This window comes from Lissotriton vulgaris, unplaced genomic scaffold, assembly GCF_964263255.1.
Source record: "Lissotriton vulgaris unplaced genomic scaffold, aLisVul1.2 SCAFFOLD_593, whole genome shotgun sequence".
Taxonomy (NCBI): domain Eukaryota; kingdom Metazoa; phylum Chordata; class Amphibia; order Caudata; family Salamandridae; genus Lissotriton; species Lissotriton vulgaris.
The window spans coordinates 401943-474031 of NW_028249337.1; the positions used below are offsets into that span (position 1 = coordinate 401943).

The 72089-nt window shown below is 44.5% G+C and overlaps 1 protein-coding gene across 1 annotated transcript; it reads right to left on the reverse strand.

The window, feature by feature from the left end:
* Positions 1-17772: 17772 nt before the first annotated feature.
* LOC147663604 (cis-aconitate decarboxylase-like) lies at positions 17773-28665 on the reverse strand. Its single transcript, XM_086950331.1, has 6 exons — positions 28575-28665; positions 28102-28156; positions 26203-26390; positions 21839-21931; positions 20994-21199; positions 17773-19690 (listed from the first exon to the last, which is right to left on the reverse strand). Exons 1-6 carry the CDS (start codon positions 28593-28595, stop codon positions 18769-18771), a joined length of 1485 nt encoding a protein of 494 aa, XP_086806457.1. The 5' UTR covers positions 28596-28665; the 3' UTR covers positions 17773-18768.
* Between the last annotated feature and the right edge of the window lie 43424 nt (positions 28666-72089).

Below are 72089 nucleotides of genomic sequence, written 5' to 3' on the forward strand. Positions count from 1 at the left end.
ATAATATTACAACACCACTGATAAATAAATATAAGGTATGTAGGCTGTGGAGTGCAAAAAGTCACAATTTGTTTTTCCTAGTAGACAGTACAATGTTTTTGAAAGTGCGTACTCTGAGTCACCTTTTGAAGGATAAATAAGTATGGGCAAATTAATGTAGCGGATCTTGCCCCTCAAGCTAGGTGTACTGTAAACTGTGTTTTAGAACAAAATTAGATCTTCCTAGCAGTGCTCCCACCCAGACCCTTACTAAAGCCAGTCGCAAAAATGTAGAAGACCCCCAATCAAATCTCAAAAAACGAGGCCTAGCAGAAAACTGGTGACAAAACTTACTTTGAAAGTAAAAGTAGGCCGAAGTACCCTAATTACCCATTACCCACCGTGGATTGCATTCAAACCACTTGCAAGCAACCAAGCAAAAGTAGCCATAGCCAGCATCGCTCCAAGACTCGAAATCCCCCCCACTCAAACACATGCAATAGAAATACTGCTAACCCTAACGAACCCTAAGTTAAGAATAGTGGCAAAGGCTTTCTTTAACTATGCCAAATCCCCCCTTTCCCACCATGGATTTTCTTCAAATGACTTGCAACCAAAATTACACATTCTCACGAGTGCTCTAAGACCCCAGAACTCAGTTTGAAAAATCTAGAACACCCCGAAACACATGCAATCCTGCTGCTAGGGCTAACCCTAACGAACCCTAAGTTACAAAAAGTGCCAAAACTAAAGGCTTTTCCGCGCGGATTTTGTCCCAACCACTTCTACCCGGTATTAGACCTTCCCAGGAATGCCCCAAGACCCGTCAACCCACCCGCCAAGAAGCATAACACCCCCAAACAGGCCAAAAGCAAAATCTCATACTTGCAATATTTCTGGGCCTTCGGTCCAAACGCGCTGCGTACCTAGGCCATAAGTCGGGGTTGGCACGACGGATTTCCTGAAAAGCAAATGCAATCAAGATTAGAGTGTCCCAGCAGTGCTCCCAGACCACGAAACTCACCCGCAAACACCAGGAAGCCCCCCAAACAGGCCCCGGAAAACGCTACATAGAGCAAAATGTCAGAAATAGCCCAAAAAAAAATCGGCCTGGATTTTGTCCCAACCACTTCTACCCGGTATTAGACCTTCCCAGGAATGCCCCAAGACCCGTCAACCCACCCGCCAAGAAGCATAACACCCCCAAACAGGCCAAAAGCAAAATCTCATACTTGCAATATTTCTGGGCCTTCGGTCCAAACGCGCTGCGTAGCTAGGCCATAAGTCGGGGTTGGCACGACGGATTTCCTGAAAAGCAAATGCAATCAAGATTAGAGTGTCCCAGCAGTGCTCCCAGACCACGAAACTCACCCGCAAACACCAGGAAGCCCCCCAAACAGGCCCCCGAAAACGCTACATAGAGCAAAATGTCAGAAATAGCCCAAAAAAAAATCGGCCTGGATTTTGTCCCAACCACTTCTACCCGGTATTAGACCTTCCCAGGAATGCCCCAAGACCCGTCAACCCACCCGCCAAGAAGCATAACACCCCCAAACAGGCCAAAAGCAAAATCTCATACTTGCAATATTTCTGGGCCTTCGGTCCAAACGCGCTGCGTAGCTAGGCCATAAGTCGGGGTTGGCACGACGGATTTCCTGAAAAGCAAATGCAATCAAGATTAGAGTGTCCCAGCAGTGCTCCCAGACCACGAAACTCACCCGCAAACACCAGGAAGCCCCCCAAACAGGCCCCCGAAAACGCTACATAGAGCAAAATGTCAGAAATAGCCCAAAAAAAAATCGGCCTGGATTTTGTCCCAACCACTTCTACCCGGTATTAGACCTTCCCAGGAATGCCCCAAGACCCGTCAACCCACCCGCCAAGAAGCATAACACCCCCAAACAGGCCAAAAGCAAAATCTCATACTTGCAATATTTCTGGGCCTTCGGTCCAAACGCGCTGCGTACCTAGGCCATAAGTCGGGGTTGGCACGACGGATTTCCTGAAAAGCAAATGCAATCAAGATTAGAGTGTCCCAGCAGTGCTCCCAGACCACGAAACTCACCCGCAAACACCAGGAAGCCCCCCAAACAGGCCCCCGAAAACGCTACATAGAGCAAAATGTCAGAAATAGCCCAAAAAAAAATCGGCCTGGATTTTGTCCCAACCACTTCTACCCGGTATTAGACCTTCCCAGGAATGCCCCAAGACCCGTCAACCCACCCGCCAAGAAGCATAACACCCCCAAACAGGCCAAAAGCAAAATCTCATACTTGCAATATTTCTGGGCCTTCGGTCCAAACGCGCTGCGTAGCTAGGCCATACGTCGGGGTTGGCACGACGGATTTCCTGAAAAGCAAATGCAATCAAGATTAGAGTGTCCCAGCAGTGCTCCCAGACCACGAAACTCACCCGCAAACACCAGGAAGCCCCCCAAACAGGCCCCCGAAAACGCTACATAGAGCAAAATGTCAGAAATAGCCCAAAAAAAAATCGGCCTGGATTTTGTCCCAACCACTTCTACCCGGTATTAGACCTTCCCAGGAATGCCCCAAGACCCGTCAACCCACCCGCCAAGAAGCATAACACCCCCAAACAGGCCAAAAGCAAAATCTCATACTTGCAATATTTCTGGGCCTTCGGTCCAAACGCGCTGCGTACCTAGGCCATAAGTCGGGGTTGGCACGACGGATTTCCTGAAAAGCAAATGCAATCAAGATTAGAGTGTCCCAGCAGTGCTCCCAGACCACGAAACTCACCCGCAAACACCAGGAAGCCCCCCAAACAGGCCCCCGAAAACGCTACATAGAGCAAAATGTCAGAAATAGCCCCAAAAAAAATCGGCCTGGATTTTGTCCCAACCACTTCTACCCGGTATTAGACCTTCCCAGGAATGCCCCAAGACCCGTCAACCCACCCGCCAAGAAGCATAACACCCCCAAACAGGCCAAAAGCAAAATCTCATACTTGCAATATTTCTGGGCCTTCGGTCCAAACGCGCTGCGTAGCTAGGCCATAAGTCGGGGTTGGCACGACGGATTTCCTGAAAAGCAAATGCAATCAAGATTAGAGTGTCCCAGCAGTGCTCCCAGACCACAAAACTCACCCGCAAACACCAGGAAGCCCCCCAAACAGGCCCCCGAAAACGCTACATAGAGCAAAATGTCAGAAATAGCACAAAAAAAAATCGGCCTGGATTTTGTCCCAAACACTTCTACCCGGTATTAGACCTTCCCAGGAATGCCCCAAGACCCGTCAACCCACCCGCCAAGAAGCATAACACCCCCAAACAGGCCAAAAGCAAAATCTCATACTTGCAATATTTCTGGGCCTTCGGTCCAAACGCGCTGCGTAGCTAGGCCATAAGTCGGGGTTGGCACGACGGATTTCCTGAAAAGCAAATGCAATCAAGATTAGAGTGTCCCAGCAGTGCTCCCAGACCACGAAACTCACCCACAAACACCAGGAAGCCCCCCAAACAGGCCCCCGAAAACGCTACATAGAGCAAAATGTCAGAAATAGCCCAAAAAAAAATCGGCCTGGATTTTGTCCCAACCACTTCTACCCGGTATTAGACCTTCCCAGGAATGCCCCAAGACCCGGCAACCCACCCGCCAAGAAGCATAACACCCCCAAACAGGCCAAAAGCAAAATCTCATACTTGCAATATTTCTGGGCCTTCGGTCCAAACGCGCTGCGTAGCTAGGCCATAAGTCGGGGTTGGCACGACGGATTTCCTGAAAAGCAAATGCAATCAAGATTAGAGTGTCCCAGCAGTGCTCCCAGACCACAAAACTCACCCACAAACACCAGGAAGCCCCCCAAACAGGCCCCCGAAAACGCTACATAGAGCAAAATGTCAGAAATAGCCCCAAAAAAAAATCGGCCTGGATTTTGTCCCAACCACTTCTACCCGGTATTAGACCTTCCCAGGAATGCCCCAAGACCCGGCAACCCACCCGCCAAGAAGCATAACACCCCCAAACAGGCCAAAAGCAAAATCTCATACTTGCAATATTTCTGGGCCTTCGGTCCAAACGCGCTGCGTAGCTAGGCCATAAGTCGGGGTTGGCACGACGGATTTCCTGAAAAGCAAATGCAATCAAGATTAGAGTGTCCCAGCAGTGCTCCCAGACCACGAAACTCACCCACAAACACCAGGAAGCCCCCCAAACAGGCCCCCGAAAACGCTACATAGAGCAAAATGTCAGAAATAGCCCAAAAAAAAATCGGCCTGAATTTTGTCCCAACCACTTCTACCCGGTATTAGACCTTCCCAGGAATGCCCCAAGACCCGGCAACCCACCCGCCAAGAAGCATAACACCCCCAAACAGGCCAAAAGCAAAATCTCATACTTGCAATATTTCTGGGCCTTCGGTCCAAACGCGCTGCGTAGCTAGGCCATAAGTCGGGGTTGGCACGACGGATTTCCTGAAAAGCAAATGCAATCAAGATTAGAGTGTCCCAGCAATGCTCTCAGACCACGAAACTCACCCACAAACAGACGGAACCCCCCCTAAGAGCACCTCAAAGGCAAGCAAGTCATCAAAAACACAAAAAAATTTCCACCTCGGATTTGGTCCAAACCACTTTTAGTGCTTCCCAGCAATGGCCCCAGACCCGTCAACTCACCTGCAAAGAGGTAGAACAACACCCCCACAAGTGCTGAGTCTTTCTTCATTGGGCGTAAACCAGCCCTCTGCTTTGATGGAAATAGGAGTCTGGAGGAGGAGGATAGAGGAGCATGTTCTTCTGAACTTGTGAACCTGAGGAATGCAGACTGCGGCACCTTCAAATAAATTAGCAAACAAGTGAAGACAGTTCTGCTGATGGGCTTGTTTTTGTGATTATCTGATTAAAGTTTGAATTATATTAACTGTGCACAACAAAGAAAGACAGACACACAGGAATAAAAGTGAATAAGGATGAAAAAGAAAGTTATTGATTCGTTGTCTCATTTTCAGGGCTCGAAGTCGGTATCACGGTCCAGGAATAAGAATAAGGCTTCGTCATCATACTCTGCGAATTCAGCCAGGGTGAGGTCAGTGCCACCTGACAGAGTAGAAATTCCCTCATCTATGTTGCTGGCCACCTCCTCTTCATCCGGCACGCTCTCTCGTACTCTTATATCTGGTGGTATGAGGTGCTGATTCATCTTGATCATTGTTAACCTCTCCACATTTTTGGGCGAGAGGCGGCTCCGTTTGGGAGTTACAATCCCACCAGCCGCACTGAAAACCCGTTCAGAAGACACACTTGCGAGTGGGCAAGACAAGTAGTTTAAAGCCAGGTTGGTGAGCTGTGGCCACAATTCTTTTTTCCCATGCCAATACGCCAATGGGTCAGAATTAACATAGACCTCTGTGGAGTCATTCAGATAGTCCTTCACCATCGACTCAAGGTCCTCCTCCAAGGTTCCTCCACTTTGCGTAGCTCTTGCTGTGCCTCTGACCTTTTGAGAACCAAACCCACGCAGAGCTAGCCAATCCTCTTCAGCCTCCAATGTTTCTGTTGTCTTTCGTGCAGATGATCCGGTTGCCGGTGTCTTTAACGGCTGAGAGGTCACTTGTGCCACAGCCACAGGTGCAGAAGTGGATTGTTTTGACTGGGGATGGCCTGCTGATGTACTGCCATTTCCTTCAATTTCCAGCCGTTCTGTTTCAAACCTCTTGGCTGACAAGGCTAGCCAACGTTTGTACTTTGTAACATCTTCATCACCAAAAGGAAAGAATGCTCTGCCTGCCAGCGCCTTTTTGTAGCGTGGATCCAGAATAGTAGCACAAATGTAATGCTGTTCTGAGTGGATCTTTTTAAGACGTTCATCACCTTGTAGGAGCTCTAATAATTGCTCAGCCAGAAGCAAAGAGTCTTTCTTTTTGTCATCTTTTCCAAACACAGAACACACCTCCTTCAGTTGGTCCTCCAGCATGTACAACAATGGGATAGCTTTTCCCAAATTAGAGTCCTCCTTGCTGACTGCACGCGTGTAGACCTCAAAAGGACGAAGCATGCGTGTTAGGCTTTCAACTATGTTCCATTGCGGCCCACCCATCCTCAGCTCCTCTATACCCTCTTTCAAGAAATATTGATTGAGTTGCGTATACTGCTCATACAGACGCTCAAGCATGTAGAAGGTTGAGTTCCAACGTGTTACCACCTCCTGGATGAGTGCTTTCACTGGCATTTGACTTTGATATAGCATGCTCCTCAGCTGCTTCCGGGCCTTAAAAGAATGCCTGAAATGCTTGCAAATTTTTCGGCAGTTCTCCAATACACTGTACGCTGCACTGCGTTTATTACCCAAGAATTTTTGGACAACCAGGTTTATACAGTGCGCCAAACACGGCACTCTGAAATAGTAACCGTCCCTCATGGCCTTAACTATATTGGAGCCATTGTCCGTGGAAACATAACCAACCTTGCGTTTTAGTGGGGACAGACAGTTAAGGACCTTTGTGTTAAAGACATCCAAAATGTTTTCTGCTGTGTGACGTTTCTCCAAACCAAACATGGCTAGTGTTGCATGTTTCCGAGCACCTTTAAAAACAATGTTAGTGTCAACACCTGAGTTTAGCTTTGCTTTAGCCCCTGAAAAAGAGACCCAGTGTGCAGTGATGCACATGTAATCAGCGCCTGCGCCACTGGTCCACATGTCTGTTGTCAGATGTATAGTGTGAACAGCACTCTTCTGCAAAGCTGCCCCAATCACCTTCAGAACATCTTCATGTAGTGCTGGAACCGCAACTCGGGCAAAATAGAACCGGCTAGGAACCTTCCATTTAGGGCAGAGCGCTGTCACTAATTCTAGAAAACCAACCCCTTCTACAAAAGAAAAAGGGAGAAGGTCCAGAGCTAGCATTTTAGCCAGCTTAGTGTTATACAGACGGGTCATTGGGTGGTTGCGTTCATATTGCGCTTCTGTAAACAACATCTTTTTAATGTTGCCCTGGACCAATGATTTACGGGATGATGATGATCTCTTCGACCCAGTTACGCTCGCTGATGAACTTTCCCGCATTGATGTCTCACTCTCTCCCACACTCTTAGTGTGGCTCCCATGGGGTGTGCTGCTGACATGGGAACTGGGTGTAAGTGAAGTGTTTGAATCGTCTTCTTCTACCTCCTCGTCATCAGCAGATGACAAATCAACGTTTTCATTACGTGCAATTCCGGCTTTCTTGACCGCCTCTAGGTGCGGAAACCATTGGACAGCGTGCCTTCTCTCAAGATGACCTCTCTGGCCTCCGGTACCATAGTTAGAACCAAGCTTACCACGACTAAATCGAAGCTTACAAAGGCTACAAATGGCTACGTTTTCCTTTCTTGGGCAAACACTAAAGAAGTCCCAAACTGGAGACTTGAAATGTCTTCGGGGGCCGGAGGAGGCGGCGATACTGGTGGTGGTGGTCCTGCTGCTAATGACAGATGAAGTGGAGGATGTGGATTGCCGAACTTCAGTACGTTTTGCACTTTCACCACCACAAATTGAGGTCGAGGACGAGGTGGGTACCTTCTTGCGAAGAAATATGGAAGCGGTAGGTTTTGGTGTACTACTTAACTCCAAATCTAATGATTCCATTTCCATTGCCTCCTCGCCGACATCATCATCACGCTCAGCAGCTTCTCGGGATAGGGTCAAAATGTCTCTTTGCTGCATGCCCGGTGGGGCTGCAGTGACCTTTGTGATGACTGGCTCGTCGTCATCGTGAGAGGCTTCATCACCAGCAGTATCTGTCACTTCTTGTTGAGCCTCATCACACTCCATAGGTTTGAGTTTTTGGACGACCTTCCTTTTACGCTTAGGTACCGGTGTCAGATCATGGTGTGCCTCACTGTCAGACCGCAGTTGTGGTTCCCAAGACAGATCACTTGCATCAGAACGAGGTGGGCTTGAAGAAGATGTAGACACCCCCCTTGATCTTTTCCTTGCTAGGGATGTGGAAGACAATGAATGATCATCAGGAGGAGTGGCTTCCAATGATACCTCAGCTTCATTGTCGATTTCCAAATGTGCCCCTACTTCGGGAGGAACAACTATTGTGGGCACTTGTGAACCTCCATGCACCTTTGCTTGCGCATCTCCTTTTGCTGCCTCTCCTTCCACATGTACTTGGGCGTGTACTTGCACATGGTGTTGTTGTTGCGGCTGTGGTTGTTCAACACTTGTCAGATGAGTTACAACAACCTGTGTTGATTCAGGGACATTGCTGCTACTTTCTTGCGATGAGCCAACATCACTGGTCGATGGTGATTGGAGAAGTACACTGACTGCCTCTGAAGCACTCAAGGGCTTTGACTTAAGTTGGCGTGGTGGTGGAGGCACTGAACCCAATGGAGCAGGGGTGCTGCTCTCAGCTTGGTCCCCAGCAGATCCTGCTGCTGCAGGCGTACTTTTTTTTTTGCTCCCAAAAAAAGTGGCGGGTGGCACACCAGCCTCCTTGGTAACTTGCTTCTTCTGCTCCTTACTAGCAACTTTCTTGCTAGAGGAGCTACGGAGAACTTTCTTTGGGGGCGGGGCCATCTTCTTCAGAGCAGGTCAGACAGCAGGCCGCAGTTGCACGAATTGTAGAGTTGTCTGAGGCCAGACGTGACGTAGCGTGACGTTATGCTGCACACACACACCGCTGCAGGACTTCTTCCTGGCACTGGTGGTTCTCTTGAGTCTTGTGCACCTAAGAAAAATGGAAGACAGAGGAACATCAGTTCAGTTATAGAGCACAAAAAAATCGAAAAACACTGCAAAATCAGCACAATCCCAATCCATCCATGCCCTCCATAATGTTTAAATTCAAGACAACCCACAGAAAGACTAGGCCCATGCAAGACTCACTACCCCTGGGCATAAATAAAGGTTGAAAAGTAGACAAAATGGTTGGAGGCCTAACAACAAAGCCTGCATTTAAAATGGCCACTTGCCTGCCAGCACATGGCCAGTGCCTGTAGCTGCACTCAAAATGGCCACCAGCCACATGGCATGTCCCTCCCCATGAACACCCCCAAAAATCGAAAAACACTGCAAAATCAGCACAATCCCATTCAATCCATGGCCTCCATGATGTTTAAATTCAAGACAACCCACAGAAATACTAGGCCCATGCAAGACTCACTACCCCTGGGCATAAATAAAGGTTGAAAAGTAGGCAAAATGGTTGGAGGCCTAACAACAAAGCCTGCATTCAAAATGGCCACTTGCCTGCCAGCACATGGCCAGTGCCTGTAGCTGCACTCAAAATGGCCACCAGCCACATGGCATGTCCCTCCCCATGAACACACCCAAAAATCGAAAAACACTGCAAAATCAGCACAATCCCATTCAATCCATGGCCTCCATGATGTTTAAATTCAAGACAACCCACAGAAAGACTAGGCCCATGCAAGACTCACTACCCCTGGGCATAAATAACGTTTGAAAAGTAGGCAAAATGGTTGGAGGCCTAACAACAAAGCCTGCATTCAAAATGGCCACTTGCCTGCCAGCACATGGCCAGTGCCTGTAGCTGCACTCAAAATGGCCACCAGCCACATGGCATGTCCCTCCCCATGAACACCCCCAAAAATCGAAAAACACTGCAAAATCAGCACAATCCCATTCCATCCATGGCCTCCATGATGTTTAAATTCAAGACAGCCCACAGAAAGACTAGGCCCATGCTAGACTCAAATACCCCTGGTGAAAAGGCCACAAGTACAGGCCCAAAAATCGAAAAACACTGCAAAATCAGCACAATCCCATTCCATCCATGGCCTCCATGATGTTTAAATTCAAGACAGCCCACAGAAAGACTAGGCCCATGCTAGACTCAAATACCCCTGGTGAAAAGGCCACAAGTACAGGCCCAAAAATCGAAAAACACTGCAAAATCAGCACAATCCTATTCCATCCATGGCCTCCATGATGTTTAAATTCAAGACAGCCCACAGAAAGACTAGGCCCATGCTAGACTCAAATACCCCTGGTGAAAAGGCCACAAGTACAGGCCCAAAAATCGAAAAACACTGCAAAATCAGCACAATCCCATTCCATCCATGGCCTCCATGATGTTTAAATTCAAGACAGCCCACAGAAAGACTAGGCCCATGCTAGACTCAAATACCCCTGGTGAAAAGGCCACAAGTACAGGCCCAAAAATCGAAAAACACTGCAAAATCAGCACAATCCCATTCCATCCATGGCCTCCATGATGTTTAAATTCAAGACAGCCCACAGAAAGACTAGGCCCATGCTAGACTCAAATACCCCTGGTGAAAAGGCCACAAGTACAGGCCCAAAAATCGAAAAACACTGCAAAATCAGCACAATCCCATTCAATCCATGGCCTCCATGATGTTTAAATTCAAGACAACCCACAGAAATACTAGGCCCATGCAAGACTCACTACCCCTGGGCATAAATAAAGGTTGAAAAGTAGGCAAAATGGTTGGAGGCCTAACAACAAAGCCTGCATTCAAAATGGCCACTTGCCTGCCAGCACATGGCCAGTGCCTGTAGCTGCACTCAAAATGGCCACCAGCCACATGGCATGTCCCTCCCCATGAACACCCCCAAAAATCGAAAAACACTGCAAAATCAGCACAATCCCATTCAATCCATGGCCTCCATGATGTTTAAATTCAAGACAACCCACAGAAATACTAGGCCCATGCAAGACTCACTACCCCTGGGCATAAATAAAGGTTGAAAAGTAGGCAAAATGGTTGGAGGCCTAACAACAAAGCCTGCATTCAAAATGGCCACTTGCCTGCCAGCACATGGCCAGTGCCTGTAGCTGCACTCAAAATGGCCACCAGCCACATGGCATGTCCCTCCCCATGAACACCCCCAAAAATCGAAAAACACTGCAAAATCAGCACAATCCCATTCCATCCATGGCCTCCATGATGTTTAAATTCAAGACAGCCCACAGAAAGACTAGGCCCATGCTAGACTCAAATACCCCTGGTGAAAAGGCCACAAGTACAGGCCCAAAAATCGAAAAACACTGCAAAATCAGCACAATCCCATTCCATCCATGGCCTCCATGATGTTTAAATTCAAGACAGCCCACAGAAAGACTAGGCCCATGCTAGACTCAAATACCCCTGGTGAAAAGGCCACAAGTACAGGCCCAAAAATCGAAAAACACTGCAAAATCAGCACAATCCCATTCAATCCATGGCCTCCATGATGTTTAAATTCAAGACAACCCACAGAAATACTAGGCCCATGCAAGACTCACTACCCCTGGGCATAAATAAAGGTTGAAAAGTAGGCAAAATGGTTGGAGGCCTAACAACAAAGCCTGCATTCAAAATGGCCACTTGCCTGCCAGCACATGGCCAGTGCCTGTAGCTGCACTCAAAATGGCCACCAGCCACATGGCATGTCCCTCCCCATGAACACCCCCAAAAATCGAAAAACACTGCAAAATCAGCACAATCCCATTCAATCCATGGCCTCCATGATGTTTAAATTCAAGACAACCCACAGAAATACTAGGCCCATGCAAGACTCACTACCCCTGGGCATAAATAAAGGTTGAAAAGTAGGCAAAATGGTTGGAGGCCTAACAACAAAGCCTGCATTCAAAATGGCCACTTGCCTGCCAGCACATGGCCAGTGCCTGTAGCTGCACTCAAAATGGCCACCAGCCACATGGCATGTCCCTCCCCATGAACACCCCCAAAAATCGAAAAACACTGCAAAATCAGCACAATCCCATTCCATCCATGGCCTCCATGATGTTTAAATTCAAGACAGCCCACAGAAAGACTAGGCCCATGCTAGACTCAAATACCCCTGGTGAAAAGGCCACAAGTACAGGCCCAAAAATCGAAAAACACTGCAAAATCAGCACAATCCCATTCCATCCATGGCCTCCATGATGTTTAAATTCAAGACAGCCCACAGAAAGACTAGGCCCATGCTAGACTCAAATACCCCTGGTGAAAAGGCCACAAGTACAGGCCCAAAAATCGAAAAACACTGCAAAATCAGCACAATCCCATTCAATCCATGGCCTCCATGATGTTTAAATTCAAGACAACCCACAGAAATACTAGGCCCATGCAAGACTCACTACCCCTGGGCATAAATAAAGGTTGAAAAGTAGGCAAAATGGTTGGAGGCCTAACAACAAAGCCTGCATTCAAAATGGCCACTTGCCTGCCAGCACATGGCCAGTGCCTGTAGCTGCACTCAAAATGGCCACCAGCCACATGGCATGTCCCTCCCCATGAACACCCCCAAAAATCGAAAAACACTGCAAAATCAGCACAATCCCATTCCATCCATGGCCTCCATGATGTTTAAATTCAAGACAGCCCACAGAAAGACTAGGCCCATGCTAGACTCAAATACCCCTGGTGAAAAGGCCACAAGTACAGGCCCAAAAATCGAAAAACACTGCAAAATCAGCACAATCCCATTCCATCCATGGCCTCCATGATGTTTAAATTCAAGACAGCCCACAGAAAGACTAGGCCCATGCACCACTCACTACCCCTGGTCAAGGCCCCAACAACAGGTCAAAAATCGAAAAACACAAAATTTTACAAAAAAAAAAAAAATCGAAAAACACAGAAAAATCAGCACAATCCCAATTCATCTATGGCCTCCATGATGTTTAAGTTCAAGACAACCCACAGAAAGAATCAGTCCACCCACCACTGAGTACCCCTGGTCAAAAGGCCCCAAAACAGCCCAAAAATCGAAAATCCCAAAATTTTAGTTGCAGCAACTGTAATGCCCCAAACAAACTTACTTGTAAAATTTCTAATCCAACAGTGATCCAAAGAAAGTCAAAAAGGCCTCAAATCCAAAGATCCAGCAGCATCCACAAAAAGTAATCCTTCCAGGTCCACATCCAAATGAAAAGTGACCAGGAGATGGACAAAGCACTGGGAGGAGCCTGCTGAACAGGAACAGGAAGTTGAAGACTATGGGGCACTTCCTTCCTCCCACCCCCCTGCCCCCCTCCCCAAAATGGACTCCTCGCTAAAAAAGTGCAGGCAAATGTCAAACTAAGGAGTTATTCACATAAAAATCATCATTTCTAGAAGGTTTATGCTGCTTGCTGGTGGATTTCTTGTGCAGAATTGCAAATTTATATTTTCGCTCGCCGCATCTCAAATCTCGCAATTGCGAAGTACCGCGAGACGTGATCTCGCCGTACTCGCGTTGACAAACTATCGCTGGCAAGCCGCGATGACGTAATCGCGCTCGCCAATTCCCGCGGGATCACACAGCAAGATCCAAAATGGCGCAGCACTCGCAAACTATCGAAAAAAACAACTCGGCAAACGATGATAAACGCCGCGCGCCGCAAAAATTGTATCACCAACGCCGCGCACCGCCAAAAAAATCCGCTGCGTGCGAATTTGCGGATTTTGCGGGAAATCCGCAAATCTCGCGGATTGCGGATTTCCCGAAAATCCGCAAAATCCGCGAGCGGAACGGATTTTCCGCCCACGCTTAGTATGGAGTCTAGGAGGAGACTCTGTGTATGGAGTCTAGGAGGAGACTCTGTGTATGGAGTCTGGGAGGGGACTCTGTGTGTGGAGTCTAGGAGGGGACTCTTTGTATGGAGTCTAGGAGGGGACTCTGTGTGTGGAGTCTAGGAGGGGACTCTGTGTATGGAGTTCAGGAGGGGACTCTGTGTGTGGAGTCTAGGAGGGGACTCTGTGTGTGGAGTCTAGGAGGGGACTCCATATATGGTGTCTAGGATGGGACTCTGTGTATGGAGTCTGGAGGGGACTCTGTGTGTGGAGTCTAGGAGGAGACTCTGTATATGGAGTCTAGGAGGGGACTCTGTGTATGGAGTCTAGGAGGGGACTCTGTGTGTGTAGTCTAGGCGGGGAATCTGTATATGGAGTCTAGGAGGAGACTCTGTATATGGAGTCTAGGAGGGGACTCTGTGTATGGAGTCTGGAGGGGACTCTGTGTGTGGAGTCTAGGAGGGTACTCTGTATATGGAGTTCAGGAGGGGACTCTGTGTGTGGAGTCTAGGAGGGGACTCTGTGTGTGGAGTCTAGGAGGGGACTCCATATATGGTGTCTAGGATGGGACTCTGTGTATGGAGTCTGGAGGAGACTCTGTATATGGAGTCTAGGAGGGGACTCTGTGTATGGAGTCTAGGAGGGGACTCTGTGTGTGTAGTCTAGGCGGGGAATCTGTATATGGAGTCTAGGAGGAGACTCTGTATATGGAGTCTAGGAGGGGACTCTGTGTATGGAGTCTGGAGGGGACTCTGTGTGTGGAGTCTAGGAGGGTACTCTGTATATGGAGTCTAGGAGGGGACTCTGTGTAAGGAGTCTAGGAGGGGACTCTGTGTATGTACTTGCAGGGCAATCAAATAAATGTCCCAAGCCTAACTTATAAAAGTTATCCCTGACAAAACATAGCCAGGGGATAGCTAATAAACCATCAAGATTAAGACAGTCTATAATAATATCTCTGGTAATTGTTAGCTCTTCCGATAATCACATTTTAGCCCATAAATGTAGGGGGGCAACATTTATAGGATCTTTAACAAAGTCAACGCCACTTCAAAGTGACAATAGCTTGTAGGGGCACTTTTTGGAGCCATCAGCAGCCTTTTCATAAATGTCTTCTCCATAGTTTGCAACTTGCTACTGTTATGGTACCCCCCAGACACCGGCACCGTATGTTACCACCCGGACACATTTGGCTTTATAGATTGTAACAAGCTTGGTCACAGGTTTTTGCCCTAAATTGGATGCAAAACAAAGAAGTCCCTCAACCACCCTACTTGCATTATGCATTCTTTATGTCACAAGCGAATCCCATTTCAGCTTGTTGTTAAAAATATTCCCTAGGCAATTAAAAGGTTTCATTTTATCAATTCTCTTTTAGCCAACTGCATGGTTTCAGGTTTTGGTCATTTTTGGTCCACAGACCATCACATACCATTTCACAAAATTGACCTTTAAATCCAGTGTTTAGGTATCACCTTTGTAGGACATGGCATAGGTTTTGAATGGGGCTGAAGGGTTCAAAAGAAACTCATGTTCCTAATCCATCATTTTCTAGTTAACTCTCCCAAACACTTGACCTTTTTTAGATCCTGAGAGAAGGGATATGAAGTGGGGTTTTATTTCCTTAATCTGTGTTTGGTATTCCTTTTGTACATCTTTTACTAAAATAAGCCCCTATTTTTACAACAACAACCTGCTCTCCACTGACTTCCGAACCATGCCAACGGCTTTCAAAACTCTAGGACCAATTTCCTCCTTTTGTTGAAGGGAACTTTCCCCGTTGTAATGTTTCAGTTATGTTTGGAGAGTCTGTATTTCACCAGCAGATTTTGCCTCTTGTGAGGTAATAGCTGCATTATTGGTTCTTTTAGTAAGAACACCCTGGCCACACTTAAATTATTGGATTTCCATTTTTATTTTACCATAGTCAGGATTTGCAGATGATCTCTAGGCCTGTAGACTGTACAGTGTCATCGTTGGTCTCAAACACCTTCTAAAGAGCAGAGACAACATATAAGGGACTGTCGATAATAACCTTAATTTGTGAGAGTTTGTTAATCAATTGCTCCAGCACTTTAATATAAACTCCATGAGTATTATCCACCTGGATGTGCTAAGGGAAAATATTCAGATAAGAATTTTTAGTTCTGTCTACATCCTGCATTACCTCGTCTGGTGGTCTATGGGTTCACATCCAGGTCTCATCCCTTTATAGGTGCAGACTTTGAATGTCCTTCTCTGTTATAGAATGTCACAATGTCAGAGTGGGATGCACACCTTCCTTGTCCATAAATATTCAATGATTTTTCAAAATATACACAAAACATTTTCCTTGGGTGCGTGCATATGGGAAGGTACTTTGCCCAAAGTCCCTAATGTATAAGCAACTTCTGAAAGTGGGGCGATCCCTCACCCCAACCTATTGCACAGCAATAATGTTGCCGTCCTGGCAATCATATTTAGCAACAATTTTTCTTCATCAAATCAAGTCTTACATCCCCGATGTCATTCCACCAACGATATGGAACGACATCGGGATGCAAGACTTGACTTATTTTTAAGCAGTGACCCCTGACGAAGGGCGGACATCGCCCGAAATGCATTGGGCTCTTTTACAATAAACGCTGCTTCTAATGAATTATGCAACTGTCGTGTTCTTTCAGAAGGTCCGGATGGACACAGTTTGAGCATTAGAAAACTGAACATTTGGAATTTCTCAATTCCACGTGTGGATGTTTAATATCATGAAAGGAATAAATTGAAAAGTAATGGAAAACGGTTGAAAAAAGATGGAAAAGAATGAATATGATGAAGAAAAATTGTTGCTAAATATGATTGCTAGGACAGCAACATTATTGCTGTGCAATGGGTTGGGGTGAGTGATCGCCCCACTTTCAGAAGCTTCTCTGTTATAGGTCTGGGCATAGGTTTCCTATATAGGTCAGTAAAAAGTAAATGGCTCGTTCAGGGCTCTGCACTATATTTCACCCATTCTCTTTCAACATGTTGTGGCCCAAATCTGCCATTTCAGCTGTAACCTTAGCTCCTGGAAGGGGCTTTTCTAATCTTGTAAATTATTAAAAACAGGTATATGATCTGGTCGGGTATCTCTCCTGTCAATCAGTTACCCAATTGTAGCCTATTTAAAAATAATTAATCAGATCAGTTACTGCCAATATTGATAACCAATTTCTTTTCAAGAAGCAAATGTAGGTGTGTTACCCATGCCATTAATTAATTACCACAGATAGCATCAAAGCATATGTGGTAAGGGCACCCATAAGGAAACTACAATTAATGCATTTTGTTGTGTGTGAAGTAGTACCACTGTGGTACTACTCGTGTACTACAAAATACAGTTCACAAACTTGCAGCCAGGGACCTTCACCTCTGTCTCCCTTGTGTTTTCAGTGTAAAGACCTTTTCCACGGTGGTGGCGATCTCCGCACACTTAGCTACATGAATTAGTAATAAATATAGAGACTGAGTGTGTGGTGGGAGAATGGGGAATATTTATTACTAAATGGGAGGGGTTCAGCCCCATCCCACATAGGGCATCAACTTTTGCAATAACAAGATGATGGATGGAATGATTGAATTCATCTCAGCTGCTGGCAATGACCAGGGCTGTATTCCAGGGCTACATTCCAGTGCATCATTTTTCACCCACAATGCCACTCTAGATAAACACCCACCTTGTGCAAATTGGTACCAGCCCTGCCCCTCATGGGAACAGTGAGTCTTGAACTGCCAGTCAAGACCCCCTCCAGGTAAGAGGCACAAGCAACCCCAGAATGGCTAAACCCAACTTGGGGCTCGTCAGTAGGGTTTAGCTTGATTCTTTTGGCACAGTGAGCATGGAACCCATATCTATTGCCCTTCTGGTGATTACTTCAGAGCCCTTCACACAGCACTAACTCTGTTCCATGTGCCCCACAGTTCCTAAGCCGCCCTTCACCTGACTGACTTTTCAATGGCTTTTCACAACAAAACAGGTCCTGGTGGTCAGAGTGAAGGAAGTGGAGAAGAGAGTAGAAAAATAATTTGAAGGTAAGAAAAGCAGACAGGCTCCACATGCCCATGTGAAAATTTGTGTAATCCAAATTTCTTCTACCCCTTTGTGTGGCAGATGTGCACATTTGTAAACACTTATTGGTCTGTGGGTATTTGACTGCTTTCTTTTGGCAAAGTGAAAATCACAAATATTCAGTATAAGGCACACCAGAATGCACATTGGTGCCTGTGTTGTTTCTCAGTCCTGAGTCACAATTTCAACATGTTGGATTTCATGCTTGTTATTTATTCAGTAGATACAATGCTCAAAGTTAATAAATAGTTTATTCAGTTGATACAAAAATAAATATTGTTACTGTACAAACGGATGATACAAATCAAATGTATTTTAGTTCTGATTCGCTTCTGCTCTGTGGCTGAAATTAAGCTGCCTGTGACTTGATGCTTATCAATTCCCCAATTTCACATCAGATGAACACCTGGCTTCACTGAGGCCAGCTGATATACACAGGCTCACAGAACCCTCAGCTCCAGGGTTCACCTAAAACCTGCGTCCAAACTGGAAATATTAAATATTGTGGCAGGGGGCGCCCAGTGCTACTGCTAGCACGTGATTGCTGGGTGCCCCATGGAGCAGCTGAAAAGTTTCACAGATTTCTCCCAGCAGTCATATCACCCATCCCATCTTAGCAGGGTCATATGGTTTCAAGCAGTGTCGGCCACCTCCATTTAGGAAACCTTCATTCATTCATCACTCAGTCCTGCAGGATTAAATATCTTCACATGGCACATGGGTTGTGCCTTCTCTATAAATAGGACAGCATGATTTACAAAAATACAAGCTTTGGACCAGCCAATGCTCTGTGCCAAACTACACAACAATGACTGACAATAATAACATTGAAAGTTACATTACAGTAGCCAATCACACTATTATTGAAAAATAAATATAACTAATATAAAAAACTAAATTGCTTCTTAAATTAGCAGTGCACTGAATGATAAGTACTTTAGTTCAAAACAAATTACTCGGAAAGAGTCGACCCAGAAATAGCATCACACTGTCCCCCATTGGGAAGGTACAAGGTACCAGGGATCTATAAGGTTCATCTGTTTGGGGACACTCTGAAATAGCAAATATATTTCCATGATTGGCCTGTTATAATTCACACAACAATTTTTAACAACATCTTTTGCACATTTCCCAGGATTTCAGCAGGATTGGTCCTCACTGCTGGAATTTAAAGTGACACAGTTCAGGCCAAAGACAGCTGTTGCATATCTTTCTGATTGACAGCTGCCTATTCCAGGGAGGAGGCCAGACTTGAGCTGTCTTCCAGGCGCTCTATATCTTCCACCATCTCAATGATGTCCTCAGCCTGGTCTTGGTGCAGCACATGGAGAGCATTGGAGCGGAACTTCTCACGGAGCGAGTTTTGGCTGAGGGGCTTCCTCCAGTGCCCATAGAAGGTATCACACCGCCCCGACAGGAGAGTCCCGTCCTCCAGCAGAAGAACCACCTCTACGTACATCTTGTCAAAGTTGGCTTCATTGTCTACAGGATGCTCCAGCACCACCTTCTCCAGCAGGCTGATCAGACCAGGTCTCATGAGGTTGTCCTCAGTGAAAGAAGAGATGCCCAGTTTTCCGTCCAGGAGGGCTGTGCACGCATTGAACTGGAACGAGTGTCGGGCCTCGTGTTCTGACTCAGGGAAGGGCCGGTTGATGTACTTAGAGACTGGGACCCTCAGAAGAATTCTCTGGATGGAGGAGGGATTGAAGCAACCCATGAGATTGACGAGTCGGTTCCTTACTGACATGGCAGCGTCTGCGACCCAGTGCATGCCCAAGTGTGCAGGAAACCTCTTGAAGGCGATGTCTTGCTTCTCCAGGAGGAAACTATAGTCTTCACCTGGCATTTCCAGGGGTGAGGGCTGGTAGTTACCATAGAAAGCACTGAACCCTGAGCAGCCGGGAACATCATCCAAGATGAGGGGGTTGGCCTCCATCCCACGGGCGGCCAGAAGCGCTGCTTCCATCCCAAGACGGGTGGCATTGCCAATGTGTAGAGGCTTGGCAAGGGTTGCGGCATTGGCCATGGGTGCCCCTGCCAGGGAAGTGGCGATTGCCAGAGCATGGGCACATTGGTCTTTATTCAAGGAAAGGAGCTTGGCTATCGCAGCAGCACTGCCCATGGTGCCAACCACAGAGGGAGGGTGAAACCTGGAAGGGGAGAGAGAAAAATGAGACATTGATGCAAAGTGAAGTAATGTGATTAATGTAAAGAGTGAAAACGCGATCAAATCATGTCAGGTATGTAATAAGGTATGGCAGTAACATTAGAGGTGGAATATTAAAGGAACCATCCCCTGAACAGTATTAGAAAACGTATCCTCATACCCAATCTTACACATCATCAACAGTTCCAACAGTGAGGGTTCCAGAAGGTCCCTTTGTTTAATAATGTAGTTGGGTTGTTATATATATTGTGAGATCATTCACTGAAGAGCCCCTTTAATGATGGCTGTAATAGCAGACGGGAAATGCAAATTATAAAATGAGGTCTATGCACCACAGATGAAATGCTAGCATTGGCAATAAAATGCCAAGCAGGCTTGTTTTATTACCTTCTATGTGAGAGGCGAAGCAGAAACATGACCAAGAAGGGGACCGGTGGGTGTTTATCTGCATGTGAGGGAGCATTAGAGGGGACTGTTACTGAAAGCTTCACTGTCCAAGTACTTTCAAGTATTAACTGTTGTTAGTTGTCCTTTCCCTTCATTATGTGCATCGCATGTGAGGTGGGCGGTTAACAGAGATTAATGCTCTGGGAACAGTGGCCAATGCAGGTTAATACTAGCCATTTATTTCTAGGGAATCACAGTAATGTCAGCGATGTAATATGTAATGCTACTTATATCATGCAGTAAAGCCAGACAAGTATACTAATTATATGGTGCGGTATTGGCACATTAAGAAAATTCAATGGTTACAACCTACTAAGTTCCATTTGCATGTGCTTATTTTGAGGGCATCATACGTGCATCGGAGGCATAGTTTGGCGTCTGTGGAATATCAAATCAACCTCTTGGCAGTATTGCTGTCCTTTGTGCTCATCGCACATTCTTTCGGGGGTATAAATGCCCACTGTGGTCATCCCACAAAGCTAGTGGCACACTGTGTGGACATTACATGTACTCCCTGATGATGCTGCTGTCCTTTGAGGGCATCATACATGCAGGTTAATTTGATTGACCTCCTCTGTGTTTATTATATATCGTCCTGGTTATTTGAACACACTCTGTGGGCATCATGCATGGGCCTTCTACATCTAAATGCCATCTGTAGACACCATGGATAACTGCTTGAAATGTAAATGCTATTTGAGGGCATCACACATAGCTCCTCAATTAAGCATAAACCCTCTGTTAGCATCACACATAGCTCCTCAATTAAACATAAACCCTCTGTTAGCATTGCACATAGCTCCTCGATACATACATCGTCTTGGTGTGCTTGACCGTACCTCTTTGGGATGTTGCTGGCCTCACTGGAGAACCTCATGAGTCTTCCTTGCACCTCAATGCCCACGTTGAATGCCAGCAGGAGGTCCGCACCGCTGGGCCTTGAACCCACAGGCAGCATCTGAGACGTAGCCAAGAGGGCAGGCAGCAGAGCACCCGAGGGGTGGGTGGCAGGGTGCCAGGTGTCATCAAAGTCCATAGCGTGAGTCTGTGGAGAGAGGAGAGAGAGTTAGAGGACCATTAAAGAATATTCAGAGACAGCTCTAATGCCCAGTACTGAAGAGGGAGGATGCAAGGTCTGCTAATCAGCAGAGCGACAATTCAATTGACCAATAGGAGCTCAGTACAGAAGGTGGGGGAGACATGATGTCATTCAGAAGATTGACTATTCCTCTGCCCTATAGAAACATACTAAAGAAGGGAGATGATCCCATAATTCACAATTGGACATTCAGCTATGATATTGTCTGAGAGAACCCCCTCCAAAGAGGGCAGAGGAGCAGGAAAACAGGACCTAGTATTTAGCATAGAATCTACCTCATCACCTTCTAGAATTCTTTAGAGACTAAATACTCTGTTTGCCACACAACAGTAAGGGAACCAGATCCATATCCAATCACTATGTACATGGAGGGTGCTTGTTCATCCTAGAATTTCAAAGATCTCACCTGGTAAGTTATTTTGGTGTTAAACCATATTGATGTGAACCAGGATTGGGGATTCAGTTAAAGTGTAAAGCTGCCTGATCTCCACTCTCACCCTTCAGTCTAACAGTTGCACTGACATTACACACGGATTCAAGAATTAATCAATAGATTGAATGTGAGGCAGCTGCCCAGTGCCTTACCGCCACTCCATTGGAGAATGCAGCCAGAGTGGGGGAAAGCCGCAGTCCATGTCGTCCGTAAACAGAGCTGGTTGCAGAAGAGGGATACAGGTCCTGTTAGAGGAGAAAGAGAGAAAAAGTTATGAAGGAACAATGCCCCAACTGATACATTCTGTGGGGTTTATTAGGAGCCACTTGGGAATGTAGATACACCTACACGAGTCCTACACAGGATAGTACAAGGCCAAAGGCTGCGTAGGAGATAATCTATCCCAGGGCAAGGTTTACTCCTTAAAGCGCACAGACACTATCCCGCAAGATGCACCGAGCTCTAAACTCTTCACAATCATGGGTGCGGATAACATTCTAAATAACCCATCCTTCTCAACCCTACAGGTGTCTTCACCTCCCATTGTAATGAGCAGAAAATCTTGTTAAACATAGTCAGAGAGAGATTAAATGTATCTTTATCCTACAAACCAAATGCCGCTGGCATGTTCACCACCCTAGGCTTTTTGGGACCTTTGCTATCTAATGGTAGATGGTTGTGTGACTCTGAACTCTAATCCGTAGAACATCAAACACAGAACTATTTGGATGCAACTCTGTACACAATATTGCCCAGGAGTAGTTAACAGTACGTTTTTGTCTATAGATCACGAAGCGGCAGAAACTGGTAGTGAAATTGTTGACCCATTGCCAGTTAGTTGAATTAATATCTGATTTTCTTTACTTAGTAATATCTCAGGTAAATATTTTACTGAAACATCTCGCCTGACTTTAGTTGGGTAATGCTACTTTTATTGAAGTCTAATTTCTCCTGCATAATAGAATTTGAATACACTTACATAGCAAACACCCATCCTGATGGTAAACAGATATCAGTTAACGCATTAAAACATGATTGAGTATTTGGTTGCATGCATTTTTGGCGTCTTTTATCTTGCACTATTTCAGTTTGAAATTGAACATCTATTATTTGCATCAATTTAGTTAGCGGACGTGCAATTACGTTCCATCCCATCTTGTCTGTTATCTGAAAGTGTCTGAGCCGGTGATGCCACCTAATGTCTGAAGGGTACTTTTTCTTGTGATTTGACTGGTGAAAAAAATCCCATGCATGATGCTGCATTGTGTAGATCCTGTTCTTCAGTTCCCCATTGTGATTTCATACTGTATTTTTTTAATATACCCCAAACACTTCCAACAATAATGAGTGTATGCCCTAAGCAGCCCCAACAATCATGAGTGTGTATCCTAAGCACCCACAACAATTATGAGTGTGTCCTAAACACCCAAAACAATCATGAGTGTGTGCCTGAGCATCCACAACAATCATGAGTGTGTGCCTGAGCTTCCACAACAATCATGAGTGTGTGTCCCAAGCACCCACAACAATCATTAGTGTGTGTCCCAAGCACCCACAACAATCATTAGTGTGTCCTAAACACCCACAACAATCATGAGTGTGTCCTAAACACCCATGACAATCATGAGTGTGTCCTAAGCACCCATGACAATCGTGAGTGTGTCCTAAGCACCCATGACAATCATGAGTGCATCCTAAGCACCCATGACAATCATGAGTGTGTCCTAAGCACCCATGACAATCATGGGTGTGTCCTAAACACCCATGACAATCATGAGTGTGTCCTAGGCACCCATGACAATCATGTGTGTCCTAAGCACCCATGACAATCATGAGTGTGTCCTAAACACCCATGACAATCATGTGTGTCCTAAGCACCCATGACTATCATGAGTGTGTACTAAACACCCATGACAATCATGTGTGTCCTAAGCACCCATGACAATCATGAGTGTGTCCTAAACACTCATGAGTGTGTCATAAACACCAGTGACAATCATGTGTGTCCTAAGCACCCATGACAATCATGATTGTGTTCTAAACACTCATGACAATCATGTGTGTCCTAAGCACCCATGACAATCATGTGTGTCCTAAGCACCCATGACAATCATGAGTGTGTCCTAAGCACCCATGACAATCGTGAGTGTGTCGTAAGCACCCATGACAACCATGAGTGCGGTCTGAGGGTTCTTGTGAAACAGAACAAGGTCCAGAGCTGGGTTCTGAGGTCTAGAAGTGTTCACCAACTGCACCCTCCTTATCTGAACGTGACTGCCATCAGCTCCCCAGGCTGTGGAAGATTGACAGGGGAGGCACGAATACATCAAGTGGCCGGGCAGACTTTTTTGCCTGTTACTGGCCAAGGAGAGTTTACCTCATGGCCTCTCCTGTGTTTTAAAGTGCTCTACCTCTGCCCTGCAAATGACTCCATCATTGCATCCATGTGGCACATGTATGACATGCTTGTGTGTAGATTATGTGTACAGTAGACTGTGCATGGAATGAATGTCCTGTATGCAACTGTAGCAATCTAGGAACCCCTTCTGATATCCTGAACCACAGTGGTGCATAAGAGGGTGGTTGGACAGAGCTACAGACAGTAATGTGAATGTCAGGGCTCTGTGAGACGTTCCTGAGGCCCTTTGCAGTGGACCAGACTAGGGTGGGAAGGTTAGGAGACAGATGGTCCTATCGTAGCGAAGGGAAATCCCCCTTCTTTTTCCAGCTCTGTTGCTCCTCAGAAGTGTAAACCCCAACAAGCTGAGTGTTAGTAAGTGTGCCTTTATTTTTGGGTGTCCCCTGAGAAGAGGCTCACTGCCCTTTTAACTCTGTGAGGCAATGACTGCATGGGCCTGTCTAGGAGGAATGCGCAAAAGTCCTGAGCTACCTTAAACCCTTGACTTGTGGAATGCACAAACTATCTGCAAACTTGGACCAAGTTTTGGGTAGACCCTACTATCCACTGTTTGAGGATTTCTCTGCCAGAATGCTAGGGTTTCACACCAGTGGTCATGAGAAACTTTTCTGTGCTCGAGAACTGTCGTCATTGACTGCTAACGCCTCTCCGCCGGGTTTGAGAACCGGAACAAGGATGTTCTACAAATCTGCCTGGAGAAGCTGAGTGAGACCTGCCTTGATGGGAAGAACTGACTGACTGCTGTGAAAGGGGTTTGAGATACCCTGGCCTAAGACCATGTTGCCTTGAAAAGGACTGCGAGGAGCTAAGGCAGGTGGAGCGGAACACAGCTACCTGCAACTCAGGAGAGACATGCACTGTCAGGCTGTGCGGTGAGACTTCGAGACTCAGTGGCACCTATGGGGTGTGAATAAGCTAAAGCACCTGTGAACACCTAGGCGCTCACTGAGATCACAACATCACCTGTCTCGGTCTACCCATACTGAACCTAAGGGTGTGACTAAAGGTGGGGGGCCTGAAGAACTTAGAATCATCACCTTAATTGAAATTAAAACAACTTGAGTGAGGAGCTACTACCTCAAGAACATACAGCATCTTCAGCTGTCCTTTCCCATCCTCCATTGGACCATCGCTGTGACTAGTGCGGCTCTGCCCCTCACTTGGGTGTAGATTTGTGTTTAGGCCCAAATGAGAAGCACCAAGGAGGGTCTAAATATGAAATCAGCAGTGCTGGTGGATTGGGGCCTGCATCGCCCTCTGGCCCAGACACCCCAATGGTGTTGGGTAGGCCCAGGCCCAGTCAGAACCCCTCCTCTTGGTGGGTGGTCAGGAAACACAGACCACTGGTAGACACACACATTGCCAGCCCACAGCCAGCAAGACTCAACAGAACTTCCACAAACCCAGTCATGCTTCTGGTGAAGAGTGGTGGAGGGGGAGGAGACCCCAGAAATGGGAGCAGTCAAAAGACCTGCACTAACCCGTCTCTTGATAGGGCAGTGGGACAGATTTCACACTGAAGAGATCATACAATTTCCAAGGACAGAAAATCATTAATTTCCTCAAACAGAAATTGTTACATTAATTATTGTGTACCATGTTTGTCTTGTCTCTAATATTTTATGTGCAGTATTATGTTGTGGGGCTGAGGTACAGCACGTTTTTGCTTTGACTTAAAACACTCGCTGGACATAAATGTAATGATTGCTAATAGACATTTCATTCAATTCCACACCGTCTCCTTGAGTAGGACTTGAAACAGCACAACTTTGCTACCAATAGGGTCAAGTGCTGAAGGGGTGAGCTTGGTGTTCAGTTTCTTTAGTCCAGTTTTGTTCTCAAAAGTAGAGTTAAACCCCAGGACACAAGTAGTAAAATGCTTTGATTGTTAAAATGTGAGCCCTGTGACTCCTGATTGTCCTGGGACTCCTGAAAAAGTTCACACAATGCTGCAAAGAGTGTTTCCTACAATGGTCTAGGCCTGATCACACCTTGTAGTAGCTAGGGTGATGCTGTGCACCTGTGGTCTAGAGGTTCCCTTTAAAAGGATGATTGTTCCATAGATCTTTGCCTGGTGTGTTCCAGGCCTCATCTTACCTGGCAGTATCGCAGGGCGATGTCAAACACATGCGTTGTGCTTCCCACCAGTCCAACCCCGATGCTGTCCAGGATCATGCGCTTGCTGCGGTGTCGCACCACTTGGGACAGGTGATCCAACTGGACTCCATGGATAAAGGAAGCAAAGCTGCTAGTGACTGCCTTCTCTAGGGGGGAGCCTTCCAGCGCTGCACAGGAAGAAGAGAGAGGATAAGAGCTACTGTGAACCAGGGTAGAGTAAGACAAGAAATCCAGCGGATCTGGACCAGAAAGAGAACGAGCTCAGGCGGATCTCAGCCAGCATCACGCGGACAAGGAGAGGCGGCTGAACGAAGACCTACGTCAGGATGGTACACACTGGAAAATTTAACAAACCCTAGATCACAAATCACTTACAAACTTAAGGACATAGAACATTTAACAAACCCTAGGACACAAAACATTAAACAAACCCTACGCTTTCATCTCAACTACATCAGAAAAGTCAAACCATTCATTTCTCCGGCGGATCTCAAACTGGCAGTCCAATCCTTAGTTATATCAAAGATTGAATATGGCTGTACAACATTAGCAGGCTTACCAAAAATGTCCACAGCACCACTAAAAGCACGCCTCAATGCAGCTGCAAGAATCATCACCGCAACAAGGAAATTCGACCATATCTTTCCACACGTGAAAGCATTAAACTGGCTACAGAACGAAGCCTGAATCCAACTTAAACTGGCATGTATTACCCACCAAGCAATCCACAACAAAACACCAAGATACCTGGCCCAGAAAATGTAGTTATCAGGTGGAAGCAGACCTGCCAGGAGTGCCAAGGAGCTGCTGCTGAGACCACCCATCTTCAGGAAGAAGAAAACATATGATAGAGCTTTCTCAGGGCCAGCCCCCAGAATATGGAACCCACTCCCTCCAATCATTAGGAAAATTCCAAACACAGTAACATTTAAGAGGGAAGCTAAGATCTTCCTGATGAGTATGTTCGTTCCATAGACAAGACCGCTCATCACTAGCCCCATGACATAGATGGTTCCTAAACAGGACAACTATGCTGTAAAACGTAAGTCTCCAGTTAGACGTGGAATAACCTCTATCAGCACTATACTAATCCGGACTTGTTAGAACTCACGAGAAAAAGACATTTTCAGAACTATCAAGTACTGGAAGCCCCAGCACGCCTGACACCAAATGTATCCTAAAGTTACCTCAAGTCACTGTATTTTCGTATGTTAATACTCTATCTATGGCTATTGAATGTACCTACCTCATATCACTATGATTCGTAATGCTACACAAGATGTAATTCTATACTACCTCATGTAAATGTGAAGCGCTCTGATACCTAAGGGTCAAGTTCACGCTATACAAACCTCTTTAAATAAATAAAATAAAATATGACATGCTACATTTAACAAACCCTACTACACGGAACATTTAACACACCCTAGGGCACAAAATATTTAACAAACCTTAGGAACAGACCATTCAACAAATCTTAGGACACAGCACCCCTAGGACACAGCACTTTTAACACACCCTGGGACATAGAACTTTAAAAACCTTAGGACACAGAACATTTAACAATCCCTAAGACACAGATCATTAACAAACACTAATTCACCTAACATTTAACAAACCTTAGGACACAGAACATTTAACAAACCCTAGGACACAGAACATTTCATAAACCTTAACACACTTCACATTTAACAAACCCTAGGACACAGAACTTTTAACAAGCCCATGTACACAGAACATTTAACAAACCCTAGAACACAGCACATTTAACAAACCTTGAGACACAGAACATTGAACAAACCACAGGACACAGCACAGTCATCAGACCCTTAGACACAGACCCCCTTGAGTTCCAGCGTGAACATGCGTGACACCTACCTTCCAGGGCCGCAGTGTGAGTCCGTCTGGACAGCGAGAGGACGGGCTTTGATTTCTGAAAGAAGAAAGGGTTTGTTGTTAGGAAGGTATGTGTTTGTGTCTGTGGACCTCTGAGGGTCAGGCAAGGGCGCCTCTTCCAAGAAATGTTAAATCTCGACTCTTTTGTGTTTGCGGCCGGGACACAATGGAGCGCGCGTGCACGAGCCATGAGGCAAGCAATCAAAGTGCCCACCCTCAGTTCCCCAACAATTTTAAGAAGTGTAAACAATGAAAGCGCTTTAACCTTATGAAATCTAGAATGAACAAATGTTAACCATCTGTATGTGGCACAGCGTCACTGCAGCACGGGGTGCAGGAGGCGCTACACCAGCAGATACAATCTGAACGATTTTAGACAGAGAAAGAACAAGATACAACAGGTAAACACAGCGGCTGAGCGATGCGAGAACACGAAACTTGGAACAGAGCCTCACCTGGAAGGTAGACAGCAGCATCGTGCGCCTTGAAGTCCTCTTATCCCGAAAGAGCGCCCGTCACTGATGCTGGCAGAGGGCAGCTGTCTCTGGTGCTGGCGGGATGCAGAACTGTCTACTATTGTCGGGGTGCAGCTGTCTTGCGGTTGCAGGAGACCGGTGTCTCTGGTGCTTGCTGTCCCTGTCTGCCTCTTCCATGGTTTATATTCACTTCAGGTGAATGGCTCTGGAGCAAGAGACCTCTCCAGTGACGTCACCGGAAGGGGGCGGGGCAAGGTGTGTCCAGATTCGGGGAAAGAACAGGGAAATACTTGGAGGAAACTCCGGACAAAAAACCCGTTTATATACACGCTTTTATTTATTTACTTATGTTGAAATCTGCTTTAGGCAAACAAAGAAATGATCGGACCATTTTACAAAGCACAAAGAATAATTCGATCTGAGTTCAATCATCAAACATTAATTAACCTCTTATTTATAAGTCAATCAATTTTCTAAAAAAAATGATTAACATTGATGCAAAACTCAAGAAGGGAGCTGCTTCAGGGAAACCTTTGGTATCATTTTCTAAAACCCACGGGAATACAACAGTTGAAGTACGAAAAACGTAAAGAACCCCGGCCAATATCTTTGGAAATACGTAAAGAACCCCGGCCAATATCTTTGGAAATACGTGCTTTAGTATAAGCCTCTTCCATGTATGTAAAATTATATTTTTCTATATACAATAAAGAATTTCAGAAATAAAAAAAAAAGAAATTGTAAAAAAAAAAAAAAAAAAAAAAAAAAAAAAAAAAAAAAAAAAAAAAAAAAGTCCAATTGTGGTGACATATTTTAGAAACCTCTTTAATCAGTAAGAAAGGCACCCAAACGCTGCCCACCCACAACATCCCTCTACGCAGAGGTCTTCAAACTTTTGGATGCCGAGACCCCTTGTCAACATTTTGAGGCGTAAGGACCCCCTCCTGACAAACATTTCTAAACCTGTAGGCAGGGCTACTAGAATTACGAGGCAGGTGAGGACCAAATTACGCGACAGGCTTTACTAAATTGTGTGGATAGAAAATGTAAGTGATGTTATGTGATGCTGTGTATTTTGGGATAGCATTGCTTCATTATTTTGAAATTTTTTACACACAGTAACACTGAGGAAAGATTTTACCCCATCAGTACCCGTTTATAACCAAAATACAGCAATTAACATCAGAAAAATTTCCAGTCAACCTTTGAGCAGGGCCTCCCACTCCGCAGGAATATGTGCTGCCACATTAGAAGCTCACCTGGCCCTGGCCAGGAGAAGCCGGGGTCCCTTAAAAACCTGGCGGTTTTGTGCAGAGTTAAGCAGTTTACCCATGCAGTTTTCCTCTCACCCCCTCCCTTCCCCCCTCTCCTCTCCTAACCCCGGATCCCTCTCTCACTTTGCAGGCCATTTTCTTTCATCCCTTTTTACAACTTCTGAACTCTCCCCATTCAACCTCTCACTTCACCTTTAATAACCTCTTGCCATTCTGTCTTTTCACTGCCCTCATCTCTAAAAGTCTCTCGTATTTATCTCATGGCCTCTCTGGTCCCGTTACCTCCCGTGCCCCTCAGCACTTCTCATTCACCTTGTCTCTCCATTCAAATTTTTGTCTATTTGTATCTTACACCTCTCCAGTCCCCCCATTCAACTTTCACATCTCCCCTTTGTTCTAACAGAAGCCCTCACCTTTGGCTCACATTTCTCCTCATCCCTGACCTCTTCAACGGAATTCTCTCACTCCCTTGCTGTCCTCTCTCATCCTCTCATCACCAAGCATACGGGTCGGACCCGTATGCTCCTTTCGGCCAATGCCACTCTGCTTATTGTTCTCTAATTCAAGAAGGCATGAGTTGTCTGTCTCACTGTTTTGATGCAGGCCGCATAGTTATGGGACTTGCATCCTCCTTTGTTTCGCTCCACCAAGAATCTACTATCCTTTAGGAAGATATAAAAACCTTTCTCTATGCTCTGTCGGTTACCCCATTTGGCTGGTTCTCCTTCTCCTTCTGTGTGTTTCTCATTTGCCTACAGGGAGCAGATGGTTATTAGCCCCAGGACATCTTTTGGTAACAGTAGCACACTTCAAATGTAAATAATAATAATAGCCAGAAGCATGGGAGTCACTAGACCAGAATTTCAGAGAGGACTAACACTCGCATCCAGGGCTGGTCCTAACATTGGTCGCACAAAGTGCAACAGTCTTTTTTGGTGCCCCACCCCCGTTTCCTCCTTCCCCATGAATTCCTTCACTGCCACTCACCAACAATGCACCTCATCTTTCTATAACACCTTTCTGACAAACATTTCATAGTTTACTCACACTCAGTTCTGTGATCTGCATGGTACACATTCTTTGTAGCAGGCACATTAACCCTCTGCACACTGTGTGGGTGACAAGAGTGCCCATGTGAGTGCACTGTGAGCGATGCAACAGTGCGAGAGTAGGGTAAGAATAGTGACTGCAGGGTGAGTGAGGTGGCGTATGAATTTGGGTGCGGATGCAAGTTCAGAATGGGACGAATGAATGTATGATTACTGATGGGCTTGTTTGAGTGAGTTGCATATTGAGCAGTGAGGGGGCAGGTGAGTGAAGTGTCACATGAGTGCAGGATGCGTAGTTTACTCGTGATACTGCAGGGTGAGGTATAGGGTGAACAGCGCAAATGCATTGTGAGTGCAGAGTGATCACTGTGAGCGCAGGGTGAGCGGGTGAATGGTGTGAGTGCATGGTGATCAGTGTGAGTGCATAGTGAACACTGTGAGTGTAGGGTGAATGGTGTGAGTGCATGGTGATCAGTGTGAGTGCAGGGTGAGCGTGAAAGTGAAGGGCGAGAATGAGGAGTGAGTTGTCTGAATGCAGGGTGCATTCAGAGACACTTGAAGTAACTCAGCATGTTATTGACGGCAGCGTAGCGTTTAAGATCTAAGTTAAACTATTGTGGCATTAATCGGGGATCGAGGGTGGAGGAAATAAATAATGTGCTGATCCTGCAACAAACTTAACAGTCCTATGGTTAGGGTTGCCAGCAGATTATTTTGATGGTCCAGTCAGCACAAAAATAAGCAGTCTCCTAAAGCTGTATTTTCAGCACTTATCTGTGCATACTTCCAACAGCAAATGTAAATAAAAAGCACTTTTAATTGTGTTCTAGGGCTGCCTCAATGATCCATGACTGATGAAGATAAAACAAGACAGGAAAGCCACATAAGGAATGCACACATATTTTTGTATTTAAAAGTTTATTTAGTGCCAAGAGGAGGTCTTTGCAGGCTCTTTAAACAAAACAGGCAGGCATTTTTCTTTTGGCAACCCTACTTTATATTCCTTTTCATTAAATGCATTCTCACAGTACAACAGTAATTGTAAAATACAAATGTAAGAAACAGGCAGGGCCCAGGGGGTACTGGAACCAGGAGTAAAAACGAAGCCTCTGGAACCAGTTTACAAAGGCATGTAAATATGCAAATGGTCTTCAAAGACCTGTGAAAAACTTGGGCGTGTTGGAGATGACTCCAGACACTGCCCAGCCGAGCCCACAGCTCCAGTTACACTGCAGCAGCAGCCGGGCTGAGAGACACACGAGGGAGGAGGGGGGCTGAAGCCCTTGGGCCTGGGCAGAAGTATGACTGTGAAGGCGCGACACCCTTTGCATCGCTCCACGGCCCCCCTGGGGGTCGCGCCCCCCAGTTTGAAGACCCCTGCTCTACAGCAACAAATGTGGGTGTGCACGCGCATCTGTGCGCGTGTGCATGCGCGTGTGTGTGCTAATAACAGAAGTGTAATCTGCAGGAAGTGTGATGTCACTTTGAAAGAGTTCCACTGCCCCGCAGCCCCCTGGAGGAGTGGAGGGGCAGTCTGCAAGGGCCTTGTCTGGGGTGAATTACACCTGTGAAGGAAAACAGAGAGTGTATGTGTGGGTTTGTGTGTTCGAAGGGGTGTTGGTGGTGGGGGGGATCAGGGCCGCTTTAGGAAGGTGTGATCGGTGACACCGAACCGAGCGCTGACTTGGGATGGGGGCGTCATTTTTGCAAGTATATTCTCATTTTGAAAGCACCTTCCACTGCATTCCTGGCCTCCAGCAATTTTCAGGCATCAATTAAATTGTCAAGATAACTCCTGTTATTAATTGTCTTCCTGGAAAGAGACCAGATGTTTGTCTTAAGAGAGTTTTGACTCATCCTAAGGCAGCGCAAGAGGGTTAAAATGCCTGCTGCTAAGAATGCCTGCTGCTAAGAACGTGTACCATGCAGATAACAAAGTGCTACTGCTTCTGTAAGAGAGCTCCTTTTGTTACTTGTCTTTTATAAGTCAAAATCCTAATATAGAACATTGAGCTATTAATTGTCATCAAAGAGCTACATGCAAACTGCAAGGTTTATGTTAGAGCTATATGTTTTTTTGCCTAGTCTTTCATTATCCTAATCTTGCCAAAAGGGGTCATTTGGGTAGAAAATTATCTTTATTATTAAAGAGAACCCCTAAAAATGATGGTGCTTTTTAAATTCTGAATTTGTCCTTTTCCAGAATAAGGACTCTTAAACTATATTGCCTACCAGTATCGCTGACATGTCGCTCCTACACTACACCTTGGAGTCCTGTCTGATGTAACATTTCCTATACACTGATTACACACATATGATTGTCTCCGTGCAATGTGTGTGTGGTGTAAAGTGCTCTGACACCTCACATTGGTATGAGGGGTGCCATAAAACTAAATAAATCTGAGAGACTGTGGTTATGGAGACTTGATGGGAACTGTTGTAGGGTGCTAGTGAGGGAATCCGTGGCAGAGGTGGTCATTTGGGGGGGTGCCAACAAACATTGTCTCACAGGGCGCCACCAGTGTTAAAGCCGGCCCTTGGGGGGGGGGGGGCACAGAATGGGCGAAGGGACACAGGGGGGACCACAGTGTATGCAAGGGACACAGAGTGGGTGAAGGGGCACAGAAAATGAGACCCTCCCAGTGGTTGGGTTTGCCAGAAAATGGGTGACCGGGGGCATGATATATGAGGGACCACAGAGAAAACACAGAGAAAACAAGGAAAGTGTGTGGGGGAAGGATGGAGACAGTATGAGGGAAGGGTGGGTGAGACCGCAGGTCATGTGTTACAAAGTTGGTGAAGGCACAGTGGGCAAAGCCTAAATTGGAGGTGGGGGCATATTTTGTGTTAAATGGGCATAAAGGGCTGATATGTATACCACGGGGGTTACAGAGTGGGTAAGGGGGCTCAGATTGTGGGAGGGCAAAGAGGGGCTGCCAGGGAGCTGGGAAGAGTTAGGGCAGGGGAGGTGCACAGCGGGGCGAGTGGCACAGATCTGGCAAGGATCACACTCATTCAGAGCCTTAGGTCTCCAGCATGAGGTGCCCAGGGTGATATGACAAGGTACTGGGCACATACCTGGGGGAATTCCAGGTAACTGTGGGGATCCTGGGCATAGCGCCAAGAAACAAAACCCTAAGACACATCACAACAGCATCAGGTCATTATCAGGGGAAATACATTCACAAGTTAAACTAGGTGCTGTCTACTCAGTGTGAATCAATCAAGTGAATAGAGCGAAGCATGGCTTTATGCAACTCAGGAACTTAAAATCAATGTAACAATGCGAGTCACGTCTCACAGAGCACTAGTGAAGAAATGTAAGAATAAAATACATCTGACCAGGAATATTTGAATGAATATATCCTGCAACAATGAAACAAAAGCAGAGACCTGGAAAGGAGTTAAGCTTCCTTTGAAAAGTTTTCCTCATTTAGTGATCAGGATGAGGTCAACTGTGAAGGGTTTTCAACTCCCTCAATTTCTAAATAAATTTGAGGATCTTTCTGCTGACCTTTACAACTCAGTGATTTATTATTATTCCAGGATTGTTGTCTTCTGGCGAATTAACCCTTCTTGCAAAGTTTTGCTTATCCGTCAAAAGGCAGAGTGCCGCAGTCACTAACACCCCGGGAATAGCTGACTAAAACATCTGACTTGCAAACTCCCACTCCACCCTGGCGTCTTCAGTAACAACTTAAGTAGAAGATACAATTTCCTGGCGGCATTCAGAGTCAACCCACTACATTCCTTTTTATCAAGAATTTATATATACTTATTACTATTTTTATCAATCTTTTTTTACGTTATCGCCAATTGAATTTGCAAAAGGGCAAAATGGATCCCAGTCGCACGGATGCTGCGTAAACTCACTTCCTGTTTGCTTTACTGTGCTTCAATGTGCCATCCGAGCTCAGCTCGTCATAAGAAAGGAATGGAGTATTACATTTACAATTCATACATTTCTTTTACATGTAGCTTTTTATTAATTGACGCAGACAATTGTCTGCTAATGTTGCCCTCTTATAGGTTCACAATCTAGTACTAACCTCTCCCTCAGTGCCTGCTCGAATAGTTAAAGCCCTGGCGCCATATTCAAGTCTGATGGACTGGTTAACTCAGGTTTTGTAAAGATTCAATGGATTTTTCAAACATTTATCCTACATTGCATTTTGTTCAAAACTCTAGTTAAACATTTAAATACCGACTGTTAAAAAGAGCAGCATGAAAACCCTTTCCTTAACTTCCTTCACATGTGGGTCAAGTTTCAGCTCTACAAACCTATTGACACATTTTCTTAGTGTCATCAAGTGCTTCTCAGATATTTATTGCTTTAGTTCCTCGTGCAGTTTTCAACACAGCGTCTCATTGCTCACAATTTCGTGAGAGAATCATGATTTCAGCAGGTGCAATCAGGGTTAAAAGCAGTGATTTTACCTTCGTAAATAATAGAAATCTTGTGAAGAGGCTCTTTGTGTTCTGGTAGAAACCCTGGCACAAGAGATGTTTGCACCCACATCTTCTAAGGCCGTGCCATGAATGAGCCACCCAAGGCGCATTGTCTGCTTGGAAAGGACCCACACCAATATTTTGTCCCAGTGCTTAATTTGTAAACTAACTGCCGGGCCTCAGGATTCTCTCAAGAACCTACAACCAGTGCTGATGAAAGTCAGGACTGCAGAATCCCAAGGCTGTGCAGTCTTGGCTCTACCTCATGCCTCTTTCCTCCTCCATCATATACAATCTGCCCCTTTATTTCACTCTTGGAGGTTCTTCTTTATCCCTTTGTCTCTGTGTTTCTGTCTCTTCCTCCTCATTTTCACCTCTCGTGTTTTTCACCCTCTTGCATTGGCTCAAAGTATAATGAGGAAATGAAAGTGTTGGTCCCAGAAAATGAGTGCCAATGGGCCCCACCTGCAGCAGCGGCTTAAATTAGACACAGTTGTGTCGTCATTTATCATCCATCAGCAAATATAGAGTTCCATGTGGTGCCTCTGGAGGCCAGATTGAGCTTGATATAGTAAAGCGTGAATGTCCGCATACACGCATGCATTTATATACTGGCCTCCAGTGTTGTGAGGACACCCTCCTGCCCCTTTCAGTCCCTAATGTCTAGTCTGTTCTACTGCCCTACACACATATGTCCTGCTACCGTGCACACAGTGTAGATAATCTAATATCATTATACGCCCTGCGGTCACTCTACTGCTAGATATGTTCTCTGTTCTACTGCCCAACGCACATATGTCCATCTACAGGAATATGCTTCGTTATCCCACAGTCTTTTTCCCTGCAGGGAATTACAACACGGTCGTTACAACAATCGCGTTGTAATTCCGCATACCATTACCCCGCAAGTTGTAACAATGACTTGCAGAGGTGGGCGCTGGATGTTGGAATAGTCTGATTTACTATTCTAACTCCAGTCGGTGCGGACATTAGGGAAGGTGTTGGATTTTAAATCCTACACCTTCTCCCCCTCCGCAAGTCGTTGTTCCGACTTGCGGTGTAATGGTATGCGGAATTAAAACGCGGTCGTTGTAAGGACCACATTGTAATTCCCTGCGGGGAAATGGTTTGTGGTAAACATTGTTTACCCCATCTACAGTGCACAGATCACAGATAATCAAATATCATTATACACCCTGCAGTTACTCTACTCCTAGATATGTTCTATGTCTGCTCTACTACCTGCACACATATGTTCCTCTACAGCGCACAGATCACAGATAATCTCATATCATTATACGCCCTTCTGTACTGCTAAAGATGTTCTCTGTCTGTTTACTGCCCTACACATACATGTCCCTCTATTGCAAACAGTAAAGGTAATCTAATATCAACATACGCCATGTGGTTACTCTACTGCTAGATATGTTCTATGTCTGTTCTACCTCCCTCTTCGATCCTTATAATCCCTGCGGTTACTCTCCTGCCCCTACTCTCCCTTGGTGATGCTTCTTTGCTACTCTTCCCGTGCATGCGCTTCTTCCACTGGATCACTTTTGCTGCTCTACTCCCACTCTACTCTGATGGTAATGCTACTCCCACTGTGTGATTTCAGATCCTGATCCTTCCCTGCAGGGACCCCTGCCTGCCCTGTGCTCCTGCTCTTCCTAACTCTGCTCCCTGGATGTCCTTCTCCCCCAGGCCTTGTCCCTCCAGGTGTGGATCTGACACCAGCTTGTGTTATTGTCACTTGTGGAGGCCGAGGCCTGACGTGCATGATCCCAGCTCTGCACCTGCTCGTGTTCCTGGAGAGAATAAGGTGATATGATTGGTACGAAGAATATTCATAAAGTATAAATCTGCCTCTTGTCTTTGCTCTGGGCTTGTTTCAGTTCACTGGTTCGTCCGGTGTCCCTCCGGCGCGCTCTCTGATCTACATGTCTTTCAATAAACACTTTACCAACTCTTCCTACATATGAGGCAACGTTACCTTCGATGCCACTGTACTCCCTATGGTTACACAACTACTCAAAGTAATCAGTGATTACACCACTGATACCTAAACCAATCCCATTACAGTACTGCATCAAACACTCTATAGTTATTGTGATGGCACTATGTCCATATATTTATTCTGTTGACGGCAAACTCTCTATGGCTACTTATTTACTTTACATTCTACAGTTACTTAACTTACATTGCCTCTTTCAGTTCTCTCTCCCACTACTGTGCACCTCTAGGTACTCTACTGTCACTATATCCCCTATACACACATATTAAACTCATGATTACTCTCATGGTACTCTGCCACTCTTCCCCCTTACTCTACTGCTAATAAAAGTTCATTGGGAATTGTTCCGAAACAAATATTCTCAAAGGTCACAATTCGTCCCAAACAACCCACAATTACTCTAATTTAAACATCAGAACTATCTTAGACTCAGTCCCTTCAGAGTCTTATTTAAGTTTCTGCCTCCATTATTTTCTATGGGCGTGGGTTGCAGTAGCTGTGAGTGGTCTGATCAGTGTGGGTACTTGTTCCTATGTCGAGAAGGTATAGAAAATGTTAAAGAAAAGGTGTGGTTGGACTATTTGGTTCCAGGGGGATCTTCCTTATTTGGAAGTGTTGCTCTCACACCCCATCAACATGCGTTTTGCTCCTCGTGGGGCCGGCACTGCAAGAGATCATTTCTTGTATCAGCTGTGACGGTGCATGTGGGTGTGTGGGGTATAATGTGCAAGGTGGAGAGTGGAGAGTGTGATCTTAAAATTACCTAAAGGAGATCAAATTTCATTCAGAGACCCTTTGGTAAGGTTAAAAATGAAGATGCAGGAGTGTACGCAAGGTTATGATACGCCACTACTCAGTGAGTGTGTTGTAGTGAACTATCGTGGTTTCACTATTCAGGTTGACATGTTTCTCGCTATGTTGGTCCAGTCCTGGATCCCTAGCATTTCTTCAGGACCACAACATATGTTCCCTACTCCTGAATTAGGGTGGGTATCTAGAGTCGTATTATACAAAATCTCTGGTAGTGATACAGTAGATCCTAGGTACCTATGTCTTGCTCACCCCAGTACGAATCCATAAATCAACCCCTACTCATAGGCAATAATAGCGCATCATAACCTTGTACACACTATCGAAGCTTAGTTTTTAACCTCACCGAAGGGTCTCTGAATAAAATTTGATCTCCTTTCGGTATTCTTCAGATCACATTTTCCACCTTACACATTAAGTAATCAACCTCATGTTCACAGATTCAAATCTCAGTGGGTCCACTCAGCCTTTCATCCATCTGAAGTTGATAAAATGAGTACCATTGTGTTGGGTAACAATGAACTCAGGATGTATGACGTTACAACGCATACTTTTACAACGCCTACCTTTACAACGCAATTTTTACACCGCAACATCCATTACAACGCATACCATTACAACCCATGCCATTACAACGAATTCTTTGAAACTACCTTTACAACGCATTCCACTACAACGCATACTACATTTACAATGCATACCATTACAACGCATAACATTACATTGCATGTAAGGTAAGTGTTGGATAGTGTAGGGGTTAAAATTACTATTCTAACTTCAGGGGGTGCAACAGTAGGGTAAGTGTTGGATAGATTAGGGGTAAAAATTACTATTCTAACTCCAGGGGGTGCAACAGTAGGGTAAGTGTTGGATAGTGTAGGGGTAAAAATTACTATTCTAACTCCAGGGGGTGCAACAGTAGGGTAAGTGTTGGATAGTGTAAGGGTACTATGTGTTGTAATGCTATGCATTGTAATGGTATGCGTTGTAATGACTGAGTTGTAATGGCATGCGTTGTAGTGGTGTGCGTTGTAGTGTCATGCGTTGTAATGGTTGCGTTGTAAATGCATGCATTGTCATGGATGTTGCGTTGTAAAAGTTTTGTTGTAATGGTAGTGCGGTGTAAAAGTTGCATTGTAAAGGTTGTTTCCCATGAACTCATGTTATTCAGCACCAATATTCCCTTCTGGGTGAACAAATGTTATGTTACATGGTTATTTTGTGGTACCTGTATTACAAAGGTCACCCTATCGCCACACAGCCTTTTATGGTCACTGTCACTATTCTACTTCTGGATATTCAGCAGAAACAATGGCTCATTTTTCACAGAACTGCATCGGAACATCTTGAGGTGGTTTTTCTGCTACTCTATTACTATGGTACCTGTAACACCCCTGTACCCTGTGGTTATTGTTTCACCACCAAAGTCCCTCATTTGTTATTTAATGTTACTTTAATTATTTTTTCTAATCAGACATAACTCAATGGACAACAGTGTGTTTTACAGCTCCTGCCAAGTTTTGGCAGTTGCACAAGGTTAGCCTTGAGGAGACTACAAGAAGGAGCATGAAACCTGAGACAGATGCTAAACAGGAAGGTTTTAGGAGTTTCCTGATGGTGAGATGGCAGAGAAGACAAATCACTCCATAAGAGTTTCCCACTCCCAGGCGTGGTGCATGAAAAGTCTTAACGTAATTACTTGGATTTTATCACTTTGTTTCCATTATGTTTAGATTCATTCACATTGTGAATATCTATCCAGCATTCCAATTAAAGTTAGGAAAGTACAAAAATAATTAGTAGCTACCGTAATGTTTGCAGACTTCCCTCCACACCCACCCAGTAAAATTCATCTACCTTTGGGAGTTCATGCTGGTGAACTGGGCTTCGAAAGAGAGCACGGCTCAATGTATGCCACATAGGAGGGGACTCCATGTATGGAGTCTAGGAGGGGACTCTGTGTATGGAGTCTAGGAGGAGACACAGAGTCCCCTCCTAGACTCCATATCCAGAGTCCCCTCCTAGACTCCACACACAGAGTCCCCTCCTAGACTCCACACACTGAGTCTCCTCCTAGACTCCACACACTGAGTCTCCTCCTAGCCTCCACACACTGAGTCCCCTCCTAGACTCCACACACAGAGTCCCCTCCTAGACTCCACACACAGAGTCCCCTCCTAGACTCCACACACAGAGTCCTCTCCTAGACTCCACACACAGAGTCCCATCCTAGACTCCTTACATGGAGTCCCCTCCTAGACTTCATATACAGAGTCCCCTCCTAGACTCCACACAGAGTCCCCTCCTAGACTCCACACACTGAGTCTCCTCCTAGACTCCACACACTGAGTCTCCTCCTAGACTCCACACACAGAGTCCCCTCCTAGACTCCACATACAGAGTCCCCCCTAGACTCCACACACAGAGTCCCCTCCTAGACTCCACACACAGAGTCCCCTCCTAGACTCCTTACATGGAGTCCCCTCCTAGACTTCATACACAGAGAATGGTATTCCGGGATTTGTGAGAGTGGAGGGCTCTGTGGCTGCTGAGCTGGGTTGCATCAACGTTTTAATTGGTGTGGGGTCTAAGGAAAGTCATGCAACCCGCCGTGACTGCCTCTAGCTTTTATGTCCAGGAGCTGTGTACCGGGAGTCGGGCAAACACTCGATGGCCCATACTAGCTTCATGTTCAGGAGCGGTGTAAGGGGAGTTAGGCAAACAACCATGGCCATCCCAAGCCTAATGTTCTGGACTGTTGTACGGGGAGTCAGGAAAACAACCATTGATGCCCATAGTTTCACGGTCGGGAAGTCAGGCAAACGAGCGTGGTCACCCCAAGTTTCATGTTCAGGAGCGGTGTAAGGGGAGTTAGGCAGAGCCTGTACCCAACTCTAGCTTCATGTTCAGGAGCGGTGTAAGGGGAGTCAAGCAAACAACCATGACCGCCCTTAGCTTCATATTCAGGAGCGGTGAGTAAGTAGAGTCACCCCCTAGTTTCCACATATGGAGTCCCCTCCTAGACTCCACACACACAGTCACCTTCTAGACTTCATACACAGAGTCCCCCACCCCCTTGACTCCTGTCTTGCTTCACCCTCCCAAGTAATAGAAATTACCACCCTCCCACACGGAAGCTCAAACATGACGAATCAACAAAAAAACTCTACCAGGAAAGGGATTTCACTTTTATAAAATGAAACACATCAAAACATGGTTCTCAGAATAAGTCATGGGGTTTTCTTTGTGCAACACTCTCTAACAAAAAGGCTTTCCCAGTTGAAAATGAACAACATTCAAATGTATAGAGAGATATATATGTATATATATGTGCAAGCAATAAAAACACACTAATGAGTAGGCAAATGCAACTGTTAAATGCGTAGATAATAATATGAAATGAAAGCAGATAATGCTGGACGTCCTGCAAGAAATCGGAAAGATATATACTCTAAATACATCAGACGATTACAACCACTGTAGACTTGGATGTGCACACAGACTCACTCACACATAACAATGAAAACACCTCAGATGATTATAACCACTGGAGACTTAGATGTACACACAAACTCCCCACACATCACAAAGTCAATACTCAAAAACAAAACACCTCACCGGCTGCAAACACTGCATCTTAGCCCACTCCACACTGAGGGATTCACAGCCGGGGTTAAGAGCCTCTGCAAACCGGGTTCTGCAAAACTAGCAGTGCCCACCCCATTCCCATTCCAAAATCCCAGTTTCTATGTCAACAAACCCCAGCTTTATAATCTCAAAACACACTAGAAGGTTCTGAGAGAATCTTTTCTGCACCAAGGAAACTTACTGGAATTGGTCATTTTCCATGCAAGCATTCCAAAGGCAAAAGAGTTCACACATTCCTTCTGCACTCTCACATGTTCCAGCCTTTATTTTAATGAAGCTTACAAAAGTCTCCATTGAGCAGTACAGTCAACAATCTATATAAGTAAAATAACGTTGAACATGAACAGCCTAAACAACTTGAGAAATCTGGGAGCCTGTCTGTGTGCGCAAAAGCTCGAGCTAGCGGACAGAGTCAGAATTCAAGATGGAATGAGGGCATGTCAAAGCAAATAGTAAGAACTTTATAATACTTACCAGTGTGCAACACAAAGCATATTTGTGCACCAATGCTATAGCATCACACACTTGATCTTCCAATGTACAACATAATGCACATGTGAACACCCATGCTTATAACACTGCACTTCGAGACCAAGAAGTACATTCCACACCTCTCTCCCTCTCTCTCATGCTTTCAAATGGACATCCCACATGTTGTGTTCCTGGAGTCTAGGAGGGGACTCTATGTGTGGAGTCTAGGAGGGGATTCTGTGTATGGAGTCCAGGAGGGGATTCTGTGTATGGAGTCCAGGAGGGGACTCTGTGTGTGGAGTCTAGGAGGGGACTCTGTATGTGGAGTCTAGGAGGGGACTCTGTGTGTGGAGTCTAGGAGGGGACTCTGTGTGTGGAGTCTAGGAGGGGACTCTGTATGTGGAGTCTAGGAGGGGACTCTGTGTGGAGTCTAGGAGGGGACTCAGTGTGTGGAGTCTAGGCGGGGACTCTGTGTATGAAGTCTAGGAGGGGACTCTGTTTGTGGAGTCTAGGAGGGGACTCTGTGGATGGTGTCTAGAAGTGGACTCTGTCTGTGGAGTCTAGGAGGGGACTCCATGTAAGGGTCTAGGAGGGGCTCTGTTTGTGGAGTCTGGGAGGGGACTCTGTGTGTGGAGTCTAGGAGGGGACTTTGTGTGTGGAGTCTAGGAGGGGACTCTGTGTGTGGAGTCTAGGAGGGGACTCTACATGTGGAGTTGTGGTTCTAGAGCGCACCCACGTGTTGAAACCACGTGATGAACTTTGACTACCATTGTTTTAATTAACTTTTAGTGTTTTACTTCACCCTAGCTTGAATGCACAACATCATGTTTCCTGCATATGCCTTTTTCCTTGAAGATTTCTTTGGGTCTCTTTGTAGTTTTAAAGTGGGGGAACTTTCGGAGAGTAGAACCACCCTGCCAGGAACACAACACGCGGGATGTCCATTTGAAAGCATGACAGAGAGGGAGACAGGTGTGGAATGTACTTCTTGGTCTCGAAGTGCAGTGTTATAAGCATGGGTGTTCACATGTGCATTATGTTGTACATTGGGAGACAAGTGTGTGATGCTATAGGTAGGGGGGACAAATGTGCTTTGTGTTGCACACTGGGAAGTATTATAAAGTTCTTACTATTTGCTTTGACATGCCCTCATTCCATCTTGAATTCTGACTCTGTCCGCTAGCTTGAGCTTTTGCGCACACAGACAGGCTCCCAGATTTCTCAAGTTGTTTAGGCGGTTCACGTTCAAGGTTATTTTACTTTTATAGATGGTTGACTGTACTGCTCGATGGAGACTTTTGTAAGCTTCATTAAGATAAAGGCTGGAACATGTGAGAGTGCAGAAGGAATGTGAGAACTCTTTTGCCTTTGGAATGCTTGCATGGAAAGTGACCAATTCCAGTAAGTTTCCTTGGTGCAGAAAAGATTCTCTCAGAAACTTCTAGTGTGTTTTGAGATTATAAAGCTGTGGTTTGTTGACATAGAAACTGGGATTTTGGAATGGGAATGGGGGGGGGGGCGCTGCTAGTTTTGCAGAACCCGGTTTGCGGAGGCTCTTAACCCCGGCTGTGAATCCCCCAGTGTGGAGTGGGCTAAGATGCAGTGTTTGCAGCCGGTGAGGTGTTTTGTTTTTGAGCATTGACTTTGTGATGTGTGGGGAGTTTGTGTGTACATCTAAGTCTCCAGTGGTTATAATCATCTGAGGTGTTTTCATTGTTATGTGTGAGTGAGTCTGTGTGCACATCCAAGTCTACAGTGGTTGTAATCGTCTGGTGTATTTAGAGTATATATCTTTCCGATTTCTTGCAGGACGTCCAGCATTATCTGCTTTCATTTCATTTCATATTATTATCTACACATTTAACAGTTGCATTTGCCTACTCATTAGTGTCTTTTTATTGCTTGCACATATATATACATATATATCTCTCTATACATTTGAATGTTGTTCATTTTCAACAGGGAAAGCCTTTTTGTTAGAGAGTGTTGCACAAAGAAAACCCCATGACTTATTCTGAGAACCATGTTTTGATGTGTTTCATTTTATAAAAGTGAAATCCCTTTCCTGGTAGAGTTTTTTTGTTGATTCGTCATGTTTTAGCTTCCGTGTGGGAGGGTGGTAATTTCTATTACTTGGGAGGGTGAAGCAAGACAGGAGTCAAGGGGGGGATTCTGTGTATGAAGTCTAGAAGGTGACTGTGTGTGTGGAGTCTAGGAAGGGACTCCATATGTGGAAACTAGGGGGTGACTCTACTTACTCACCGCTCCTGAATATGAAGCTAAGGGCGGCCATGGTTGTTTGCTTGACTCCCCTTACACCGCTCCTGAACATGAAGCTAGAGTTGGGTACAGGCTTTGCCTAACTCCCCTTACACCGCTCCTGAACATGAAACTTGGGGTGACCACGCTCGTTTGCCTGACTTCCCGACCATGAAACTATGGGCATCAATGGTTGTTTTCCTGACTCCTCGTACAACGGTCCAGAACATTAGGCTTGGGATGGCCATGGTTGTTTGCCTAACTCCCCTTACACCGCTCCTGAACATGAAGCTAGTATGGGCCATCGAGTGTTTGCCCGACTCCCGGTACACAGCTCCTGGACATAAAAGCTAGAGGCAGTCACGGCGGGTTGCATGACTCTCCTTAGACCCCACACCAATTAAAACGTTGATGCAACCCATCTCAGCAGCCACAGAGCCCTCCACTCTCACAAATCCCGGCATACCCTTCTAGAGGGACATGTTGTGCGATCTTCAGCAGTGGTGCAACCAAGATGTACACTATAGGAATTGATGAGAGACATCCAGAGACAGCCCAGTCAGCAGACAGTCATACAACCACACTCTCTGGCCACGGCGATTACGACCCAGTACTCACAGAAATTTGTTCTTTCATTATTTTGGGTCACTCATGGCAATTGTAGATCATTTATCAGCAGACAAACATGGGTGATGTTATGTTATGTTATCCATAATTTATATAGCGCACGTACACCAGATTGGTTTCTTGGCGCTGCTCTGGGAGGTGTTAGGGTGATATGTTACTCATAGGCCTGTCTAAAGAGCCATATTTTTAGAAGTTTGCGGAAGGTCATGAGGTCTATGCAGGATGTGATCTCTAGAGGCAGGGAGTTCCAATATCTGGGACCTAGTGTGGAAAACCTTGTTCCACCAATGCGTTTCTGTTTAAAGGGCGGTGTTATCAGTAGGTGCATATGGGCGGTCTCAGGTTGCGGGTCGGAGTGAACCTGTTGATCAAGCTATTAATGAATTTGGGGTTTCCGCCATTCAGTGATTTAAAGATAATACATCCCACCTTTAAGGCGCATCTCTGAGATATAGGTAGCCAGTGTAGCTTCTTCAGAAGAGGAGTGTACCATTTGGCTTTCCGGGCGGGACACTTTCGAGTAGCCGTGCGCGTTATAAGTGGAGGTTAACATAACATAACAGGAGTGATGTGTTAGCGTATGTTTTCCTCGAGAATCAATCTGGCCGCCTGATTCTGTACCAGTTGGAGGCGGTGGGTGAGGTAAGCAGGGATGCCAAAGTATACAGAATTGGCATAGTCAATGTGGAATATCACCATGGCAAGTACTGCCTGTGTTTTTGCTTCCTGTGTTAGAAACCTGCTTATTTACTTTATTTTTCTTAGTTGGAAGAAGCAAGTGGAAATTACGGATCCTATTTGGGTTTTCATGGTGAGCTCATCATTAATTATGACTCCCAGGGTTTTGGCATGTGTGGATGGGGTTAAAGGCTGACCCTGCTCTTTAGGCCAGAATTGGGAGCTCCAAGTGTTCAGTGAGCCTCCCGTGAGAATCACTACCATTTTATCTGGGTTTAATTTCAGATAATTGCTGTTCATCCAGTCATGGATGAACAACATCATCATCTGGAATTCGTGAGATGTCGCCAGGGAGTTATTGATGGGGAGTACCAGTTGGAAATCATTTGCGTAGTTGAAGGTTTGGACATTCCTTTCTTTCAGTGCCTGGATGAGGGTGAAAAGGTAAAGATTTGATGCAGCGCTCCTCAGGAAATAATTTCTAAATACATGTCACCTTTCCCTGAAGTATAATTTCTAACATATTCTCAATCAGTGGGGCCCATAACACTGCAAATCATCCAATAACCACTTACACTCTACTTCAAAGATTGGTGAAATTCAAAGAAGAGATGCTGTATCATAGTGGAGTATCTAAAAACTAGAATTAAATATTTATACTATTTACACCTGCAGTTTAAAATACATTTACCATGGTTTTCATTTAATAGGACATTTCTTTGTTTAGACACACCACCATTGAGATCAATGGTTCTGCTAGTAAAAAGTTAGGCGTAGGAAAACTCAAGACCAGCTTTAATTCTCCATTTTATCTAATTTTATTAAGATTTATTCAGCATGTCTAAGATTTACTTTTATTTATTTCTTTATTTCAAAAATACGACATTTAATATAAGGTTTAAATTCAGAACGGTTAGATTCATTTATTTAAGAAAACTCAAAGAAAATACATTTTCATTTGTTTTATATGGCAAGAATTAGCAAAAGACTGATAGTTCCCAAATAATCATCTATTTCCCTAACATCCCTAACTAGGCTCTCAATCTAAAGTGCATCTCCCTGTGGAAACAATTAAGAGTTATTGAAATCTTACATATCAGGAAAATCAGCATTCCGGCAGCATCTCTGGATGGAATCGAAAAGAGCGCTCCTCTTCAATATAAACAGCAATTTTTATACCTTTTTCACAAGCTCTATCTGTCTAAAAATGTATCTTTCAACCTGAATTCAAGTCCTGATTGGACAGTTTTGGGGTGGATGAGCACCATCTTGTCAACACAAATTAATTTTTTCCTTCCGTCCGCAGTTTTCTAATGGGTCCATTGTTTTTACAAAAGTCTGGCCTAGTCCTGTTCCCTACTGGTAACTTTGACTTTCGTTCCCACGTTCTGTACCATTGTGCTCATCCTTTTGGCAGCCATCTGCACTTCCAGGCTAACATGTCCTTGACCTTAGAACAATTGGAATGTGTTTACAATCCAGTCGCGAGCGCACAGCTTCAAATTAATTGTTAATGTTAGTTTTCAAATATTCATTTGCTTAATCAAACATAGTACTCCGAAGTGTTCCGTGTTACCTCATTTATTCTTCAGTTTTTACATCGCACGTGTGAAAAATAAGTCTTTGAACAGCTTCTTGTGCCTCAGATATGCTAATCCAAGTTTTTTTTCTGGGCATGAATTTACAAAAGACAAACTTCTTCTTCAACAGTGAATCATCTGTTACCCAATGCATTTCGAGCTTATACAAGCTCTTCTTCAGGGGTTTCACTATAAATGCATTATGCATTATGGAATGGGTAGTCAGGAGGCGGGGATGCTAATGGTTGGAGGTGCATGATTGGTTCCTACAAAAAGGAGGGGTTATTCTTCGATGTTTAAAAACTGAGCGGGAACAACAAGGCAAACAACTACAGTTAAGAAAAGCGCCAGAGCGTTCACATTAAAGGTTGATTGAGGTATGCTAAAAGAAGAATAACTGTGGAAGTTTGGGGTTTTTTTATTATAAAAAAATCGGGTGGGTTAAAATACTAGGTAGTTTGAATATCGATACTACTGAGCACGGGCAGCCAAATGATAGATTAAAATCAAGGGACTCTTAGGACACTGTTCAGGTAACTAGGAAGGTACAATTGTAGAGGGAAAACGCTGTTTCTGATTAGGTGCAACAGACGACATAAAGTAAAAATGATGTGATGATATGTTTTTTAAAGCACATTGTGCATATTCGTAAGGTTTGAGCGAAGCAATTCACTGATATATGTTTCTCCATTTATAGTGAAACCCCTGAAGAAAAGCTTGTATAGGCTCGAAATGCATTGGGTAACAGATGATTCACTGTTGAAGAAGAAGTTTGTCTTTTGTAAATTCATGCCCAGAAAAAAAGCTTGGATTAGCATATCTGAGACACAAGAAGCTGTTCAAAGACTTATTTTTCACACGTGCGATGTACAAACTGAAGAATAAATGAAGTAACACGGAAAACTTTGGAGTACTATGTTTGATTAAGCAAATGAATATTTGAAAACTAACATTAACAATTAATTTGAAGCTGTGCGCCCGCGACAGGATCGTAAACACGTTCCAATTGTTCTAAGGTTTATGTATATGTGTGAACCAGGGTGGAACACGCACTCGGGCTGCACGCGCAGCAGTGGCTAATACGTTGACGGACAAACAATATGGATTACAAGGGTGTGCACAGGAACTCTCTCTTTTTTGATAACATGTCCTTGAACCATAGTCACTCCAGGCACAAGCAGCTCGCTTTCAGAGTCGCGCATGTGTATTTCTTTTGTGGCCACAATAATCGAGTATATTCTTTTAGGCCTCACAAGTCAAAATGGGAACTATCATAGAAACAAACACAAATAAACATTAATTGTAATGAATTTAACCTTTCTGTTTACCTCCCCCCGTACTAAGGTTTTCCCTGTTAATAGTTACCTAGCAAATAGCCACACATTAAACGCAATATACTTACTTTAACTCACGTTTTGTCACAAAACCACATAATAAAAGCACATTTATGCTATATTCCGTTATCTTAAAGCTGCTCATTAGTTTGGAACATGACAAAATCACATAATTAGTTTATTATGAATGCAACATAAGCAAAATGAGTTTCCCGTGTGTATTTAAGTAGGCCCGTTTCTTATTCTATGTTAGTTAATCACATATAGCATTCCATTAGTACGAATTATGGTTATTGAAGTATGACTTCACAAGCGGTACTCAAAATTTTGCAATTCCACCTCGCTCCATCAACTCCCCCTTTTGGTAATTTATCACCAAATACCTCCCAATTTCTTTTTAAATTTTCTTTATTTCAGAACATGTTTCAAATTCTTCAGGTTAGTATGTCTATACTTTAGTATCCTTTTCTCTTGTCTCCTTAAAAATCTTTTTCTGAAACTCTTCCATTTCTATATCACCTTTTTCTCTTTCTCTTTATCTTTCTCGTCTCTCTTGCAACATTTTCTTTAATGATTTTCTAACATTCCTTCTTCTTCTGCATATGCAACATAACCTTATCATTAAAATTACTAATACTATTACTGTTACTGGAATTAGTATTTTACCTATAATTGAACTACCTATTTCTTGAAACCAATGTTTAACTGCTGTAAAACGTTTCCCAAGTCGTTCAAGAATACCATCAACCTCCAGTGGTTCAATTTCTCTGTGCAATTCTGTAATATTTGTAATATATTTCTCAATGTTTTGACTTTTATCTGGAATGTATGTACAGCAATGCTGTACCTTCAAGATCCCACAAACCCCTCCTTCTTTTGCCAATATAATATCATGTGCAAGACGATTTTGCATTACCATAGTTCTCATAGCAATCATTTCAGTGTTTACCATTAGGAATCCCCCTGCTATGTCTGTTGACAAACGATCTACTATTGTTGACAATTTTCATATTCGATTTGCATTGAAAGACATTCCCACTGCTGGTATCAGTGCTCCAAAAACATCACTTATTATTTCCATGACACTCTCTCTTTTTCTACGACTTAAAGGTTTACCTATCTCATGTATTCCATTAGTACCTCTATCTACATGAAAATTTTTAGGGAAGACCAAACCCACATAGCATGTCCCGTACCCGTGATCAGGTAATCTATAATATGCTTTGTTCCCACAGATAAAATACACACCTGGAAAAACAGGATCATTTCCTCCTTTAAATCCCCATCCCCTTGGATTTGGTAGGTGTCTTTACATTGACTTGCTCCTACAAAATAATTGTCATACATGGTATTGTCTCTCCTAATACAAAATTTTCCTAACAATGGAGTGTCTATGTTTATTGCCACATTCACATTTCTTTCATCAATATTTTCATCATTAAATATCCAATATTTAGCTTTTTCATGCTTTATCTTTTCTTTACGTTTATAAGCAATGCATCTTTCTTCAACCATGTCTAAGAACGCCTTTTCTTCTACTCTCATTTTACATGTTAAATTATTTTTAAACGCATAATCGTGACTTAACTCATCTACTTCTAAAAAACATTCTCCAAAAAGTGTAGCAGGCTTTTTATTATTTGGTGCACTATCTATTTTCAGTTTCGCAAACACTTCATCTGAATTAGAATAATGGTATTCCAATTTCCCTGTTTGATAAAACAAGCTTGCAATCACACTACATGTGACTCCATATGTGAGTGGAAGGTGGTGATATGTCACCCCTTCTGAAACAGATGCAGGTAATTTCACACATACATAGCAGTAGCTGGCGTCCATTGTCCTAACATACTCGGTTAACAATTTTGAAAATGTGTTTTTCGTAAAGTCACTTATCGAACTATCTTGATGTAACTCTGGCTTATATACATGTTGTTTCTTCAGTTTTGATTCCACATCTTTCTCACTTGAACTTTTATTATGATTCAATTTCACTAAATTATCTTGGAAAGGTATAATAATAGCTAAAATTATCCATATCAATATTAATTAACTAGTACATATTATGCACATCCTGTACCATTTTCTAAAAATAGAACATTTCATTTTATGATCATTAGGCACCATTTTTTTTTTACACAGCAAGTTTTGCTAACAGATTTTCTTCAACCTTATGTCACCTATAAGCCTCTTCTCTGACAAGTTTTCTTCGACCAAGTGTCACTTACAAGTTTTAGTTTTCTAACAGAATTTTCTTCGACCTTGTGTCACTTATAACATTTTCTTTCTACTTACAATGCCCCTTTTCTTTTTCCCCTTCTAAATTTCAGATTAAGTTTCCACTTGCTGAATTACCACTTTTCTTTGTAGCGCAGTTCTTTACTCACTTTTCCCATTTGTCTTTGGGCAATTTAAGTTTTCTTGACTGCTGTTCGCTTCTTCAATTGGAGGCAGGACAATATAAGTCCATTCAGGTGATTTGTACTTCTGATTTGGTCTTCTTACTCTCTTTGGCCTTTGCACAACTTCTATTTACTTTCCCAATGCTTCTCTTTGACTGGTTATCTCATTGACCTGCTCTTCTTGTTGTCTTTCTTTGTTAACCAGTTTAAATCTCAGTCCATCATTTCCTTTAGGCCAATTATCTCCTTTGAAAAATCTCTTTGTCTTAGGTTCTGTGGTGTTATATTCCACTCCCCAAGCCCTTTTCCTTGAACTCTTTCTTAATGGAGTTTCATCTGCACTCTTATCAGTCTCACTTTCAGTGTCTTCAACAGTTTCGTTGATAATGATTTTCACAGCCTCTTTCTCCTTTTCAGAGTCAGTTTTCTCTTTTGACAGTTCTTTTAATCTGTTAGAAACATCTCCATAGCTGGTACTCGGAATTTCTTCTTCTTCATAAGCTATTTCCTTCTTCCCAGTCTCAGGATTTTCGTTCCTGCTTTCAGAGCTTCCAGTCTGTCTTTCAAGATTTTCCTCCTCACCAGTTTTATCTTCTCTTTGCTCAGTGTTCTTACTGGTGTCAGTCTTTACCAATTCTCGATCTTCAGATTGATCTTCAGAATTCGGTATTTCAAGACTTTCTTCCTCTCCTTCAGATGCTGAACTAGTATCTGATACTTCCAGATATCGACGTTCCTGTGTCGATCTTCAGTATCTGGACTTTTCTCTGGTTCTCATTCAGAATCGGAATCAATTGTGCTTTCACCTTCTTCGTTTAAATTTTCAGGTTCAGGCACACGAATAGTATGGCTTGCGTGCACCCATCTCTTTACTCCTGCACATTTGACTGCAGTAGTGCTAACCAAAACAACTTGTCTTGGTCTCTGACAACGAGGTACCAAACAGTTTCTTCTGCGGTGTACCTTTATTCGGAAAACAGCGTTTACAACGCAACTTTCACCCTGCACTACCTTTACCATGCAACTTTTACAACGCAAGTCGTTACAACAACTTGCGCTGGGGGCGCTGTAGGATAGGGAATGGTTTAATTTACTATCCGAAACCATCCGTACTATCCACGGGGACTGGAGTTGGAATAGTAAATTAAACTATTGACTATCCAGCGCCCCCCAACACAAGTCGTTGTAACAACTTGCGTTGTAAAAGTTGTGTGGTAAAGTCATGCACTGTAAAAGCATGCACAGTAGCGACATACATCCCTTTATTCTCACCCAGTCTCCAGGGACTAGATCATGTGCTGGACTTTTCTCTTTGGCGTTTGATTCAATTTCCACCTGATGGAACACAGAAGTTACCACGTCAGACAGGTTTTTGGAGTAATCCAGTATGATGTCATCATTAATCGTTAACAATTTACTAACTGGCACATATGCTTGTCTCATCACCCTTCCCATTAAGATCTCATGTGGTCTTAATCCAGTTTTCCTGTCAGGAATGCTTCTTAGGGTCATCAAAACAAGTGGCAAGGCATCAGGTCACTTTAATCCTGTCGCTAAGCACATCTTTGCAATTCTGTTTTGTATTGTTCCATTAACTTGCTCTACCACTTCTGAAGCCTCAGGTCAGTAAGCACAATGCAGTCTCTGGGAAATGTCCAATGCTTCACATACCATTTGTATGAGCTCATTTTGGAAATGAGGGCCACGATCAGTTTCAATCGTCACTGGAAAATCAAACCTAGGTATTATTTCCATTAAAAGTAGTTTTGCAACAGTTAGCCCATCATTCCTCCTTGTAGGGAAAGCTTCTACCCATCGAGAGAACAAACAGATGATCACTAAAACATATCTGAGTCTGTTACATGGCGGTAGCTCAATGAAGTCCAACTGCATTCATGTAAATGGACCTCTCTCCCGTCCTATGGTTCCCAAACTCACAATAGCTGTTTCTTGCAATATTTAGCTCATCATATGTGCACTTCTTCTGGCCTCACATCCCTCCCGAGTCCCGGCAGGCATGGAGGTGCCCAAGTGCACATGCTCTTGCATAAATAGCAGTATTCACTGGGATGGGCAGCAAAGGGCATACTAAGACTCTTAAGACCGTCCCCCAAGGGATTTCATCATTCAGGCCTGTTACATGGCTAGAGAGGCGGTGAACCCACCTCTGCTCTTTCTCAAAGAGGCTTGTTTCTGTACCATGGTCAAGCTGTACAATTATAGTCCAACGAATCTCATTTGGGGAGTGTCTATGTTCCATGAAATGAGTGGTAAGCTTGGTGTTACTCTTACCACATCTTATGCTGCTCCGATGTTCACAAATTCGGAGTTTGATCATCCTTTTCGTCATCCCTACATACCTTAAGCCACAGGGAGAGGTTATCAAATAAACGACATTGCATGTATTGCAATTCGTATGCTTTCGTTGTTGCCTTGTCCTCCCTGGCTCAAGGTTAAGTGTTTTTGAGCTCGAAGTTAGGGGGCACACACTGCACCCCCCACAGGGATAGTGACTAAGTATGGGCGAAATTTGCGAATTCGCGTTTTGCTAATTCGCGTGAAATCGAATTCGCAATCCGCAAAATCCGCGAATTCGTGCAAATTTGCGGAATTTTAGTTTTTTGCATGTTCATGGGGTTTTTTGCGTGTTTGCGGGGTTTTTTGCATGTTCGCGGGGCTTTTTGCGTGTTCACAGGCCGCTTGCATGGCGAAGTTACCCATGCGGTCGTGTATGGGCACAGCACCCTCTGGTTCACCACTGCCACCCTCTGGTTCATCACTGCCACCCTCTGGTTCACCACTGCCACCCTCTGGTTCACCCCTGCCACCCTCTGGTTCACCACTGCCACCCTCTGGTTCAGCACTGCCACTCTCTAGTTCACCCCTGCCACCCTCTGGTTCAGCACTGTCACCCTCTGGTTCACCACTGCCATCCTCTGGTTCATGACTGCCACCCTCTGGTTCATCACAGCACCTCTGGTTCACCACTGCCACCCTCTGGTTAACCACTGTCACCCTCTGGTTCAGCACTGCCACCCTCTGGTTCAGCACTGCCACCCTCTGGTTCACCCCTGCCACCCTCTGGTTCACCACTGCCACCCTCTGGTTCATCACAGCACCCTCTGGTTCACCCCTGCCACCCTCTGGTTCAGCACTGTCACCCTCTGGTTCACCACTGCCGCCCTTTGGTTCACGACTGCCACCCTCTGGTTCATCACAGCACCTCTGGTTCACCACTGCCACCCTCTGGTTAACCACTGTCACCCTCTGGTTCAGCACTGCCACTCTCTGGTTCACCACTGCCACCCTCTGGTTCACCCATGCCACCCTCTGGTTCACCACTGCCACCCTCTGGTTCACCCCTGCCACCATCTGGTTCATCACTGCCACCCTCTGGTTCAACCCTGCCACCCTCTGGTTCACCCCTGCCACCCTCTGGTTCATCACTGTCACCCTCTGGTTCATCACTGCCACCCTCTGGTTTACCACTGCCACCCTCTACCGAGACCTTTTGTGACGCAGCGGCAGCACAAAAGATGCGCCGTGGTGCTGGATATTAACAACGTGACGATTCTGAGAGATGCGTCACGTTGTAAAGCCCTGCGCCATCAGGAGGCGTTCCGGCGCAGGGGAGGGCGTTCCTGCACAGGAACGCCTCCTAAAAGTGGCTGAGCGAAATCTACAAGATTTCACTCAGTCACTTTTAGGCCAATGCTGCGTCAAAACCCTGCGCCTGCTTGAAGCAGGCGCAAGGCTTGATGCAACATTGTGGAGATAGGGCCCCCCAGAGCTTTGCTGGAGCTGCGTCGCCAGCGCGACGCAGCACCAGCAATGCGCTGCTTTTACGGCACAGATGCGTGACGCATCTGTGCTGTTTTTGCCACATGGTGCGCCGCATTTTAAATGTGGCGCACCATGGGTGGCAGTGCTGCGGCGCACAATAACTGGCGCATCCCTGGGGATGCACCAGTTATTGCAAATCTGCCCCTAGACATTTAGCCAACGAGGGAGCACTTACTGATTAGACAGTAGAAAGTACTCCAGTTGAGTAGAGGTATTGCACAAAAAGGTGGCATCTTCGTGGACAAACAGGCAGGGCGGGATTCATTCTGCCCCTTGTTAGACTCGTTTTTTGTGCCCTTCTGCCCTCTGTTAGACTCGTTTTTCCCTTGTTTCTCTGCCCTTCTGCCCCCTGTTAGACTCGTTTTTTGTGCCCTTCTGCCCTCTGTTAGACTCGTTTTTGTGCCTTTCTGCCCCGTTAGACTTATTTTTTGTGCCCTTCTGTCCTCTGTTAGACTCGTTTTTCCCTTGTTTTTCTGCCCTTCTGTCCTCTGTTAGACTGGTTTTTTGTGCCCTTCTGCCCTCTGTTAGACTCGTTTTCCCTTGTTTTTCTGCCCTTCTGCCCTTTGTTAGACTGCTTTTTGTGCCTTTCTGCCCTCTGCATCACCACATCATCACTCAGCGCTACCCCAGCATCACTCAGCACCACCACATTATCACTCAGCACCACCACATTATCACTCAGCACCACCACAGCACCACTCAGCACCACCACAGCATCACTCAGCACCACCACAGCATCACTCAGCACCACCACAGCACCCCTCAGCACCACCACAGCACCACTCAGTGCCACCACAGCATCACTCAGCACCACCACAGCATCACTCAGCACTTCCACATTATCACTCAGCACCACCACAGCAGCACTCAGCACCACCACAGCATCACTCAGCACCACCGCAGCACCACTCAGCAGCACCACAGCATCACTCAGTGCCAGCACAGCTATTGGGGATACGCGCTATATAGTGTTTTTATGAGCATGACTTAGTGTGCAAAAAGCTCATTGCAAATCCATAAGCAATATAACCGGTGTACTAGAACTATGTTGCCTACAGGATAGACCGTACTTCGTCCGGCCAACAAAGTTCGCGGGAATAAGGGATGCAAGTCTAGCGTAACGCGTTTTTGTAATAATGAAGGGAGTTACCGGCCGGCATTTTTGGCATATGCTAATATGGATAGAAGTAGCATGATGTTAGTGGTGGGAAGGAGATTAAATGAAATGAAAGCCACCATTAATAGTTATAGCAAAATAGATCATATAACCATATGTTCGTGTTTATAAACAAGCAGCACGATGTGGGGGGCGGGACGATACTAAATGTAAAGAAGTCAGTCGTCAACAAGTATAGCTAAATATAGCGATGCACAATCAATTAACAGCACGCTCGACATCACATCACCATAAGTCCTGGCCCGTTTTTATGAACAAGAATACACAACACGTGTTATGTTCCACCAAAGCGGCATTACGAAATCGAGCACTACACGTCTCTAAAAGAATCCGTTCTTTGTGCACATAACGCTTCGGATTGTCCTAAACATGTGGCCGAAGCAGTACTTTGCGGTCAATAACGCGCTAAGGCCCCTGAATGTCCTAAACATATGGCTAAAGTAGGAGCAGGGCATGCACACTCCTTGTCCATACGAGCTACACTATGAGAAAACCTAAGGATAAATTCCCGATCAAGATGCTACTGTTAAAAAGTTATAAAGACCAGACAGCACTAGGTTAATGATTAGAAGCAAGCTTCTCTATAGATGGCAGAGAAAATATAATCAATACTCTTTCTTTCCCCACCAGATAATGTGAAAAAATTCAGAGGCTTAAACATACATATGAGCAAAGAACGCCAATTGACAGAGCGTTTGTGAATTAAATGCCAGTCAACTAAATCTGGGTAAGTGAACTCATTAATATCCATGTAGACCATCAGGAATCACTCCAGTCAAAACATTATAGTTATAGTCATATTTGGTATTTTTTCGCAGCAAATTTCGCTAAACAATATCGGTGGCTCCTATTACCAGAGCGCTAGCCTCATTACTAATGAACAGAAGGTATGGTCAAATTTTTTTGATTAATTCTGAGTAAATATTTTGAGACTCTCCTTTCCTTAATGGAATGAATCAAAAAGAGTATTAATTAGACTTGAATATGTTGTTATTATTAACCTACAGATACCAGAATTCCACCAATCATACTGAGGATACTTAAACCAATCAGTACAGCTAAACCCGGATTGCATAATCGGGCCCCTGTTCTTCTATGATCAATGTGGAAGAAATATATAATTCCAGGTAAAAATATAGCTCATGTCCGTCACAATATAGCTAAGTGACAACACTATGGAAATTCATTGCTCGAATTCCTATTCTGGAATTTACGATATGTGCCCTTTAGTTTAAATGCTTGTTTTTGAAGATACCAATATACAAAACCCACCAAAGACCACACCTATGAGTAGATAGGACACTAGTGTAACTTAAGTGGACAGGTCAATACTGAAGAAAAAAGTTGAGAAGTGTTGTTTTTAAATGAGCTGTAGATTAATGCAATTCTGTGATGAAATGGTAATTGTGTGTTTTCTTTTAGAACTGGTCCTGAAGAAGGTTGTTCATTAATCTTTCCAACCGAAACGCTGCGTCGACCCCTGTTCTTGTGAACATTTTAACCATTATTGTCTCTTTTTGTGTATATATGTTTTGATTTTATATGGTTTTAATTTAGTGAAAATGTTTTCAAAATCATTGTGAGAATTTTTCTTCTTTGAATAAATAGAGATATATATATTTTTTATAACACTTCTGCCTGTCGTGTCTTAAATTTTAGGAACAAGTAGTAATTCTATGTGATATGTATTAATTGCTTTACTGTGTGGTCATACCTTAAGCCGTCAGGTTTTGATCCATTGTGAGATTGGTATTCTCAAAAATAGGTTGGGGGCAACATTTGATTAACAATTACCATCTTTATGGTAAGTTAAGGGGACTTTCTCTTTTTTCTCAATTTTAGCAACGTTAGACATTGAGAGTCTTTATACCTGTATACCCCAAGACGCCACAATTGATGTGGTTACAGAAACTCTGGAACAAACTAATTGGGAGTATAATACATCACGATCATTTGTAGTAGACTGTGTGACTCTGGCACTAAAACAAAACTTTTTTCAATATGAGGACAATATTTATTTACAAGCCACCGGAACATCAATGGGGAGTACATTTGCCCCTAGTGTGTCGAGGTTGTATGTGTACAATTTTGAGTGCAACAACATTTTGCCCACCACCAACCCCTACTTTCCAAACATCATTCTATGGCAACTATACATAGATGATTTGTTGTTAATCTGGAAGGGTGATGAGGAGTCAATACGCTCTTTCTTTGTCTGGGTGAACAATCAAGACCCGCATCTTAAGTTCACCTATGAATTTAACAGAACCAAGATAGTGTTCCTGGATGTAACAATTACACGAGTAGGCAACCAATTACGATCGAAGACCTACTACAAACCCACAGCGAAGAACAACCTCTTGCACTACTCAAGCTTTCATCCGCAACCATTAAGAGAAAACCTCCCATTTGGCCAGTACCGCCGTATCAGGAGGAACTGCAGTGAGGTCTCTGACTATAAAGAACAGGCCAAGGACCTTACTAACAAACTGCACAAGAGAGGTTATCCTAAACACCTTCTGTCTAAAAGTTGCAAAAGGGCACGTAATCAACATCGAGAGGCTCTTCTGGAGGAACATCCTAAGGACACGGGGAAAGAGGTACCTCTAACATGTGTTACTACCTACAACTCAGCATCAAATATAGTGAGTCGTAGCATTAAAAAACACTGGAGGATACTGACATCCAACAATTGTGCATGGGAAAAACCCTTGTTTTCTTATAAAAGAGCCAGGACTCTTAAGGACTCCCTTGTCCATACACGTCCGAGAAAACAGCAGGAAACAACAAGAGGTGTACTAAACGCCTGGGGTTTGCCACCCATTGTTGGTCACTATCCCTGTGGGGGGTGCAGTGTGTGCCCCCTAACTTCGAGCTCAAAAACACTTAACCTTGAGCCAGGGAGGACATGGCAACAACGAAAGCATACAAATTGCAATACATGCAATGTCGTTTATTTGATAACCTGACCCTGTGGCTTAAGGTATGTAGGGATGACGAAACGGATGATCAAACTCCGAATTTGTGAACATCGGAGCAGCATAAGATGTGGTAAGAGTAACACCAAGCTTACCACACATTTCATGGAACATAGACACTCCCCAAATGAGATTCGTTGGACTATAATTGAACAGCTTGACCATGGTACAGAAACAAGCCTCTTTGAGAAAGAGCAGAGGTGGGTTCACCGCCTCTCTAGCCATGTAACAGGCCTGAATGATGAAATCCCATGGGGGACGGTCTTAAGATGATAGTATGCCCATTGCTGCCCATCCCAGTGAATACTGCTATTTATGCAAGCGCATGTGCACATATGCACCTCCATGCCTGCCGGGACTCGGGCGGGATGTGAGGCCAGAAGAAGTGCACATATGATTGAGACGTGGGATAACATTTTGAGACGTGAGAATTTGATGAATAAAACATGTCAAGTTTGGACATGTGCAAATCTTTCCCATTCACTTTCATGTGCACTGACGAGCACAATGGACAAAGTGGGAATAGGATCTAATGAAATACGTTGTCACTATTCAGAAACAAATCACTATGTGATGTGACAGCTAAAAACTTGGGTTCTGGTGCCTGATAATGCGGATTGGTTACTTTGCTAAAGTTCTGGGAACAATAAAGTTATTCCATTTCAATCATGAATGCGCTGAGGAGATCTACCAGGCGTACGACGTACCTCTCAGAGGGTTAGCGCTCTAGCATTTATTTGCAAAATGGGACGCGGAGCGCGTCACGTGGGTCTCCTGACGCGGACGCAGAACGTCAGACATGTGACTTGTTGCCTGTGTGCTTCATATTCCCGTGGAATACCAATGGCAGGTAACATCTGGGCTGCAGCGCAGAACAGAATAGGTTTATGGCGGCGAGTCGTTGTGCACAAAGTAAGTCCACCAACGTTCCGGTTTTCCTTCTTTTCCTTCTTGTGTGATTATAGGATGGCGGGGCTCTGATCGGCTCAATTACCCATGCCGGTTTTGTGTAATCTTACAGACGGAGCGCAACATGAAGAATGTGCCCCGCTGTCAGTCCATGCGGCACACTTGACTTACGTGTGTTGTAAGTGTTTGGCAATTTTTCTATACGTAATAACTTCCTTAAGTCTGAGTATGTGATTCCATCATCCTACCATGAAGGGACGTTTGTTTTTAACGAGGGGTGTTGCATTAATTTTAAACATCACATTTGGACGCATGATTCCGTAGGCACGACTCGGGCACATTGCTATATGAGTCTTGACATAGCGCACTGTGGGACTGAGATTGGTCCAATTTAAAACCCCCCCTTGGTAATTTGCAAGGGCGAACAAGGGGATTGCCTGTACAGTATAGCACTCTGTGGGTGCATGGAGACAGGTTTGGAAGTGAATCACAATAAGAGAGAACAATTCTAAACCTAATCGCATAAGGAATTGGCAAAATATGATGAAATGAGCAGAGTGGGCTAAAGAACGGTGATGGATTAAACCCAGATCTTTTGACTGGGTGTGATTGTTTGCTTGATTCAGATGCTCTGTCCATCACCACCCCCTTTTGTACTGCTTTTGGCCGCCATAAGTGTGGCAGGGTTTGCTCAGACATGAGTCCCTTGCTCACTTTGCCATTGGATTCAAGCAAGACGGGTTGAAGACGGCTGGAATGCCAGATACCGGGTCTCGGAAGCTTGTTTCCAGTCCAGGGAAGACATGGCTTGGCAGTGTGGTCTGGACTGTTCCCACGAGGCACAGGGTCAGACTGATTTGCATATAGGCATGTCTGAACTGGGGTGGCAGAGTGGGCTGAAGAACGGTGATGGATTAAACCCAGATCTTTTGACTGGGTATGAGTGTTTGATTGATTCAGATGCTCCGTCCATCACCACCCCCTTTTGTACCGCCGCTGCAATTGCAGGCATTGTAGCACACAGGGGGGACAATCGGTCTCCCCTGTGGGAACCCCATGATGAAGCATGTCACCACTAGGGTGAGTGAGGGTTCTTTTAAGAAACAGAGGTTTTTTTTTTCCTTCCCGTCTCTTTATTACTTTTTCCTCTTTTGAACACTGTGTAGATCACAAGAAACTGATAGTTATCACTTTAATATTCGCAGTTGCAGTCACTCTTTAGTTGTTGTATTATAATTGATAGGGGTAGAAGAGTGGCTTCATAACCCTGACTCTCTTGTTGGTTAGATATAGGATTCACATTCACGCATCTAGAAATTGTTACATTTTCTGGCCAAGTATTACCTTTTCATACTTGGTCATTCTATTGTTGGTCAAATACTGAGTTTTTGTTCTAGTGAGGAGAATCTCCACAGAGTGAGGTACATACACTCTTACAGGAAATCCCATCACTATTCCTTCACTTTGTTCTAGACTAACGCTTGTGGCTGCTACTGCTTTCAGACAACCTGGCAATGCTTTTACAACAGGGTCCAAAAACAGCTGAGAAATACGCAATAGGTTTTCTCAATTTCCCATGTCTCTGAATCTGTACTGACAATGCATATCCTTATCGTTCACTACAATACAGTTCGAATTTCTTTTCGTAATCGGGCATCCCTAAAGCTGGTGCTTCACATAAACTTGTTTTCAGCTGTTCAAATGCTTCCATTTCAGTTTTAGTCAGAATTATAGGGTCTCTGATATCTGCTCTTGTTAATCTCAGTAGTGGTTTCGCAATTAATGAAAATCCACTAATCCATTGTATGCAATAACCCACCGTTCCTAGGAACATTCTCACTTGTCTTTTGGTTTTTGATGGCTGCATTCCCTGTATCATTTTGATTCTTTCCATAGTAACTTGTCTAATTCCTTTGGCAATTTTATGTCCTAAGTACTGTACTTCCTTTTGACAAAATTGTAACTTTGACGGAGACACCTTATGTCCCTCTTCAGCCAAATGATTTAATAGTGCAATAGTATCTGTCACACATGCATCTCTTGTCTTTGATGCTACAAGGAGATCATCGATATATTGAACCAATACAGATTCTCCAGGCATGTTCAAACTCTCTAATGATTTCTTTAGCAATTGATTAAAGATAGATGGACTTTCAGTATACCCTTGAGGAATTCAGCACCATGCCAAAATACGGTCTCCGAATCGAAACACAAAAATGGGCTGGCTTTCTGGGTGTAATGGAACTGTAAAGAACGCATTACACAGATCAATCACAGTGTACCATTCTGCATCATGGGGAATTTGATATACAATCACTGCTGGATTTGGTACAATCGTACAACATGGCACAACTATTTTGTTAACCTTTCTCAAATCTTGTACTATTCTAAAGGTTCCATTTGTCTTTTTCAATCCCATTATTGGAGAATTACAAGGACTACTCTCTATTTCTCTTAGTATGCCTTGTTCAATCATTTTATCTATCACTGGGGTTATTCCTTCAATTATTTCTGTTGTCATTTTGTACTGAGGAACAATCGGGTAACTTGCACCTTCTTTTATAGTGACTTTTACAGGATCTACATCTCTCATTAATCCAATATCTTCACCTGTGAAATCCCACACCCTCTCTGTTACTACCTCTTTCAAATCATCCGGTATATTTTCCCGATCAAATACAGGGAACAATTTGTTTTGTTCTGCCTCAATCATAAGCATGGTCAGTCAGTCAAAATACACTTTATTCGATTTTTGTTAAAATCATAAAAGGACAAAATACAGTACAGTACAATTTTTTTAAACATCACTAGATTTGATTACTAATTTATGACATGAGTTATTAATTTCATTTTTCCAAAATATATCAATGATTAAAATTACAGATAAAACCAAATTTAAAATTAGATTTATTTATTTATTTTTATTTTGAAAGTTTTATATAGCGCGAACAAGATCTTTGCAGATATCAGAGCGCTTTACAGAGCAGGGGATACAATCAGGAGAATGAATAACGGCCATTAGGTATAGCGTAATTGTAGGTAATAAGTGGGGTGGGGTAGGCACATGAGGGAGCATAGTAAAACAGGTACAACAATAATGCAAGTAGTACAAATAAGTGTGAGCATAGACAGTCAAATAAGTCAACAATACAGGTAATACAGCTACTCGCAGGGATCGAACAGCTAATACAGATCGGTGCAGAGACTTTAAAATCCATGTTAATAGATCAAGTGTATTTAGCCAAGAGGATAGCTTTTACTTCTTTCTTAAAAAGTATGATGGAGGAGATAACCCTGGTTTCAGGAGGGAGTGAGTTCCAGATCCTGGGTGCCATTCCTGAGAAGGAGCGTTTATAAGTTTTTTCCTTCCGGAATCTTCGGGGTTTTAGCAGAAGATTTTTTGTGCCTCTAGTGTTTCTAGAGCCGCCAGAGATTGTCAGCTTCTGGGTGAGGTATCCGGGTGAGCTCAGGTGTACAGCCTTGTGTGTCATGCAGGCGATTTTCAGATGAATTCTGGCTTCAAAAGGCAGCCAGTTCAGGGATTTCAAGTCAGGGGAGATATGCGAGTGTTTTTTTGACCCAGTGATGAGTCTCGCTGCAGCCTTTAGAGAAGCTCTTAGGGGTGCAGTAGTAGCTAGAGGGAGACCGCAGAGGGCGATGCTGCCGTATTCTATTCGAGGGATGACTAGTGCTTGTACTGCAGTTTGGAAGTCTTTGGCTGGAATAAAATAAGGCTTTCCTAGATGTTCTTATCTTCCTTAATCTGAAGGCAGCTGTTAAGTAACATGCAACGCTAAAGATGGTATGAGTTTCTGCTAACGATTGGAGGAAAATTAAAGCTGGCCTTACTTGGATGAAACCAGCAGCCTTTAGAACAGGAAGTAAATATTTTACCCTGTCACTAGTATACAGACCACAAAAAAATGTAAAATGGAGGGTATCCTGAATTGAGAACTGATCACAATCACAGGGTGGTCCATCTTCAGGTTTTGACCACACAGGGAAGTTGCCAAGTGAATAATGAATTAGATTCAACCTAAATTTTGTTAGCAAGAGTCTGTGGAGTGGGTTGGTAACGATTTTTAGGTATGGTTCCAGGGAGGGAGTGGTGATTAAAACTATGTGAGCTCTTACCGAGGGTTTCCTCAGTTCCAACTCCTCTCTCGCCAGACGAGCCCTCTCCAGAAACTCTTGCTTAATCCATCTGATATCTTCCCTCCTGATGTTGATTGGGTCGGTAAAGAGTTATGGTCTCCCAAGCGTGGCGAAAGCAGATCTAATGTATTGCAGCCAGGGTATTCTCATGGCATTATCCCTCGAGATAACATCTTTAAGGATAGCATGATTTAGTGTTAGCTCAGAGTTCAACCATGTTTTAGTCCAAAAAAGAAGTGGGGCTAATTTTAATTTGTCAACAATGTAAGGCAAGCCCATTTCCTCATGGATCGTAAAGGTGGGAGTGGAATTGGGGACAGATAAAAAATTTCTTATGAGCCCATTTTCCACCCTCTGGATTATATCCAGGTTTGCATATCCCCACATAGCAGACCCATACATGGCAATTGGGATACACTTGCTGTTGTATACCTTTATCACTGCCTCCATTGGTTTGGCCCCTAATCTTTTGGTAAAGGCCAACAGGGCTGATGTTGATCGGGCTAGACTAATGCTCTTTGCCTTAATCTGGGGGACCCAGGAGCCTCTCTGATCAAAAAGAACCCCCAGATACGGAAAAACAGGAACCCTATAGAGAACCTCACCCTTGCAAGTAAAGGATTTTGTGTGCAGCGTGTTTCCTTTACGGCCTATAATCATAGTATGTGACTTTGTTACATTAATTTTTAAGTCAAGGTTCTCCATAAAGGAGCCAAAACGGTCCAAAAGGGCCTGAAGACCAATGCCAGTACGTGCAATGAACACGGCATCGTCCGCGTATAGGAGAGCTGGTATCTGTTCTCCTCCTATACGTGGCACGTCAGCCATTCCTGCTTCTAAATATTTCCCCAGCCCATTTATATAAATGGTGAAGAGAAGGGGGGCCAGGATACAGCCCTGGCGCACCCCTTTCTCAGACTTAAAGCTATTCGTGCACCTTCCGCCCCTAGTGACCCTTATTTTAGCGAGTGAAGACATTCGCACGCTTTGCAAGGACCCCCATTGTGGACCTGCATCCTCCGGTTCCCAGATTCTCGGACCAGGGCATTGCTCCCTCCTGACCCCCTATTAATAGGGCCACTATATCCCTAGAAAGCCACGAGGAATATTATATTTTCTCTAAAAGCGACCCGCAGTATAACCTGATCGGGTCTCAAATTGAATTACTAACCCTTTAGGCAATTATTTCTTGTCCTGAGGATGAACCGATAATATGTGTGGTTCGAAACGTCGTCGACAATCAGTACACTAAGTGCAGAGTTAAAATATCATTTGAGCGTGCATATGTGTACAATGTGGATTATCATTTTTGTAATTTCCATTATTTGATAACCTGTTGTTGCCTGAATATTCCCCCCTGTCTGTCTGTCCCTCGAGTGTGTTGGTTGGACATCGGCTGGTGTCCCACTTCCATCGCACTGTGTGCGTCATTTCCTTGTTTCATACTAATTTTATTAAGAAATTAAATTGTCCGGCTGGACATTTCTAACAATATAGGTCTATTGAGTCTATATTTATTGCTGCAATTCCCTTCTTTCTAAGGACCGTTGTCTTTTGAAAAAAAGGATACAGCCCTGGCGCACCCCTTTCTCAGACTTAAAGCTATCCGTGCACCTTCCGCCCCTAGTGACCCTTATTTTAGCTGTGAGGTCCTGATGTAAACAAGCAATAAAAACTACTAGGTGTTCTTCTATACCCATCTCGAGTAAGAGGGACCATAGCTTGGTCCTGTTCACCAGGTCGAAGGCCGAGGAGAGGTCCATAAAGGCCAGATATACTGACCCCTCCCCGGCCACCGTGTATTTGGATACCAATAGGTGCAGATTGGAACATTGTTCGAGGGTCCCCCGTTTTTCTCGGTACCCGTATTGAATATTCGAGAGCCCCCCACGCAGTTCTAAATTTTCCTTCAATTTGGCCAATAAGACTCTGCCCAAGATCTTGAAGGCAGAGTCAATGAGGGAAATGGGGCGATAACACCCTGGGTCCTCCCGATTTCCCTTTTTAAAATGGGTACGATGATGGATGTTGCCCATGTTTCGGGGAAGATTCCTTCCTTTATTGCCCCAAAGACTCTAGCTAATACTTTGGACCAAAGTGTCGGACAGTATTTAAAAAAGTACGCCGGCACGCCATCGGGGCCAGGTGCCTTATTTTTTGTAGACTCCATTATAGCTTTGTGGACCTCCTCCTCAGTAAACTCTACTGTAGCTAGATAATGGTCCATCTCCATTGTACCTACTGTTTCATTATCCTTACCTCCATATACGTTGCTAAAATGCTGCACCACTTCTTTTTTGATATCATTGAACGCCCAGGTCCATACCTTATGGGTTACCCCATTTTCTTAATGGGCACCCACTTCTCATCAGGAATCACACAATCTGTGACCGTATTATCATCCCCCGAAAAGAAAGAATGATTTATAATGTCCCAAAACCGTTTACTGTCTCTAAGGACATCTATAGTAAGGAGGTCATTCCATGCATTATTTTTAATCTCATTTTTCCTTGCCTTGATATTTGCTTTATAATCCCATCTCAAGTTTGAAATTACAACCTTGTCCCTTACCTTGGCCTTTAAGGCCTGTTTCAGAGCTCTATAGGACCGTGAGCATTTAGTGTCGAACCATTTGTGAGGCTTTGTAGGGAACTGTAATAAGGGTTTTGTGAGGTCCCTGGCAGTTTGTGCACAGATGGAATCAAAGGCTGCTATGATTTGTAGGTTTGGAGTGGTATAATCCATACAAATTTCCAGTGATCCCTCAATTTTGGGCACTAAGGTGTCCATAAACGTTTCCTCCACAACCCTACCCCATTTAAGCCGTCTGCCCTGGTCACTGGGCACCGCCATGGTGCAAACCCGGGGTTGTCCCACTTGCTTGCGCCATAAGTCACTCCAATGTAACTCCACCAACAGAGGATTATGATCGCTATCGGGTGAGGCAGATGCCTTCTAATCTTTCACCTTTGAAATAAGGCCCGGGTAGATGAATATGTAGTCGATAACCGACCCATTTGTCGAGCCTTTATAAGTGGGTACCATCTCATTTATTCCTGTGTTGAATGGTTCATACATGTTAAAACTAGCTAGCAATAGTTCAAGCACCTCCCCTGTTTTGGTATGTTCAAAGTGAGGGGTGTCTGCTCCGTTGGGGATCTCTAAAACACCTAAATAGCTCAATAGTTTGCATTGGTGACTGTTAAAATCTCCCATTAAAAGGATCTCAAAAGGAATATGTGCATTTTGACTATAATTATTCAAAAAGTTCTCCAGGTGGTCCACATGAACAGTTTCTGTTTGACCTCCCCATGCATTATAAAAATTAATCACAAGTAAGATGCACCCTGGGGAAACTGTCCATTCTATTGACAAGATATTGGGCGAACCTGAATCCAACTGATTAAAAGACCCCGCTAGCTCTAAAGAGAAGAGTAAAGTAAGCCCCCCTTTCGCTCTCCCTGCATTGCTTGGGATTGCTGGTACTGTGAAACTTGAGAAACCATCCAATAAGAAGATTGGTGAGGTGTCCCAAGTCTCTTGGATGGCTATCACCTGGTATCGGGAGATATAATTAACCCAAGTTGGATCTGACCTTTTAGCTCTCGTCCCTGCGACATTCCAGGTCAGGAATGTACATAGGGATGGAGCCACCACCTCAGGGGGTAATGTTGTTGGGGTCACTGTTAAGACTGATTGTCAGTTGTTAGTGTTTAAATCGGCTAATGGGTCAAATCGATTTACTAGATCCCGGTTTAGGCTTTCGCTATTGGGTGTTGGTCTATTTTGTCTTACTTTACTAGATACTGTTTGCCACCCGTTTCCCCCTGTCCCTACGTTGGGGATTGTATTCATGTGTGTGTTAAGTCGAGTATGCCCCCTTAACGGAGGATAAAAGAACCATAAGGGGACCGCTCTGAGGGTATCATTTTCTCGTATATCTGACCCATCCCAAAACAAGCTATTCGGGCAATAGGCGTTATCAAAATTTATCACCACACAGTCACCTTTCACGGTTTTGGCTCGCTTTCCCACCCAGCCCACCCTTCTCGCTAAAATAATGCAGGAGGAAGTGTTTGATTCTCCACTACTGGAGTCGTCACACCATTTTTTTGCCTTCCTCATAAGGGCAGCAGTAGATTCGACCTCTCCTTTTCTTAGCGGGGGAACCCCTATGAAAACTGCCACAAAAGGTACAACTGCTGGGGGCAGATTTAGATGGATCTTGCATTATGAATGTGTATGCTCCCTTGCTGAAGAAGGAACCCCCTGTAAGATATTGGATGTGAGTGGTTGGGGTTTCTCATTCATTCCTGGCCCTACGCTGTTTACTGCCATGGTGTTATTAATGGGTGATGGTAACAATGATTTTGCCTGCAATTTTGTGTGGGATTCAGATCCCAGTGTGTGACCTTTATGGGCACTATCAAATTTTTTAACTAATTCATCTATCAAGACACATTTTTCTAACAATCCTTCAAGGCATGTATTCATAGTGTCAACGATGTCCTTCGCAATACCCACTAATAAAGGTTCAATCCGTTCCTCAAAAAGAGCATCAAGGTGATCCTTTAAAGTGTCCTCCACCACTTTTATAACTTCGGGGTCCTCCTCTCCCTTCTTCCTCTTTTTCGATGTCGGTTTTGAAATTGCAGGTGGGTCCAGAGTCACTATGGGTTGCGAAACTTGTGGAGCACATGCTTGTGTCAAACAAGGGGCAGTAGTGGGTTTCATTATAATGCCATCAGGCTCTAAGGGGATGCCTTGCACTGAAGTTAGTTCTATTGTGGTGGGAGAGACGGCTAATAAGCCCAGTTCTTGCTGTGCCGTAGCGATTTCTTTAGACAAAGCCCCAACCGCGGTGGTAAGGTAAGACATAATGGAGTCAGATTGTTTAGCGACTTTTGCCTTTTTTCCCCCTTCATCCACAGTCGCTCCATTTTTGCGCTTACCCATCTTGCCGGCAGATGTACGATGGGTGGCCCAGCCCTGCCTGGTCCTGCCGTAGACTGTCCTGCCCTTGTCCCGGGCTTCTTCCGGGCAGCTCCCACGCGCGACTCGCGGGGCGAAAGTAGCCTCTGCCTTATGTAGCGCCTCCAGGCGCGCTGGTCTCGTGGCAGGTGTGTGGGGTGGCCGGGGTTGCTGGGAAATGTAGTTCCCAATTGGAACTACTGCCGTTGCCCTCACGGCGCTCTCGGGTGTCTGGCCGTTCCCCTCACGGCGTTCAGGTGAGAGTCAAGCTGGCCCCCAGAGATGTCCCCCGCAAAAGCTCGTGCAGCCTCTGCCTTATGTAGCGCCTCCAGGCGCGCTGGTCTCGTGGTAGGTGTGCGGGGTGGCCGGGTTGCTGGGAAATGTAGTTCCCGATTGGAACTACTGCAGTTGCCCTTACGGCGCTCTCGGGTGTCTGGTCGTTCCCCTCACGGCGTTCAGGTGAGAGTCAAGCTGTCCCCCAGAGATGTCCCCCGCAGAAGCTCGTGCAGCCCCTGCCTTATGTAGCGCCTGTAGGCGCGCTGGTCTCGTGGCAGGTGTGCGGGGTGGCGGGGGTTGCTGGGAAATGTAGTTCCTGATTGGAACTACTGCTGTTGCCCTCACGGCGCTCTCGGGTGTCTGGCCATTCCCCTCACGGCGTTCAGGTGAGAGTCAAGCTGTCCCCCAGAGATGTACCCCCAAAGAAGCTCGTGCAGCCTCTGCCTTATGTAGCGCCTCCAGGCGCGCTGGTCTCGTGGCAGGTGTGTGGGGTGGCCGGGGTTGCTGGGAAATGTAGTTCCCGATTGGAACTACTGCCGTTGCCCTCACGGCGCTCTCGGGTGTCTGGCCGTTCCCCTCACGGCGTTCAGGTGAGAGTCAAGCTGTCCCCCAGAGATGTCCCCTAAGCATGGTCATTTTGCACCGACTATCTTCATCTATGGTTTGCAATTCTATGCCATCTGGTGAACAGTATATGGCACAGTTCATCTTACACAAAATATCTCATCCTAACAAATTTACAGGGCTACTATCACATACCACAAATCGATGCATGTCTTTGAAATTTCCAATCTCCACTTCAAGTGGTTGTGTCAAGGAAGTTTTAATCTGTCTATTAGCAACACCTACAACTTGGATGGAGTCTCCTGAGAGAGGAAGATTTTGGACTTTTACTGATCTGACAGTAGAACGGGTAGAACCAGTGTCCACCAGGAAAGTTATTTCTACATCATTCACCTTTCCGCTTACAAATGGACCAGACTGATCTACCTCAAGAGTGGCTCAAAGCACACACTCTTCTTCCTCTCTCAGGCACCGTCAGAAACTTTCATCCGACTCACTCTCACCTTCTTCTTGCAACCAATACTGAGGACTCACATTCGCTCTAGGTGATCTATTTACCTGCTCGACTCCGGTGAATCCTGTCTCTGCACTGTATCTCTGTTGGTTTACACTGTGTGGAAGTGGCGGCTGCGGCACCTGACTTTGCTGATTAACTATCTGCTGTTGTTGCGGTTGTTGTTGAATGACCTAATTCTGCACCTGTGGATTCAATGATGCATTTTCTGGATTAACTCTTGGTGGATACTTACACTCTTTCTTCCAATGCCCTATCCTGCCGCAATTATGACAAGGAAACTTTCTTTTAAGTTCATCTATATTCCCTACTAATTTTGTTTTTGGGAAATTTCCTTTCGGTTTCCCTTGATTCACATCACTATTTTTATTTTCCATTTGTGCCACTTGGTGTTCTGGTACCTTCACTTGTGCCCACATAGCTTTTTCCTTCAGCTTCTTTTGTTTAGCATCGATCTCTTCACTTCAATATTTTGCCTTTCATAAAACTTCATCTAGAGTACCTGATTGCCAACCTATCATATTATTATGTATCATGTCTCCAATTTCTGGTCTTAACCCATACACAAATCTACAAATAAAATGACTCATGTCCTTTTCATTCAACTCCTCATATCAACTATATTGTTTGAAAACTAATAACAATCTTTCATAAAACGAGTGTACAGATTCCTTCGGTTCCTGTGTAGTTCTGTCTATTTTTACCCAATCTGTCTCTTTTGGTGGAATTATATTCTTCAAGAATACAATTACTTGTTCATATTTTCTCATCACATCAGGCGACGGAGCACCTGTTGCCTTGTCAAGAGGATATTTCTCTTTGGGCCAGTTTACAGTGATTTTACACTCAGTCCACAAAACTGATGGCACAACTATGTCAAACAATCCATCCAGAGCAACCCATAACACCTTTGAAACTTTCACAAATCTGTCTACTTGTCGATACCATTCTACTGTTTTTTCTCTCAATCTAGGGAAATCATTCGTGAAGGATAATATATCCTGTCTACTCCATTGAACATGTACATATCCTCCTCCTGGTATTTCTCTCATAGGGAACTCATTTGCAACTGTCTCTTTTCTTTTTCCCTAACTGGAAATGCTAACGTTGATTTCTCACTGGTCTCTTCTTTCTTCTTTGCCCATCTTACTCTCTATTTATTCACATCTCTCCATTTTCGTAACAAAACAATTAATTATTTTATTTGTGTTAATCTTCCTGCAGTTTACATGTTTTCAATGTCCTTTTCTGAAAAGTCTACTCTATAGGATTTCTGCAACGATTTATTCTTTGCAAGTTCTATTTCGAATTCATTTTACAGATTTTCCAGCTGATCATGTATTGATTTCGCTTTCCAAGTTATACTTTTACACATGAACATAATTTCATCATCTTGGTACGTTTTAATCTATCTGTTCCAATTGTCCCAATAATTAATTCTTCCATATCTACTTTTAGTTTTGCTACGTCCAATACTTTAGATTCATGCTCTTTTAGATTCAAGGTTTTGATCCA

Excerpts from the sequence above, each read along its gene's own strand:
- LOC147663604 (XM_086950331.1), bottom strand. The coding sequence starts at position 28,595 with ATGCTGCTGTCTACCTTCCAG. Across the intron at positions 21,932-26,202 it reads TCGCCCTGCGATACTGCCAG|GACCTGTATCCCTCTTCTGC; the intron begins GTAAGATGAGGC and ends CTCCTCTAACAG. Across the intron at positions 19,691-20,993 it reads GCCAGCAACATCCCAAAGAG|GTTTCACCCTCCCTCTGTGG; the intron begins GTACGGTCAAGC and ends CTCCCCTTCCAG.